The sequence below is a fragment of the Photinus pyralis genome, unplaced genomic scaffold (assembly GCF_008802855.1).
Source record: "Photinus pyralis isolate 1611_PpyrPB1 unplaced genomic scaffold, Ppyr1.3 Ppyr1.4_LG4, whole genome shotgun sequence".
In the NCBI taxonomy this organism is placed as follows: Eukaryota; Metazoa; Arthropoda; class Insecta; order Coleoptera; family Lampyridae; genus Photinus; species Photinus pyralis.
The window spans coordinates 22,410,715-22,482,803 of record NW_022170511.1 but is presented as its reverse complement, the minus strand read 5'-3'; the positions used below and the strand labels follow the sequence as shown (position 1 = coordinate 22,482,803).

Here is a 72,089-nt window from a genome sequence, read left to right as displayed (position 1 = left end):
GGAAAAGTAGCTAAATGATGCCTAAACAAGCTCGCCAAAACAGCATCCCGATATCTATATATGTATACTGTTATGTTATGTATGAGGGACCTACCCAAATTAAATAATAATGTTGAAATTATTTATTTTTCGGACTACATTTCTCCTGACTAGAAAATGAACGTTTGTCAATCCCCACCTTATCTCAAACACAGAAGCCTCAACCCTATTTAATTAATTTCTTTCTGTCCACTTTTAGTCACCCCCCAGCACGGCGACGCGAGCATGACCTGATACAAAAAAAAACTGACACTCAATAGCTCAAGTTTGGGTTCGAAGAGAAATAAAACAACTTCCTTCTCCAATTAAATAAAACTTCCTCTATTCTACACTAACCCTCAATGTTCCACCATCTATAATTGTTATCCAATAAAAACCTTCCTAACACAATTTTTAATTAGTTCAAAATTTTTTTCTTTCTCAATTTTTTTTAAATTCACACAGTAAAAATATGGGTAATTAAAAGTACTGACCTTTATTGTCTATTCCTCCGGGTTGCATGCCGAATCCCATCCTTATTTTCTTCAATGTCCAACACACATTTATTTAAAAAAAACAACAGTTTACCGTGCACGGCTATTATTTTATTTTTATCTTTCTTCTTTTTTTTTCCCGAAGCTCGTTCTTTTTTTCACCTATTAAAAATCACACACACTCTCTCCTTCTCCCCGACGTCCTATTGCTCTTCCTTCTCAACTCCAATTCTCAATATCCAGTCCCATCGCAACTCCGGCATGCCTCCTAATCACTCTATCCCGACCACCTTTGTCCCCTTTGTTACCAGTATCTTCACCTTGATTGCTGTCTGCCTGACTTTTATCCTTGTAGAATGTTACTTAAACTTTATGCACACATTTTCCAAATTAAATTACACATTTTTCTTGCTTACTTACTTAATTTTTATAACATTTATTTTATTTTATTTTTTATATAGCAACACAATACAACCAACCCAAACTCTCGATAGCACAAAAAAAATATGACCACAAAAAAATCATTCCCACCCGTACGTACTTACGAGGCGTTCCAAAAGCAAAAAAATTTGAAATTAAAATAACACGGCACCTTAGGGCCACAAATTATATAATAAAAATAATTCCGGAAAAATTAGCTTAAAAAAATAAAATTTTGAGGGTATAAAATTTTCTTTGGCCTAAATTTTAGGCCCTCAAGCGGCGATATGTGAAACTAACAAAACTTCAAATATTATAATATTTGTAGACGAAGAATAACTCTTTTCAATTAACCCGAGTTTGTTAAAATCAGCTCAGCCGTTTCGAAGATACAGGGTGTTCTTTACGGAAACCTTTGAATACCCCCCACCACTTCATTTTTAGCGTCTCATTTCTGTGAATTACGGCGATGAAGATAGTAAGGTGCTATTGCAAATCCAGTTCATTTTTCTAAAACCAGGAGTGTTATTCCGCGAGTTATTAATGAGTTTGTTTGTCTAATTTGGACAGTGAAAGTAATGATTTTTATTTCTTGTGTGCATGGCCTAAAGTTGCAAATATGTGTTAGTGAGATGTAAAGACTGGATGGGAATTAATATAAGGACACGAATGGCAGGTATATTAGCAACCTATTTGTTATGAACTCACGCTATTATAGTGTTGAACAAGAACACGATCAAGATGACTCAAGACTACCGTGTTAAATAAAACAATAATAATTTCTTAAGCACATTTTCCATTGTATACTAGGAGACGTAATAAACAAAAAGCTTCACTCAGTGAAAAGAATGTCTTTATGTAGGTATAGATGCTAGTAAACTTCCCGAATGTTATAGGAATCTCTATAGAACATCCATTCTGAATGTATTGCTGTGTGCACCGGTCCGTAGGCCAAAAAGACCGTACACAAAACACCTAAACAAACCTAGCTAGCTCAAACCTTTATCTTTCTCGGAACAAAACTTCTCCCCAGCACAGAGGAGGAATTCGACTCTTTTCTCAGTTAAACCATTAACTTCTACCAGATAGTGGGTTAGACCAAATACCTTAAATTCCAATTTAAGCTTAAGAATTTTGAATAAATAAAATGGACCTTGGGCAAGCATCCAAAGAAAACATTAAATTAAAGGAAATGAAATCGTTCGAAAGACATACCCAGAAATTAATGTGAGAATTACAAATTTCAGTTTTAATGGTTACACACAATAAAAAAAACAACAAAAAAAACAAACAATTATTACAAAGAAAAATAAAATTAAAACTTATCTACTTACATTAGGTACATGTCCAGAACTGCTAATCCAAATACGGAACACAAAAACAACAAATTTCAAATTACACAAAAAAACACCTAAGTCGGCGCAGACCACACCTTAGTAACGCACTTTATTAAAGGCCCAAACTTCCAAAACCTCCTCGAAATAAAATGCCGCAACACAAACTTGCCGCAAACTCGGTTTGCTACTCCGTAAAACAGAAACTCTACTAACTTCCAATGCTGGTTGGCTTCTACACAATCCAAACTACGGCGGTAACTCGCCGAAGCGAAATAAATTTCTTCACTAAACTCAAAACTTGCCCTGACTGGCAACAAAACTGACGATAAACTTCAAAACTCCAAAACTCCAAAACAAAACTTCAAACTTCAGCCAACGTGGATCTGCTCTCAAAGTCGCAAAACGCTGATTTCCCAAAACTTCCACAAACGTAGTTCCGCTCTGAAATTGGCAAAAAGCCCTTCCTCTTCTCAGTCCGTTCTATTTAAAGTGGAAACCCTTCTTCCAAAATTACAAATTAAAACAGCCAATGATAAGCAGTTGACAACAGAAAATTTCCCCCCTAACGTACGTTAAACTAGAGGTAGAATAGTATATTGAAAGACAAGTGTTACAATGCGACCTATTGTAATACGACTATCTTGTGGCACGAGTGGCGTAGCGAAGCGGAGCCACGAGTGTCCACAAGGTAGGAGTATTACAATAAAACATTGTAACACGTGTTTTTCATACTATTTTTTCTATTTTGGGGCTTTAATTTAATTAAAAAGTAATTATGAAAAACTACAGGAAACTTTAGAATTAATATGTCTTAAGTTGGCAACACCATTTACGTTGACAAATTTTAAGTTGGCAGCGTAGATAAACACAACACTGACATTTGGAAACTTTAAATTGCGTGAATGTGTAATTTTTTACTCGTAGATAAATTTATTTATGGTGGATGTCTAAACTGCTGATTTGGAATGTATTAAGTTCTTCGTGTACCAAAAATCAAGGAAAACACATTCATTTTACGTACGTAATTTGATTTCACATCTGATGATTTGACGTTGACGTCTTGGCGAACCGCCAACTTAGAGATGAAAAGTTACCAAAAACAATGTTACAATGGAACTCATTGAAACACTGTTTTTGCCGAAAACAGTTGCACAAAATTCTCATTGTAACACCGAAATAGAAAATAGTATATTGGAAGACAAGTGTTACAATGCGACCTATTGTAATACGACTATCTTGTGGCACGAGTGGCGTAGCGAAGCGGAGCCACGAGTGTCCACAAGATAGGAGTATTACAATAAAGCATTGTAACACGTGTTTTTCATACTATTTTTTTCTATTTCGGGGCTTTAATTTAATTAAAAAGTAATTATGAAAACTACAGGGAACTTTAGAATTAATATGTCTAAGTTGGCAACACCATTTACGTTGACAAATTGTAAGTTGCCAGCGTAGATAAACACAACACTGACATTTGGAAACTTTAAATTCCGTGAATGTGTAATTTTTTATTCGTAGATAAATTTATTTATGGTGGATGTGTAAACTGCTGATTTGGAATGTATTAAGTTCTTCGTGTACCAAAAATCAATGAAAACACATACATTTTACGTAATTTGATTTCACATGCATCTGATGATTTGACGTTGACGTCTTGGCGAACTGCCAACTTAGAGATGAAAAGTTACCAAAAACAATGTTACAATGGAACTCATTGAAACACTGTTTTTGCCGAAAACAGTTGCACAAAATTCTCATGCCAACTTAGAGATGAAAAGTTACCAAAAACAATGTTACGAACTCATTGAAACACTGTTTTTGCCGAAAACAACAAAATTATTGTTTTATAATCAATTTTTAACATTAAGAGATAACACATAAATTAAAATACTAGGAAATATAAAATTTTATTTCTTTTAAATACAATGAAAAGGCGATAAATATTAATATCCACCTGTCAATTTAAATTAAGCGTTTACAATTGATAACAGAATAAAAGCGATATAAAATTCTCGGAAATTTACGTTAAAGAAAATAAAAAATGAACTTAAAAATGTACACAAAAACAAACCTTGACCTCTTTCTCGTAACAATAATTTCTGTTTCAGTAACCAACGACACAAAACAAAAATTTAGACTATGAAAATTAATTACATGGAAACAGGAAACCGCCCTTGTCCATTCTACTTACGAATCCCAAAATTTCGTCCTGCCAGACAAAATATCACAGCAGTATATGTATAACATACATAGAATATCCTATTGAACATCTTTGCATGTTATTACAGGAATATTCATGGTATATCCACTTGTCATTATACCAATATACACAGCATGTCTAATGCATATACATAAGACATCCAAAACGTATATACTATGTATTATCTGAAGTCTGCCAAACTTATATCCCATGCACATACATAGGACATTTGCGACATACTTTTCCACATTCTATGGATATACAAAATCCTACGTGGAATGTGCATGTTATATGCAATGTATATAGGTCTGCTATGTTGGCGTACCTACCTACGATTTATGTACGAAGGATTAGAAAACAAAAATGAAATTATTGAATTTCGTCGGACGGTGTATACATTTAGAGATTTTTAAATGAGAAGAGCAAATTGTAATAATATTTTGAGTAAATTTATAATTTAACTACAGCTTCCATAAGTTAAGCTTCTTAAACGTTAACCGTTTATTATAGATTCCAGTAAATTCTATTATATGACCTAACTCCCGTTCAAGTCGAGTTTTAATACAAGCGTATGAGACAGTTGAGATGCTCATTCATTACCGTTCGGACTTGAAACTTTTCGGCTTAAGAAAAATGTAAATTGTAGGATCTACGCGGATTAAATCCAATTATTTACACAAGACGTTATATATGCTAATGTAGGTTGCCGTTAAGATCCAAATTGGGGTAGTTTGAGAGAAGCGTGACATATGCTTTTAAAATTTATTGTCGCAAAAAGACAACTCGCGTAGTTCGCTGTCGAAGTCCAATTCTTCATTTCTGCTAATGTATATCTATAAATATAAATGCGTATGCCTACAACAAAATAAAACAAGATAAATAGTATACTATTGACTTAAGATTCAAGAAAGACGACTACTTAAGGCATGAAATACAAGTTTGTTAAAGTATCTTATTAATGTGCTTGTTACAATTAACATTTGATCAGAGAATATGTTTTGGATTTTTTATAACAGCTTGTGTATAAAATGCAAACATAATAAGCGTAAATTTTACTTTGTAAAAATGTAGTTATATGAGAACGCTTAAAATATGCACGTACATACCTTCTTAAAGAAGTCATGTTACATTTTAGTCTGTTTTATTTATTGTACGGGTTGCGTTTGCATAAATCCGGGATTTATTATTATCATATCCGAAGTGAATCCGCTCCGCAGCGTCGCATATACGCCGGTGAGTTGAATGCGACGTTAAGATGCAAACCGCCGATCAATTTATTGCGGCCTAGATTATGAATATATTATTGCGTATTTCAGTATGCTCATCAGCCAAATGACCCGCGAATAGACAAGACAATAGTTTGTTTCTGTAGGCCAGACAATGGGCGAGTGCTGCGGCGCTCGTTTCAAACTTACCGCCTTACCTGTGCCGACCAGGTAGGACAGGTTGCTGCTGGGGCGCGGAAGGAGGACAGGTTGGAATGCGGGGAGGGCATTGGAAGTTGCCAGTCGTTCAGTCCATCTTAAGAAACTAGAGGGCTAGTTTATCCGTGATCTTCGCAGTGTGCATATTTTGTACCTCGCATATTAATTCTACCCTATATTAGGGTTACGGTGTTACAAACTTGCGACAGTTATCCGCATCGGTGTTGCGTGTCCGTGTTCGCGATTTCTGCGTGAAAGTGACGACCGTTTCGGTGGATTATTATTATTTTGTACACAAGTTCTGTTAATGCAGATACCGCGCGCTTAGTGATTTCCCGCAGGTATGTGTGTAGATTGTCGATGGCCTGCTACTAGTTGATGCTATTACATACACCGTGAACTTTGTAGGCCAATAACCAGCTGCTCTCTAATTCGATAAGCGCCAGTAAAAAAATAAATTGTAGTTGTTCAAATCCATTTCACGCCGCGACCACGGTATGACAGATATTTAAATGAAACCTGTCACATAGTTAGGATATTTCTACCGGCCCATGTGTTTCACGTTCGCTCAAAAGGCTTTTGTGCCTGAATTTGGAAGCTGCAGCTCTTAAAATTCTTGTTTTTTTGCGTACTGGTTTTGTTGAACTGGTCGCTGTCCGATGTTGACGGTTCGCGATTCTATTTCGTTAGACGATTTTTGTGTAAGTTTAACTCGCAGTTTAAATTCAATCTTCTCGAGGAAAATTAAAAACGGCACCTTCAAAAGATTCCGGTAAATTGGGGGAACATTACAGACATTTTTTGAGTGCATCCGCGGCGAAGGACGTTTTCAGGTGGACTAGTATTTACTTTTGTTCTCGTTATTAGCACGTTCATGTTAAGGGGATGCATTTAATCTACCTGAAAAATACCTGACTTTTACTGTTTACGGAGCCGCCCGAAAGTGTGTTATTTATACTTTGGTAGTTTTCAGGATGTGCCAGCCGCCACGATGATACGCCGCTTGGGCGATATGGAGGGTCGGTTGATAGTGTTGCTGCTGGTGGCAGCCACCCTCGCGGAGCACGTGCGAGACCTGGAGATATCCGAAGGTGCACCGGTCGGTACAAGGATCGGTTATATCGGTGACGGTGCTACGTCAGACAGTGGTCCGCCGTATTTGATAGTGCCCGTCGGGAATGCGGTCATGTCCGATCTATCACTTGACACAAACACGGGAGAAATTAGAACCAAAGTTCCTTTGGATCGCGAAAAACGTGCGAGTTACTCGTTGGTGGCGATACCTATCAGTGGCGATAATATAAAAGTTTTGGTGAAAGTGTTAGACGAAAACGACAACGCGCCGACTTTTCCAACTGCGGTTATGAACATCGAGTTTCCGGAAAATACGCCGAGGGACGTGAAACGGACACTGCATCCCGCCAGAGATGCGGATCTCGACATTTACAACACGCAAAGGTACAATATTGTGTCGGGGAATGTGAATAACGCATTTAGACTATCCTCGCATCGGGAACGTGATGGTGTTTTATATCTGGATCTGCAAATAAACGGATTCCTAGATCGAGAAACGACAGCGTCGTATAGCTTGGTGATTGAAGCTTTAGACGGAGGAACACCTCCGTTGCGGGGCGAGATGACCGTTAACATATCCATTCAGGATGTTAACGACAATCAGCCGATTTTCAATCAAAGCAGATACTTTGCAATGGTTCCGGAGAATGCGACGGTTGGTACAAGCATTTTGCGTGTGTTTGCGACCGATAATGATGACGGTGAGAATGGTCAGATAGAGTACTCGATCAATCGTCGGCAGAGTGATCGCGATAGCATGTTCCGTATTGACTCGACCAACGGGCAAATATCCGTAAACAAACCTTTGGATTTTGAGTCGAAGGAGCTGCACGAACTTGTGGTTGTGGCCAAGGACCATGGCCTTCAACCATTGGAAACGACGGCGTTTGTATCGATTAGAGTGACCGATGTGAATGACAACCAACCGACGATCAACGTGATCTTTTTGAGCGACGATGCTACTCCAAAGATTTCGGAATCGGCCCAACCTGGAGAGTTTGTGGCCCGGATTTCTGTGCACGACCCGGACTCGAAGGCGGAGTACTCCAATATAAATGTAACGCTAACCGGTGGCGACGGACGTTTTGGATTAACAACGAGAGATAACATAATTTATCTGGTAATTGTTTCGCTCCCTTTAGATCGGGAAATGCAGCCCAATTACACGCTGAACGTCGTCGCCACCGACACGGGAACACCACCATTGCATGCCTCGAGAACTATAAATTTAAAGGTAACGGATATTAATGATAATGCCCCTGAGTTCTCCGAGGATGTTTATTACGCTAACGTTATGGAAGTGTCCGATCCGGGTACATCTGTTATTCAGGTATTTGCAACCGATAAAGATGAAGGTAACAACAGTGCGATTACGTATTTTCTATCCGATACACCGGATACCCATTCCGCTTGGTTTCATATCGATTCGCGTAGTGGTTTAATAACAACAAAAGCTCATGTGGATTGTGAGACGGATCCCGTTCCGCGACTGACAGTGATAGCGACGGATAACGGATTTCCGCCCCTGTCATCATCTACTACTGTGTTTGTGACAATACACGACGTAAACGACAACGAGCCGATATTCGATCAAAGTTTCTACAACGTTACAGTCGCAGAAAACGAAGTCGAAGGACGCTGCATTTTAAAGGTAGGATGGTATGCATGTAATATCGCATATGTCAATGAACTCGAACCCCATAAACGTGAAAAAAAATGATTATATTTTGTTGTGGAACACATTAGAAATATTGTAAATTTATGGGATGTTTGCGTTGTTGTGGTTGAAGTACCCGTTGACTGAAACAGCGTGGGGCAGGTAGAGTGGCCACCTATTGTGAGGGTTTCGACCCGGGATATGCAACTGCGCGAACTAGGAAATCATCATCCGAACGCATCAACCGGTTTCCAATTTTTCTACAATTTTGCAAAAACTCCCGACTTCTAATAGCAGAATCGCGCTCAAATTATAACAAGCTTATAATCTCTGTAGGTAGCAAATTCCAGTTCGTTAATTGGTTCACATTTTCCCTCCGAATTACACCAAAAAATTTACAATATACCCAGCCCAGTTATTTAAATATCTCCGAATTTATACAAACATGTAGGACTTCCTCTGCGTTTTTATTATTAATTGCGCAACATTTGAAGAACATAAATTCCACGCTTGAATTCCCATAAATTATGAATTAATAATTTTTACATCTACAACTCTGTTCTACATAAACATTTTTGGATTTCCTCCATTTGGAAATTTCTAATTGTGCGACTACCGCGACAATATAAATATTTAACAATTCGGTCTTGTCCAAATAAATATTTATTTATTTTTTATAAAGTATTCCGTGAATGAAATTACCATATTAATTTAAATAAACTGTTAAAATTTGATTTAAACGTGTACAAATTAAAGATCACGATTGCAATTTGATTGCATAATCAACGAAAAAAAATTAGCAAAAATTCTCGACGTTCTTATTATAACTATCCGTTTCTTAAAGGTATGTAAATTGCGTATGCCCATCCGTATCTTCATGTTTGCGGGCTTATTAGTAATAAATGTGAATTGTCAACGAATTAATTTTCAATATAAATTGACGGGCGGAGAAAGTTGTTTACTCTCTGCCTGTATATCGGCCCATCTTGTATACCTACACAGGTTGATTTTCTTATGTAATGCTTCGTACAGGTCTCTTGCATAATTATTTCTGCGAGTTATAACTGTTCTAAATAATATTAAAGGTTTATTAGTCATATATGTGTAATTTATGAAGTTATTACCGGCGGTGTTATCTTCTTATGTAAGAATCTGCGTTCTATTCTCAACAGTCTCACTAGTGCTTCTCTCGTTGGGCCTTTTTCGTTATACCCCCACATAATGTGCTTATGCGTGAACACGGTTGTAATAATTCGTGGTCTAATTAATCGTAGTAGAGCGCTTGCGAAAATAATCAGTAGTTGCTAATGTATAATCACAGAATTATCGCAAATTTCAGTTGCCCCACCGGCGTTTAATTTATTTATTTTAATTTTTTTTAATTGGTCCAAAGACCGACTATTACTGGTGTCCTAAACACCAAAGTTACAATTACGAAATTATAAATTCTTATTTAAAATTGACCAAAAATAGTACATTTTTATGGGCATATTGTGACATCTATGGAAAAGATTCTATTCCCCAAAAATTATAGAAAAAAGGACTAATGGAAGACTGAGATTTGCAAATGCAGAGGTCTCGTTCCAAGCACAGAATAGTATATTTTTTCTATTTCGGTGGTTTAATTTAAACAATAAATGCAGGAAATATTATAATTAACATTTTGTAGGTTGGTAACACGTTTTACATTGGCAAATATTAGATATCAGATATCTATTAATCTTTCAAGACACTGCTTAATTTTACAATGGAATATAACTATCCATTATGTACTATTTCCTTACGCAAAATGGTTACTTAATAAACAGACATCTTTTTATAGTAGAATTCGAGGTAGAATTTTATATACACGGTGGCAATTTGAAAACTTACCACCCCCCTTGTCTAAGTAAATAAACGAGATATTTAAAAAAATCAAAATCCGTTTTGGTCTCGGTTTCGGTAATTCGGAAGGGGAATCACAATGACATAGTTGGCGACGCACCCCCTCCAATCCCCTGCGCCCCAGCCACCTCAACTTTTAAATTTTAAATAGTGATCCCCCATGTGTGATACGTCGTTAGCTTTCCAACCATACCAAATAGTATTACATTTAGGTTAGTAATTATCGTGCAAATCCAAAAATACTTACTTATTTATTTTTTTTATTTATTATCCCTCTTGTTCTTGGCCCTCAACACTCAACAGGCTTGCGTATGGAATGTTTTCTCTGTATCAAAAATCAATTAATGCATTTAAACCTCGATTTAAACATTTCCACAATTTAGTTTGACTGATTTCACGTTGAAGAATGTAGGTGCGTTTGCTATACTGCCAACTGTAGACACTAAAAGTTACTAAAAGCCTCGCCTAAAAACAATGCTACAATAATTTTTTTCTGAAACTACTTTAGAAACAACTTTCGTCTTTAAAAAGGGTGAAGAAAATGTGATTTTCCTCTCTAGTGAGGAAAGTAAAAAAACAATTGCTGCGATTGACACACAGCGTAGCGACGCTCATGTGTCAAACTTTGAACTTGAGATGAAAAACTCCACTTTCTTCTCTAGTTGTACAAATGACTATTTTGTCTCGTATTTTGTACTCCGTGGACCAAATCGAAATGTTTTGTGGAGTGTTTTGTCATTCATTTATGGGACTAAAGTGTCACTGTTTTCTCGGAGGGGGAAAAACGCGACGCGGGACAAAAAGTGATAGTACAAACTGAAATGTCAAACACAATGGACCTACTGATTAATGGTTACATGTTTGCGAATCTCGTACAGAAATGGCATCACAACAGGATGACCTACAAGAAACGTTCCATAACTACCTCGATAACTACTGTGAACTCACTACTTATTTGCGACATCGATTCAGATAGACCACAGTTTTGTGTGTCTCATACATTTATTCAGATTGCAACTGACAAAGATAGCTAAGTGTACACTTTAGGAGCTGTATCTGGATCTACAATGAGGCAGAACTAAAAGCAATTACCACTACCAGACGTGATTTTGTAGAGGTCTTCCTTTAAGGAGCAAACACGTTTTTTCTTACTAGATTATTTCGGTGGTAGATTATAGTGAAACAATTTTATTGTCTCAAATACATATACATTATCAGTGGTTCAGTATCATTGTATTATTTGTTTGAGGTTCACTGTGTTTGTCACTCGGTTTGTCAAATCAAATTGAATTCGTGCGTGGCGAATTATCATTGGTCCATTCATTTCGATCCGTTGAATGCGCATGAGATTATATTTTCACTCTTTTTCCTTGCGGTACTTGCTGGTCGGCACGTTTAAGAGCAGTTGCTTGCATCGCTAAAAACTTCATTGAAGGTGTAAAGGCGATTGACTGGATTTTTGGTGATTTTGAATTAGTTTTGGATCGAGATATACCTAATTTTCTCTAATGTGGAGGCTATAAATTGAACTCATAATGGATGCATACGTAAGTACGGCCATTTTCCCTTAACCATCTTGTTATCTCGCGTATTCTTTTTAGGATCTTGCTATTGAAGCTTGAGTCGATTCAAGTTTCAACCATTGGCGTATTAGTCTTTCTTTCCTAAATAACCCTCTTATTAATCAGAGATATGTATGTTACATTTTGTGTTTTGAACGGATTTAATATGTCATCTCTTGACAGGTTTTTAATTTCAGTTACTATTTTTTTTGTTCACTTGGTAGGTGGTAGGCGTTAGGAAAGAACCGTTTTCATCGGAAATTCAAGGAACAAATATATTCTCATTCACTAGATGGCACCACTTGCGCTACTCCATATTATACAGTGTGGAAAAGTTAAGTGGAATAAATTCGTTATTTCGGTGATTGTACATTTTTATCTATAGAAAATCCCGAAACATCTCCAATTACAAATTGACATTATTCTACCTGAAAATATGGTCCCTACCTTCAACCCCCTTCGAGAGACAGTGACAACTACCAATTTTTTAAATGGGAAGTATCGAGGGAAGTATGGACTTCTAATGAATGTGAAAAGAATAACATTTTTGGATATAGAATGTAGAGAGCTTTCAAACGATGTACCACAAATCCACAAGTCCTTACTTAGGAATCCGGGTAGGGATCACATTTTCACGATGGGAATGTCAATTCAAAATTTAAATTTGACGTGCTTCATGCTTTTCTATAAATATGTACAGTAACCGAAATAATTAATTTATTCCCGAGTTTTATTGCCTTTGGCTTTTCCACATTGTATATTAATATGTAATTCACCTGGAAGCCTAGTATGACCCACATAAAAGACCAAAAATGTGTAAACGTCACGCAGAATTTCAGGGCTACTACTTATCAAAATTAATTAGTTTATTTATTTATTGTCCCCCTCTTGTTCGGGGCCCTCAACAGGCTTGAGCCCAATTACAGAGTGACCTGCATAATGCTTTTTAGAGGTGCCCCTTATCAAAGCAAATGGGCTGTTAATCCTTATTCGTCATCGGATAAGACTTCAAAAGGCCAACACAATTAATTTTAACACAAAGTTCACTCGCTTTAACACATTTTAAAATTTACTACTTGTGCCCAAACTAACATGAAATTTAAAATTCAATGGGTTCGTAAATACACGTAACAAAAATTTTTTTCAAATGATTACGAAAACAAACTTAATGTTCACCAAATAACACAGAAGAAAATTGAAAAAGGTCACTTACTTCGCTATTTAAAGCATTTGTTCTTCTTTCGATTTTCGACGATCAAAACTAAATAACTTGAATGAGGTTAACTTCGTAAAACGCCCACATTTCCGAACTTAAACACTCATCAGTCATCATTAGCGCAAATAACATTCTATCAATATTGTTCTCTTATCGAACACCTGTCCAGCTTTATGCAAAAATTTTAACAACATTTAATAAAAGAATACACCTACAAATTTCATACAATTTTAATATTTATCAAATTAAATAAAACAATCCATCTTGCGCGTTCATCCGCAATATACAGGTAAAATGTGTAACAAAATAAACAAGTCATCACGTCATAGAAAGGGTACCTTTTTTTGAGACTTACAATTTCTACCTCTTAGGTGGAGTGCCAACTCGAGTGCCAATTTTAAGTGATACATTTCCATCGCTTTCCTCTTGTTAAAAATGAGGTTTTTGCTCAGAATCAAAATCTGCCACTAGCGTAATCAGCTCATGGACATTCTGAAGCGTTTCCAATAGCGAAAGAAATCAAAATTAATCTTATACCCATCATGCCACTTAAAGTGATGAAATTTGGTCGAGCATTTTTCTATAAATTTTTTTGGGAACTGGAGGCAAAGAAGTCCAGTAATGATTTAGCATTTTATGAAATAGTTGTCTACCTTTGTACCACCGGCACGTTAGTAAGGGAGGTATTGCATTGGGGTAAAAATGACCCCTCCGCCTTCTTTTACGGATATATACGTTTTAGAGCTCTGGGAACCCGAATCAAACAAAATCTCGTTGATATCAGTCGTTCTGTCCTCGCATTTCCGGCTGAACCGATTGGAGGCAAATTTGGTACACATATTCTTTGACATCAAAGGAAGAGATGAAAAGCTTTTTGGCATCAGTTATAAACATACTGGGTCAGAATTACATTGTCCATTAAAAAAAAAGCACCAGATGAAGGCATAACACGATAAAATTTGGGCATCCATTCGGGTAAATTTAAAAAGGGTTTGAATATAATTTGAATATTGCACGAATCAAATTTTTTGTGTTTCCTCCTCTATACAACACAATTTTCATTGTCAAATCTCTATCGTATATTATTACGCCATAGAAATACCTTCCAGCCTTTTATTTATAAACATTTCACATTACAACACCTTCTACATCTGACTTGAGAATCTGTAACCAGTCGCTTCCTGAAAATATTTCAAATAAAAAACTATTTTCGTGTTCTGCTAGATATTATTATTTATTAGGCAATTTAGAAAGTACCAGAAACGAAAGTAGTGTGTACCCAAGACATGTATAAAATGGTTAGAAGCAAATCACTTAATGATCTATCAATTTTCATGCAGAATATGTAGGTTGTAATTAACGTTAACGCTAAGTAAACTTTTGATTTTGTTTCTTTAATTAATTACATAACTCCAATCGAATCCAGCGGCTGTATGTAATTTTCTGTTAATATTAATTGCCGCATTCACTTATCCCGCCGGTTAAATTCCTCCTCGCTCGTTTAACTTTCTTTTTTATTTCACAAAAAAATCGCCATCCTCTTGCTCGTTTCTTTTCGGGTAATTATGCGCCATTATTGCTATGTCAAAAATCGGTAATTTGTGATGGTGGAAGATAAAGTTGACTAACAAACAAGAAAAACATGTTACTATTTAGGTTATCCCTAGCGAACACAATTTAAATACGAAGTTATGTCATTTTCATGTTAATAACCCACAAAGTTTTGGGACGTTATGGATATTTATCATAACTTTTCGAATAACCTAATGCCTTATAAAGCTATAAATTCTTGTTTATCTGTAGATTAACGACAACTTACACGTACAGTTAATTTGCAAGTTTTAATCTTCTTTCTATGTTAATACATAAATAAATACTGTTGTCATCACGTATTCAATCTTGGAAAAAATTTTTACGTTTCGAGCAAAAATGTTCGTTTTGATTTATATGCTCGTCGATTTCCGAAAGTTCTGTTGCAACTGGGCGTTAAATCAATCACGACTCCTTTCTCCAATTTGCTTTCGTTTCGTGTAATTCCTGAATTGTTTGTGCATGGAAGTTGTTCACGCATGATTTATGGAGTTTTAATGTTAGGCAAAAATTAGGACGTTGGTGTATTTTCTATGTAAGTAAATGACATCGGTTGTGTTGATAGCTTTAATGTTTCTCTATATATCGAAGACCCGGAGGGAACTTTCTTTAGATATAAATTATTTTATTATATCTTTAGAGTTTAGTACATGGAGAGGATGTAAAACTAGGCATGTAATTAATATCTATTAAAAATTACACAGAACTGCCCAACCTATGTAAGGATCTTTTGTATAATAAATAGTCGACACCTTATGTTATGGAGTAACTTTCTAGATGGGAACAATAAGTATCTGACTTTTATTAAACAAACATGACATAACCCCTCATTATTAAAGGGAAAATTCTTGGTATAGCTCATGGATGTAGCAAGACCCATTATGAATAAGTTTTTCTACCAATTTGTTGAACGTTGTCCTTTCAAACTGACTGTGCATAAAGCGCATCTTCTCTGAAGAACAGACAGACCGACCATGCCTAAAGGTTTGGAATAGGTGGGAGCAATGAATTTACAAGCATATGGCAATACCTTCGGCAATACCCAACAATAATCCATATGGCAGTAATTTAAATTTTAGAGTGAAGTAGGATACTGAGACTGGGAAGCGTTAGGGTGATTTGAAAAACTTCCACTGCTCTAAATTTTAAATTGGTGTCAATATGTGATTTGTGATACGGGTGCCATATTGGATTTTTACCTGATTAAAAAAGTTTTTTTTGGTTTTTTAAACATGTACGATATATGATTTGTGATATGACATATCGAAATGTTGAATTTGTATCGTTCCCGCCGCTTGTATGCATCCTACGAGGCATTCTAATAAAGGACAAAAACGCATGCTAGGTACGCCACTGGAAATGTTTTCGCGGGAAGTGCAGCAATTCAAAGTGAGTGCGAGTGCAACGAGGTAAATGATTCGAGGTTCTTCTGATACTAATTTGTATGGAAATGGTACAAAATTATTACTTACGGATTTTGAATGTATTGCCAAGAATATTATTTTGTTTATTTAAATCCTCGATTTAATCAAATTAGTTGTATACTTTTCTTGATGAATTTAGAACAATTTTGTAATATCAAAATCTATGCGCACGCTCATATCAACCATTCTCTGATAATCCCCCACCTTACCAAAATTCTCACCTTGAATATCTTATTGAACATTTTATTTTCTGGCGATAAAATTTAAATTAAGATGCTAAATTTATAAACCGTTACACGAGAAAATGAAGGTGGCACAACAATTAAGCAAAACTATTGTGTCTAATGGTTCGTATGCCGAAATCAACAAGTAAATTTATAATGACTCGGCAATCGAAAGACGTGCCAAGGTTATCTACCAGATCGATTTCAAATTTGAAAGATTGAAGTTGGCGCAGCGACCTCTCTAAGTTAAATTTAATAATATTGTTTAAAAGAATTTTTTGATTTTGAATTATTTTTGGCGCGATTCGCTATAACAATTCGCAGGAGGGTGAATTTAAAGTTCAGTTATGATGTTGTCGGCTTGTACCTACGATGTGTTAGGGGTTTTGTTTGTTTTATGCGGGGATGTAAAATGTTTGCTGAATTAGTTCTTTATTTCCATAATTTTTATTAACTAGTAATTGATGTTACCTCGGATGATACTATATTTGGTTGAAATGTAGCATGAGCCAAAATAAAAGGGACAAACTCTCTGGCCCTCTGATGTGCCTGCTATTGATCCGATTAAAAGAAACGGACAGGGTATCTGAATGCTCTTTCTTCCTTTCTTATAATCAATGAAGTCCCTAGAGCTATTCTCTTATGATTAAGAGAGGGCAACCTGATTTGAATTTGATTATTTTTCTTGTTGACGTTTTTAATTAAATTTCACTCTCCCTTACGTTTATGTTATATTTATGTTGGCCGATCCTGAGAGCGACACACACATCCTCGATGAACTCTTTTTATAACCCAACGTAGATGCTATTCAATATAGCACGTTCGCACCTCCAGGAGTAAGAGAGGCATTTAGTTCATAAGACACCATACTGCATCTGGAGGCCCGAATACAGTTTAGACAGGTTTGTTACTTGACTATCAAGTGTCGTGACTTCATGAGTTTCAGCTAGTTTTGATTTTTGGTTTTAAGTTGCACAGTTGTTTACTCGGCTGAACTTAGGTTATTACAGACTGAATAAAAAATATTTGCAAAATTAATTGTTTTTGCAATTTGAATCAAGTCGTCTGACCTAATTTGTTTTACCAATTTCATAATGAATTATTTTTTAGTCTATCATAGGGATATTTTCCTCCATTAAAGAATAACAACATCCAAAAATTGAACTTTTTTATTAATTGGCGAAATATTGACATTTCAAATGGTTAAAAAGTTGTTTTTTATTCTTTATTTAACGAGGAAATCGAGGTAACGATAAGCTATGATCGAATAATTACCTAATCATTAATTAAATGAATAAAATAAACTCAATTTTATTTTCTTTAATCTTGTAAAAATTCAATATTGCACCTGTTTGAAAACCATAAGGTTGATATTCATATCTCAGTAACCGCTTTCTTGACTATCATTTTCAATCTTTTTTTGAGTTTGCCCTATCGAAGTAAGAAACTGTCGTATTAATCTTTCTTCATAACTTTTTGGATATTTATTTTTTTTTTAATTAGAGATTCTCGGTTTTGTAAAAATTTGGGATTGAAATAAAAAATCCTCTCAGATCGCTATCTGCAAATGCAATAGATCTGTTTGGCTTGTATACTTTGTTGGGCGCTTTTAAGCGCACGTGATTTAGGGTATGGTGCTAAACCTGTTCCAATTTTTCATAGCGGCATTGTTTGAAGTTTTGAATGAATCCGCCAAAGGATAGAAGATTTAAATACCTTTGACATTTCCTTTATATATGCCAGTATCATCGATCCATGTTTAAGTCTTTGTTTGAAAGATGCTTCCTATGCATCCACACCAATAACATTCCAGGCTCTTTCATCTGGATTTTGCAGGTACCATCTCTTTTTGTGCTTCTGCAACAAGCGACTGAATGGTGGTATTCGACCGAAGTCTTTTAATTTCAGAGACGGCAATTTTTATAAGCAAACTTCAAGTGACATTTCTATGGCAATCATGGAATTACGAATAACCAGCCCACTTACTTAGAAATGTATTCGAGTATAACGTCAATATGATTTTATTTTATTTCTCTTATTTTTAAATTATTTTGCAGGTATAATAAAAGATCTATAAGAAACGCGTGTATAACATTTCATCTCAACGGCGCAATTTGTCCTTAATTATCGCATAAGAGAAACATTGTTTATGAAAAATCAATGGTTCCGTAAAGTTCTCATCCTAATTTTTTAATTAACTTATTTTAGTTTACGTTTTCGTATACGAGTACACAGTTGTGAGTTTCGTTCAAGACCAAAGACAACGGTGTCGAATCAGTGACGAGTGTACCGTGATTGGTAGGTTAAGGAAAAGTTACGGATACTGTCAATTTATAGTACTCATTTGTTTTGTTACTTCAAATCTAAAATTCTCGCACGTCTCCCTTGATAGCATTACAGCATGTTACGCCGCTTATTATCGAGATTTGAGATGTAGATTTTGTTTTTGTGAGGACACTTAGCGGTCTTTGCGGTGTGGTGTAAGTGTTCGATTCGGTCCAAACGAATCCCTGGTTCGAATCGGGGATCGGATATCAATTTGATGGAGCAACCTTGCTTTCCTCCACCTCCACTTAAAAATATCAAATTATTATTATTAGATATTTCATTTTTGCTGTATTTCTTATTTGACTAATTTTAATAAGTGCATTTAGTGGAGAAGAACCCATTACGAATGAAATGAGTGCAGCGCAAACGTATACTGAAATGTGCAGTAAAGTTGTGGTACGCACATTGATCCCTGTGGAACCCCTTTTTCTATGTGTTCCAAGCTTAAGAATTTTGTAGTCATAGAGTCAACAAAACAAACATTGAGTGGACTACGGTTTTCTGTCCCGTCGAAAGGGGAGGAGAAAACATTGAACCGATGACACAGAATCAAAACAAGCCCACTTTTCCGGTCAATGTATGGGCCTGTCGGGACCGTGCAACGGGCCCGAGAAAAGTTATCGTTCAGAAATGGCAATAACACAATCTTAAACATTCAGAAAATTAATTCGCACCGTCTTAATGGTTTTTTCGTTTACTAATTCTCCGTGAACAGGACGGATTATCTTAGTAAATTAGGCATAAATAAGCACTTAAGTTTCCAATACAACTGAATTCCATTCATTTTAGTGTTAGGGGAGCCATATTAAAATGCAAATTTATTTGCATTGCAATTTTACAATCAATGCAATGCAAAAAGACGTCCTCACATTGCGATAAGTGAGCACTCTGCCGTAGCGTTAAATTGCTATTTATTGGTGATGTGAAGGTGGATATTTTTGATAGTCAAAATGTAGATGTTTGTATTGTTATGGTATTGGTTAAATAAAGTATCAATATTCAATATTGATTTTACAGCATTAACGCGATAGGATAATGTAAATTTTAAGTAAAAACGAGATGGAGAAACGAGGTTATACAAAAACGTGAAGCGACTCAGACTGGTTTTTGATGTTGAGTCCACGTTTTATAACGAAATGGTGTTAAAATAAAAATTGTCATTTTATTGATACCTATTTTACTACCTTGACATTAGTCGCTAAATCAGATAAGCTAGAAATATCTCGTATATTTGAAGAATGAAACTGACTGTTTCAACACAACGAAATATCTTAATTTGACAGTGTGATGCAAAGCGCTGTATTCCTACATTCACTATAAAATATGTAAAAATGTAATTGTGGAATATCTGTAGGCAGTTAAAAAGAAGAAACGTTATGCGTAGATAAAATAAAGAAACCAGACCGTTAAATTTATCTATAGTTTGAGATGTACAAATGCAAATCATTAATTTTATAAGTATTCGAGAGGATCCGCGTTTAATTAATTTAAAATTCCACGGCTTCCAAACTATTTAACCTAATTAAGTGCATAATTGCTTAATTAATTTCGTTGTTATTTACAACTTAATTTAAAATTTTTACTCGTAGTAAGTATACTGCCCAAATTGATTCGACTTTCTTCGGCCCTTTAAATTTAAATATTGCTACATCAGCTTCTCGATCTGGACCGGTGACTTTCTACACATTAAAAATAAAGCACAGGCAGATTAAAGACAGGTTATCATCACAATATCATCCTTACAGTAGTAGGTTTCTTTAAAAGTGAATGCAGTTGCGTCCAGTTTTTTCGGCTAAAGTGAAACAACGACCGATTTTAGGAGGTTAAACTTTCTCGATCGCGTATCTTCTTAATTTATATCAACTGCAGCTTCCCTATTATATTAATTTCTGTTTTCATTTAAATATATTTTCATATGAACACGCACTGGGCATAAAGCACGGTTGTTTATTGACACCACCTAGGCGTTACGCCATTTTCGTCGACATGTTAATCTTATTGGGAAATATAAATGTTAATTTTTTCTGATTGCTCTTTTAAGCATCTGTGTGTACTTTGTACATTTTTAATTAGGGCAATAAAATGGTCGGAATTTGTATCAACACCTCTAAATGTATCCCAGGAAATCTGACCTTAATATTTCGTAAGCCCGTCGAGATCGTTATCCTTTTGTGCTGGAATCAAACGACAACGTTTTTTCTTTTCGAATTTGAATTTTTCAATGAACTGTCTTATCGATTAGGCACAGTTATCGTCCAACTTGAAGGTTTCGTCCTTTCTGCTCACTGTCTTTAGGTTTCATAGTCGTGATAGGGGATTAAAAAGTAATTTAGTTTGATATTTTGTGTTTGCCATAAGCTAACATTTGTAAATGTCTGAAATGGACTGCCCTTGATTGAGTGTTGTTGCGTTTTTAATTGTAGGTTATGGTGTTCTACTCTTACTATTTGACACGAACCGACTGGCATAATATCATGTCATCAATTATATACGGTAGCGGTAGCAGGGAATTATGGTACATTGCTGGGTCATGGCATTGAGATACACATTTCTTACAAATGGAATACTAGCAGTATGAGACAACATCTATGGTTAAACAGCTTACATATCCTGACTTTATCTCCAAGGAGCTGTCCATATCGATTTTTCAATGGGATTTTTAGTATAACCAGCAGGGGTTGATTATGTTTCAAAATCGTTCGATGTGTAGTGTAGCGATTATTCTAGAAACCCCGAGAGACATCGAGGCGCCATAAAGGATTTGGCGATAAGAAAGGAAAGCGGATGTAACGCATTCTTTTCGGGAAATATGATGTGTCTGTTCGAGAACATTCTAGAATATTGGAGTAAAGGAGCTGTCCCTACCGATTTGTTCGTGAAATTGCCTATTGTAGGTATAATAAGTAGGTACACGGTGTCCCATATTCGACACTTTTATAGGGTATCTCCAATTGTTAGTGCCATCAAAAAGGTTTAAGATAGAATGTTAAGTGCTCTTGGAGTTTAACTTAAAATGGTAAAATCAAAATTTGAAAATTTTCATTTGCGTAGGACATACGAGGGGAAATTAAAAAAATGTCAATTTCAGAATGACCCTACATTTTCTTAGTTAAAAGATATATAGAAAAATGTTTTAAAAGTTTCTTCATAATGATTGCTGCCCGTTCAAAATATGTATATGGGGGAGGTAAAAAGTTACTCCACCTAACCTCATTTTTTTAGTGGAACACCCTGTATATTTTATTCTACAAAGATAACAAATCAAATGTTGTCCGAAAATATAACACTACAGAGATTTGGAAAAATTCAATATTAGTTCAAAAAGATTCAAGATTTTTCAAATTTTTTTGAACAACTAGTACATTTTTAGTATCATCCCTAGTGTGTTATATTTTTAAAAAGCGAATTTAATATACTATCTTTTTATATTAAAATACATATTTAGGGTGTTCTATTTAAAAAATGATATTAGGTGCGGTAACTTTTTAACTGACATATATCGTATACTTATTTTGAAAACGGCAGATTATTCAGCAAGTACTTTTGTAAAAACCATTTTTTCGTGTCTAAGGAATTTTTTGATTTTCCCTCGTATCTCTTAAGCGAGTGAATCTTTTCAAATTTTGATCGTGCTATTTGACCCAAAAAGATCACAGGATATTACAAACTTTTTTTGATAGCAGTAATAATTACGGAGATGCCTTAGAAAAGTGTCGGAATTTAATTGGATTTAACTCGGGATTTAAGCTCGGATTTAAGTGTATTTTGTGGGATTAACTCGAGGATTAACTTATTTATTGAATTTAAAAGTATTTATTAAATATATTTATACACGGGTACACCTGTTTAAGGAGTGTCCCACCCCTCGGAATACCAAGATCATTTGACCCCTCAATTAATCGATCCATATTATTTTATAAAATTTACACGACCTCAATCACATTAGTAACCATTTATTATATAGGTACTTAATTTATTTATTATATATTATTTTCATTTAAAAAATTGGTCTTTGACATGAATTCATGAGGACCTTGTATACATTTCTTGAACAGTTATTCTTATTATGTAGTGTGTAAGGCATAAGTCCGCACATAAGTTTATTTACTTTAACGCATTGTTTAGTATTAAATAGTGGTTTATCTTTAATAGTTATTTATTATACTTACAAGGCAGCAAAGGTATGTTTTAATGTTTTTTGTTTATCGTCTTGTATAATATAACACTTTATTTTATAACTGAAGCAAATTCTGTAGGTTTAGACAACCAAAATAGCAAGCTTAGGTTTCCATGGAAACAATACTGTATTCTGTTCTGAAGTTCATTTCATATCGTGCTCCGCGTCCTATTTATAATAAGAATGGCAGATGTCATTGGAATGCACAATCCAGTCAGTTGGATGTAGCGGTTTAAGACTCCGACTCTAACCTTACAGGTTGTAAGTTCGAATCCCACAACTTGCACAACTATTTGAAATGCGATGCCCTAGTTATTTTTTAGCGCTTTTTTTAAGAATTAAAAAAAATGTGCTATTGTTTGCGTTTTTTTTAAAATTAATTTTACCTCTCATTGTATTCTAATTAAAGGTCTCAACGAAAGGAACCGTTTTGTACCAACTACTGCCCTTCTTTCTGTCCTCTTATCAAAGTACGGGGAGGGGGAAGTGGAACTAGTTTTATCCTTCATGGTACTCTAATGAAAGGTCTCAACGAAAGGAATTAATTTCTACCTACCGTAGCCCTCCTCCTCGACCTCTTATCGTGATCGGGTATATTCCCTTATACCTCAAGAAGGGATTGTCGGAAGAGGGTTCTCACAAAGGACGATTGAGACGTCTGAAAGTAATATATCCATGCAAAAGCTATTTCGGTTAAAAAAAAATGCTCTTTATCTGCACAAGAGTTGTGCACAATTTATACTTGTTTTATTTTATCTATGATACGTTGCATAAACCAGTGTCTTTCAAGTGTGACACTTTTTATCAAAATGTTTAGCAAATCGACGTCTTGCAAAATAATTTGTTATTGCATTAAATGGTTGAAAATAAAGCACGATAAATAAAAACCACATACACAAAATATGATATAAAATAGGCAAATTACAAAACAAAGAACTGGTTGGGGTACAAGCGGGTAACAAAACAAAGTGACTCATCTTTGGTGCAATAAAAACCTTTTGTTAAAAGCCACATTACATCGACCGCCTTTGAAGGCAAATTCAACGTTAACAACAAAATATGTGCAAATTAGAGAATCTCAACTCACATTGCACGTAGATTCTAAACTGAAGAGTTTTGGTTAGCAGGGTCCCACTCCTGGGAGGGGTAACTTTGGTCCTCGTTCGGAATTCTAAACCTACAGTTGATATTCCAGATCAATTACATCCGTCGACGTCGTAATAAGTGTGTAGTATTCCCATCCCCGTTACTCCTGCGTGGCGAAACATCAAGCAATTGGATAATTTTCAAAAATTTAAACCAATGACCAAATATAAAAATTCAACTTGGGCCGAAGACCATGCAACCAAACATGAAAACGATTGCAAACAATAAAGGTTAACGGCATTTTTCATACACATGCCAAAGATTGAAAATTATAAAAAAAACATAAAATAAGGTACACATAAATGATCAAGATTAGAGATTACTACCAGAATTAAATAACACAAAAAAACAACAAACTTAAAATACACGATGCTCTCTTGACGACCGCTGAAACCAAGATAGCTGTAACGTAACAACTAACAAGCGTTGGTGCTCTTGAGACGGCCCAGACAGCTTTTCCCTTCTAATAATCAGCGTAGGTTATACATACAGGGTGGTTCTAAATGTCTTATGCAACGCCGTATTGGGTACGGGTGGGCCGAGCAGCTACTCGGGGCTCCAAATTTAGGGGTCGCCAAACTTAGATGGCGCGCTCCGGTAAGAGTTTTCAAGTGAGCCGTGTAAAAGCTAGCTCTACGCTTCGAGAATTGAACGAACAATCCGTGCCAGGGGTCAGGTGAGATGTTTTTGAGATTACACTCTCGTAGTTGTCGTCCGAACTGGCGTAGTAGTTTTCCCATGTTCTTCTTAGTTTTGTTTATGATCTGCAACCAATAATGTCGCATTAGTAGCTAATAAAATCCCACAGAAATAGACGCCGCGGTAAATTGTTAAATGTAAGTACCTATACCTAAATCCGAGCCTAAATCGGAAATGCGGATTCTTTGAAATAGAAAAGAGAAAACTTTAATAGGGAGTAAACATCACACGTTATAAAGCATTATAGTTTGCAATTTGTATCGAGATAAGCACTGGGCCAGTCAGTGATACGGAGTAATGAAATTTTTTTATCAACAACCGTAAGCCATGGAAGGCTTTCCCGAGATTTCAGATACGCCTCGTCGAATTTAATTACGTTATTTATTTTATTTACATTTAATTAACAATAAATTATAACAGTTAAAATATTATTTATCACTCATATACACGGCGGCGTTGCAATTGGAACCGTCCTGAAACGATTTGCTTATATAGTAAACTCGGGGTATTCTCGAACATTCTAGAACAAAACACATCATGTTTCCCGGAAAGGTTGCGTCACATCCACCTTGGTTCCTTATCGCCGATGACTAATCTCTTATGGCGCCTCGATGTTTATTGGGATTTTAGGAATGCTCGCTACATTATGGATCTTTTATAATTCATTGAGTATTCAAGTGCAATTTTAAGCTGTGAACAAGCTTTTTTCCAATTAGCAATCGGGAATTTTCATCATTTAATAGATTCACAAATTTCGTGCAGATCAGAATTTATTGGCTTAGAGCAACGCTCGGAGTCTTAAATAAAATCGAGCTCAGCATCGCATTTATACTAACAGGAGGTGCGATAATCTCCAGGGCCGACAAAACCCTGCTGAAGGGTGGAGCTTTGTACGGGGTTCAGAATAAATCAGCACAAATTTGTAGACTGAACATGTTCGCAAATGGTTAATTCCTCCGTGAACTTCTGTAAAATTTGTCTCTGAAAAGCGAAAGCTAAACGATCATCTTGAAGCCTTACGTGTGCTCGCGTGACTTTTACGCTTATTACCATCTCAAACAAAAAGAATTGAAAGTGCTATAAATCATTCGTCCTCTCATTCTTCGTGCGTTAGTCTTGCTTGATGTTTGCAATATTTTGCGACAAACCGCGCAATAAAAGATTTAATTATTTCATAAACGGCCGATATCGTGCCATGTGAAGAAAAGCAATCAAATTTTAAAGTTCAATATTTAAGAAAATATGCGCGTTTGTCAAAACGGCCGGCCGGCATAATTATTTTATAGGTCGAATAAAAGTGCTATAAAAGCGTTAATGACCTGGCTAAAAATTATGATATTAAAAATTCGAAGGTAACAATAATATTATGCCGAACGGGTAAATGAACGTTTGGTTTATAAATAGATATTCAATTGCGTAAGCGTGTTGTAAGACGTTTGTTAAATATTGGCTATTTTGAATTAGAAAGTGGCATTTTTCTAGCATTCTTTTTCGAAATTCCGATACGTTCCCGCAGAAGTGCTACATTTCGGAACATATGCCGAGATAAATCATAAAATGCGCTAATTGTAAATTTAGCCGCGGTTACATCATCGTCCATGCCAAATGATTCTGTAGCAATCAGATTAATAGTATTACGTATTTAAAGTTAAAGCTACTTATGCAAACAGGTGTATAAATTATTGCCTAAATTTAAAGCTTTCATCATGTCAGTTATACAAATAGGAATTATTTTGAAATGGTAGGTGCGTGGGTGCGTTTTTATATAGCTAAGTAGACCGGCTTATATGCAGATATGTTACAATAGAAAAAATGGGGGCAATTCAACTTTCGGCTGAAAGATGCAGCAAACGAGTTTTATATTAAAGTAAAACGGTATCGGCCAAATAGTTAATAAATTTGATAAATCTTGTCAAACGAGTTTACATAAATAATATTCATGTCTCAATGCTCTGCTATATATGAATGAGTTAGGCATATTGTAACCTTGATGTTTCCTACATCACCCACATAACTTGTGCGTTTACATGAAAAAAAGGCGGAAAAAGTACAAGGACGGAATTTTCAAAACTGCAAAAAAACGCTCCCGCTGCGAGTGGGGGGGATAAAAATCGCTAATTAAAATTAACTGTTAGCTCCCGCTCAATAGGTAGGTTATGCAAAACACCTACGCACGCATGCCAAAGCTTTATGCTTCTTTTTAACGTCTATTAACTGAAAAAGAATGCCGTACTTAAAAAAATTACGACCAACTTTTTTGCAGTTCACGATAAGTAAATAACATTATTGTGTTTTGTCCACCCACAATAACGGAAAGGTTGTTTAAACTATGATTTATCATGTAAACGAAACGCTTCTTGTGTAATTGCATATACGTTAACTTTCCTACTTAAAAGATTAATTGCAAACTTTCCTTTCGGCATAATCAATTTTAATTTTCATATTTTTAACATAAATTTCGTGTAAGCGCTCAGCGCGAGCTTTCTTCGCTATACCAAATCGGTTGTGGAGCACATTTTTTTGTGCGGGCCCGAAAGTAATTAAAAAATGAAACATTTTTTTTTCAGAAGAGAAATCGCCGATTAAAGGTCGATCTCGTAATAAAATATACTGCAAATCGAATTTTATCTCATTAAAGAATCGGACTTGAACTATTTAACGATTACAACTCGCAAATTTTATTATTTTATTGTATCATTACGTTTGAACAAATTCTGGTATATACGAAATTTTGATAGAAGAAAAGAAAGGCATTTCCAATTAGAGAAATTGTGTTGTGCAACGTATATTAAATTCCTTTTATTTCGCCTTTTATTATTCAGACATCAGACTCGTATTTTTCAAAAATATCCTTTTTTATAAGTATTAGTGCAAAGATTTGAAGAACTAAAACTAACCCAGAACCCCTATAAATCTTCAATACAAGAATAAAAAATGCGCTATTCTTCAGAGGATGATCTAGTATGACAAAATGTGTATTACAATAACAGAACAGTTGCTACTCTATTTAAGCAAAAATCTAGATACATATCTCAATCAATTTTTATCATCAAGGACATATTTTGGACCACAAAAGTATCATTATTATCATCGTCAATAGAATACACAATCATCATCGCATTTTATATCGTGCTCCGCGTGCCAGTTGAAATATTAAATGGGACGCGGAGCCCGATGTAAAATGATGTTCAGAACATATGACAACGCCCTTTATCGTATTATATAATAAATAACTAGTAGAATCATTATTTTCATGTGTAACATTCCCAAATTTCGTAGAGATTGGAGTTTTTTGCGCAGCCTTGCTGTGGGGTTGGCCATAATTTTGAGAAAATCTGCACGAGCCTATCCAAAAATGAACTCGGCTAAATCGTTTTAGGCTACCAATGAGGTGAAGTTTGATTGGATGGCACTCAACATCAAAACCTGTAATGGTGAAATCAAAAGACTAATTTGATCCTAAGATTCTAATCAAATTACGTTAATTTTAAAAGCAAATCCGAGAAAAAATGCCCCATTTTTGGTGGAACAAATTTCTCTGTTAACACTGAGTGAACATGTTACGTGTAGGTCAAATACAACATCAGAACAACCCCTGTCTAAAGTGATTCGAAATCACTATGCCGTTTGCAAAATCCAATGAAGTTGGTGCATGAACTTATAATATCAAAATTTCGTGTCCATTGTTGTAGTTTTAATAACCCTTAATTGTGAATTACTCCTTGCAGACGGATGCATCGCTCGATCGCACCTCGTGCTGTAACTATACAGTAAACGGGTTTTCGTGTGCGACTGACAACCGATACAGCAAGTATATCGAAATTAGTGAATAAATAACGATATCTAGGCTAAAGAAGTCGATATTCCATATCCCAATCAAAAGACTTAGGTACTACACTCGTATTGATATGTACACTATACAGGCTGGGCCCTTAGTGCGTCGGTTGAAGATTGGGGGTTTATTAATCATTGCAGGATCACGTTAAAGAACCTGTATATTATTGGATATTTAGATTCTTTGATTTCAATGAAAGACAACTGGATTCTTTAAAAGGAACTAGCAAGCTTTTTTCGTTGCGTCAGATGGAATCAAAATATTCAATAATATACAAGGAGTTCCATTTAAAAAATGCAACTTTGATATAAATCACTGTGTATAGCAATTGTAATTTTGTTTTGCATTTTTTTTAAATTGTAGCCTTAAGAGTCCTTTAGCATGCTCCGACAATGAATTTTAAATATGTGCATTAATAATCCCACAATCTTCCATCTACATACTAATGGTCCACCCCGTATAACAATTAAGCCAGTAAAAGATGTTTGGTTTTGGCCTTTGTCTCAATCACTCTGACAACCGAAGGTGCAACCAAACCCGTGTAAACAGAATTTTTTTTTAAATTAAGCCCTTTTCTAGACAGGGTTAAAATGGACGGTCCGATCAGACTGAATTGACACTCTCATGCGAACTAAAGCTGAGAACTGAAAAGATTCGAGTGCCCTGTTCCGGCACTCATTATGGAGATACGTACTTGCATTTGAGGTTTTCACTCCACCAACTGATGCGCGTAGTCCAGACCAATAATTTTCCCTTTGTGAGTACCGACAATTTGTTTTTATCCAAGATAAGGATTTTTCCGATAGGTTTTCTCGCACGATCAGGGCGTTGTGCACGAGTGCACCATCCTGTTGAAACTAACATTTTCGAACTTTTGTTTTTTTTTGTGTGTGTGTTATAAAAAATGCTACTCAATACCATATGTACTTATTTTAAAGGCCATATAAAAAAATAAAGTTGATGATGATTTCTCCGAAACAAAAGCTCAAATAGTGGCAATGAGAATGTGTTTTTTTTATTTTTTTCTGTTCAAATAACATCAGAAAAAAAACAAAATCGACAAATTTCGGTTTTTTTGGAATATTTTCGCAAGTATTCGGAATGTTGTGATTTTCTTTACAGCATGATAGTAACTTTTCTGTAATTTGACCATTTTCGTATTTTCTTTGGTTCTCGAGATACCCATGATAGACATCCATATCTTGGACACAGCGTATATGAACAATTATGACCCATCCCGCTTACCGAGGGATTGCAGGCGATAGCAATTTAACGAAAAACCACTCTTTCGTGAGTTGGAAAATGGGCAAAAAAACACAGGTTATGCGCACAACATTTAATGATCGCAGCTCGGATCGCAGTAAGCTCCAGATCCTCTGAATTAATTTTTACAGGGTGGAAAATATCTATGTATATATAAAGTTAATTGGGTGGTAGAAATGAACAATTTTTTTTCAATTAAACCAGGAATCTTAAATGTTTCAGTTAAGAACTAAATTAAAAAAATCAAAATTTTGAATCTTCTATAATATACAGGGTGAAATGGAGAAAATGGAAATATTTAAACACATGTCCGGGAAGCTAATATAAGGCAAATAAGCTTATATGTTTAAATCCGATTTTCGTTTGTTTCAGAGATAATTCGTTTTTTGGTTTTAAAAAGTTAAGTCAAGTTAATTTGACAACGTTGTCAGTGGCAGTTAGTTGTCATAATTAAAGTTGTTATAATTGTAGTTATTGTACGAGATTATAAAAATGCTACTGGTTTTTTTGTAAGTTCAATAATATATTTTTCTTGAATTTTCTGAATTACTATTGTTCAAAATATCTCTGAAATAAATAAAAAACGGACATTTGAGCTAATTTTGCTTATTTTTGGTTTCTGGACATGTCTGTAAATATTTCTATTTCCCCCTGAATCACCCTGTATAATTCTATAAATTATATACCGGGTGTTAACAAAAATTGTGGGCTGACTATATGCAGCCGTTTCTATACGATTAAAAATAAGAAAAAAATTAAATAAACATATCTGCTAATATTATAATTTCTGTTTAATAGTTCCGTTTATTGTCATCGTTTTGAACACAAAAATTAAAATCTATAGCTCCATAACGAGCCACTTTATATGTTTATTAAAACTACAGTTTTGGTAACACCCTGTATAACAAAAACTAGAAAAAATGCATTCTACTGCGAGTCAATCAAATTAGGCTCACCCCTTGACTTTGGCAGGTTGGCAGTATGAATACACATTATGAGTAAAAGCTAATTGAATGCTCGAAAGAGTATTTTGCTATGACTTCTGCAGGGATCCTAAATTTCGAAATTTCTCGGATTTTACAAACAATTTTACCCCGTATGTATTGTTTTAGGTAATTTTTACGAGGTTGGGCGAAAAATTAATTAAACTTTTTAATCTAGACGATTATAAATGGACCAAAATCGTTCTTAGTGTACTCTGCACTCGTACAAAAAAATGTTTTGACAATTTATTCAATAATTTTAAACAATTTTGAAATTATCAAAATTAATTTTATACATCAGTTAAGTTTCAAATAGGATCACAATAGATCACAGGAGCATTTCAAAGCGCTCTGTATATATTATCCAAATGACTACAGTAATTTACTAATCTATGGTTAAATAAAAAAGTGAAATATTTTTCGTTCATTGTTTGCAATGTTAACATATCGCTAATTATTAATACATAATTTGTTTTATCAACCTGTTCCACGTATTTATACGGTTATGGTTCCACTAAAGTAGGTATACCATTAGTCGCAAAACAGAATATTTGATAAATTGTAATAATAATAATTATTGGTAGTTATGGCGCTAAAGACCCTAGAAGTAGATGCGCCAAATCAATTTAAAAAAAAAACAACAGAATAATAGACATACCATAGATTACAGTAGCGTATTAGTAACTACCACAGAATACCAGAAAACCAAGGTACCTAGCATAGGAAACAAAATAAAGCAGAGAGCGGTTTATGTTTTCGTAACTTCGGCATTCGTTTTATGCTCAATACAGTCTGTTTGATTTTAACTGTCACATCATTATCACTGTTAGAGATATGACAAAATGTCACATAAGATAAGTTATTCTACATTCAATTTTACATTATCGGTTGTAGCAAAAAAAACAATTGAAAATCAAGCGCATTAGGTAGCGATATATCACATGTCATTTCAAAAATAAATCGATAATTAAACTACAAATGCACTCTTACGTAGCTTTGTCAGAGAAAGTGGGCGAGGAAACAAATGAAATCAGCTATGTTCTCTAATACTATCTTGGTATCATAGACAATCTTGTAATATAAATACAATGTAACATGAACAAATGATGTACATAATCAGCATATCCATTTTTTAACATTAGCATAATTATCTCCCATTTCGTGATAGTTAAGATGCAAATAACAATACGTATACGTTTACACGATGAATTTTTCACAATACAGCTATGGCAATAATTGTTTTCATCGCCTACCTTTTCAAAATGAAGTATTCAATTCACTTAAGCGTGCATTTCTTACTCAATTATATATGTAATAAAATTTGAAAGATTCATTTAAAACTTTCAATTACTACACCTAATACATTTGATTTTCAAGTATTTTTTTTGTTAATAAAATTCATACAAAATTAATTGTAGAACCACTTTTCCCTTATAGCATTTTGTCATATCTAACATTAACCGAGATATTCGTTGTGACAGCTAAAACCAAACAGCCTTGATGTAATATACAAGTAAGGTTATTTAAATAATTGAGACCAAAACGATCAATTGTCTTTAATAATCAACATCACAAACCCAAATCAAATTTTGTAAAATTAAAAAAAACTATAAGGAGATGTAAATCAAACACCTGACCTGGCCACATCGTTATTCAAACTAATTTAAAAGAATTCTCTACCAGGAGTAGACGTGTATGTGTAATTTTTTTTTTTTTTTTTTGAGTTGGATCCATCGTTCCTCGAAATGGGGGTTGAAATTATATTATGTTATCAAAAATCTCTAAACCTTCCCCATATAGTTTTATTCGTTGAAGTTTTTAAAAATAACAGCGACTATAGTTTCGGCGTACTGCCATCATCAGGCGATGTGAAAGTTAACAGGAAAACGGTAAATTACAAACGTTGAAGACGAAAAGACGAACATGTTGTTTTTTTAATTATTAACTGGCCGAAGCCAAGTGAAAAAACCTGAAGGGTGGTTAAAACGGAAAGGTTGTCCTAAGTTTCAAGACGAATTATTATCAAGCCTTGTTAAGACAACCAACCGGAGGGTTGAATTTTTACATTAAAGGTTGAAAGTTGGATTAACACATTTCAAAAGAACGGGGGGAAAAAATAAACTTATAAAAGTATTGAAACTATTAAGATGACTACATATTTAAATTATTTAAGTTTTTTTAAGTAATTATTTAAGTAAAGTTTAAATTCGAGATCATGCAGACGGCATGTCTCGAAATGATTGATGTGTATGTGTAATGTGTGTAATATTCTTTGTCAATCTTTAGTTGTCTCTGTATCCTTTGGCATCCTCTCAATCCTTTGATATTCTTAGATCATTTTCTTACGAAGTTAAATGCGCTATTGGATCAGCTTTGTCGTTCCATCCGTCCGTCCGTCTACAGTTTTCAGTATATGTATTTAGTTCGTTTTTTGTGTATTCGGTAGCTTATAGCCCTGAGACCTGAGCCAAGAAAAATTTTGACGATTGGTATGCGCCTGCGCAAACTGTGCAATATCAACTTTCATATTTATAGAGATATTTTTTGAAATTTTAGCCACGCTTTAACCATAAAAATGCTTGTGTCCCTATATCCCTCTGGACGTATCTATCCAAATGCGCTAAAGTTACTCGCGCCTTAGGGCGAAAATCTTTGTTTTTGTTATGTAGTGTCCACACACTGACAATACATAATATACCACAGATACACTAAGAATACTGAAGAACTCATGGAGAACAGCCTAGCATTGCGTGAACCATGTAGTAGATTTAAATTTTTTCATGGCAATGGCAATTTTCTCCTCTGTAACATCTGTTTAGGACGTGGGTTTAAGATTATTTCTCCAAATTCTTTACTTAAAGTGGAAATTGTGAAAACTGATTTGAGAGTAGAGGAACCGTTTTACGCATCATGCTTATTTCGTTCCTTTGATCTGCAACTGCGAGATTTTTGGATGTTCCGAAATAATTGAGTTTAGTTTGACGTTAATTAAGTCTTCCGAAGAAGGAAAAAGGAGGCACAGCAGCAGCACTATAACTTATAATCAAAAGCGATTATTACGTTTGAGTATTGATCAGTCACCAATGCCCAAACGCGCCAAATTAGACACGTGCAATTTCGCACAAAACAATCTACAAAACCAGCAACAACTGTTAAGTCTAAGAATTTAAATTACCACACGGTAGTTGTTTAGGCGATGCATAAATTAGCGACTTAATGCGAAATTATGTTCTAAAGAGGCTGCTGATGGAAGAAAGACGGAACTATAAAAAGCAGGTTTGTGATAACAATGAGGGACAAACAATTTTTTTTCGTTGTGCGAACGAAAATTGTTATAGCCAAACTTCGCCATCAATGCAAATAACTGTTGTGAATGTAATTAATAAGCACACGTAACTGTTTTTTTCGTATTATATCTTCTACATTAAACATCCAGAAAATATAAATTAATGGATACCGCGAAATTATCACAATAGCTAATAGTTTGTGCGTTAGACTAATGGGTATTCAGGCATCTATCGTAAAATTCATTTCTAATTTCCACTTATTCTTTGTCTTCTAGATTTTACTGTGCCCTACCGTTTTTTGTGTAAAACGTTGAAATTTCAAAATTTTACTTTACTCAAATCCTAATGACTTGTTTTAAGGTAATTTCAAAAATGTTCGAAACTTCCAGAAAATGGAAATCCTCGTTTTTTAGAATTGTGAAGCATTGCTTGCAAACCTCTCAGTACATAATTTAAATTTGCAGCTAATTAAACCTGAGTATTTATTGCCCATTTTGATAGCTTTACAACTCGAATTCGTTCTTGCTCTGTATGTCATCAGATCAATTAAATGTTTCACGTTTCAAAAGCGCAAGTTGTTCTCTACTTCAGCGCAACGAAACGTTCCAAAAGTTTAAATTGAAAAATATAATTTCTATATTGAAAAACATTTTCTAGGGAGCTTCAGATAGCTTCAAAAGTCAAATGCGATTCGAGAATATTTTTTGAATTAACATATTTCACAATTTTAGAAACAGAAAATTGAGATTAATTCTCAAAATTGTAATTATTTAAAAGTGGAGGGTTCCTCAAAATTAAATAAATTCAAAAAATCCAAACCCTATACTCCTAAACCGAAAGTAGAAATTCTAAAACCCAAGCCACCGAATTCCCAAAACTGAGCAATTTTTTTAATTTTACCTATTAAGTGTAGATAAATATCATTATAATTTTTTTAAAAATTATATACAACTTTTATTTAACTAGATTATAACAATTAAATGCAAGATTAACAAAATAAATTCATTATAATCGAAATTTCCAATACGACAGTGGCTATGACAGTGTCACGCTAAAGCCATTAATGGCGATAGGTGTATGTTTATTACAAAAGCTAATACATTATCCTGTATCACGTATCCACCAATCGTAAATGACTTTTTGAGAACCCTACCTTTTGCAAAACTTATTTGATCTTTATTCTGAGCGTTTAGAAAATGTCATTTGATTGAAAAGGAACTCCTACACATTAAAAAAAAGTAAGTCAGTGCAGTAACAACATTTAATGAAAACACTACTTTTTTGTTTATTTTTTTTAGAAGGGCCCATTCACATTTCTTTCCACAGGTAACCAAATTTACGCAACAAAAAACCTACGTAGCTTCGATGTAAGGGCAGACCAATAGATAAAAAAAAATATGCTATACGAATGTTGATGTTGTACATTTTGTTGGATATTGTAGAAGGATATTTTAACTTTATTACTGATGCGATTTAATATCAATAAAACTCATGTACAAAGAAGAGAGATTTAAATACCAAAAGGTTTGTAAAAATAAGAAAATCTGAAAAGGGGGGGATTACTGAAATTTTAAAGAATTTAATAAATTCGCAAAATTGAGCAAAATAGAGAAAATTTATAACAATTTATAAATTCCGACAAAATTCCGAAAATTATGAATTATTAAAAAAATCATGAAGGAAATTGAAAATACTGCACAATGTAGACAACTTCGAAAAATTTTCTTAACCTCTTACAACTTTGAAAATTATTAAATTCAAAAAATTTTCGTAAAAGAGAAATTCAAACAAAGCGTGAAAATGAATTTTATTTATTCGAAAAATTCAGCAAAATTTTAAAAAACGGAATTATACGTTTGAAAATGAGTCATATAAATTTTCGAAAAACACCAGCAACTATGTATAAACATTCAAAGTTGTTTTACGGAATAGGAAACAACGATAAAGTTATGTGTACCGGGTGGTTCACATTCGTGGCTCAGCATTGGGATCTCCGTAACGGTAAGAGATACAGTGCAGGTTAAATGGGAGCATGTCCCTTTTTGAGATTAAAAAACGCATTGAACGCCTTAAAACTGCGTAACTGTGATACATTTTGTTTGTTTGTATATGTATAATTGACATGCCCTATACCTACCTTGGTGCATGGAATAAATGTAATATTATTATTTGAAATTTTAAAAAATCTGTGAACATAACTCAGGTATTGCTTAAACGGTCGAAAATGACCGATAAAAATTAAAATAACAACCTGTCATACATTTACATAAATTTACAGGAAAATTTCAAAATCAAATGTTTTACATTAATTTCCCAAACAAATATCCACGGGTAACTAGATCTTGCTGAATCAACATGGCTATGACGGCGATGCATTCAAATGGAATTCTGTTCTTGTCCTCTTATCTCATTCCGTAAAAATTCAATGTATAAGAAAGTCGTAGCTTGTAGCTTCTACATTTAGCTAAAGTGTTATGGTAATTCTGATAATAGATTCTTTCGAAGAAAAGTATCTACAGGAGGTGCTAATGGGAACCGTCCATTTCCGACCGTTTAAGTTAGAGAAAATGAAAACGAAATTTGCCATTATCATTTGGTGATTATGTCAGTTCTTTTCAAAAATTTCAAATGCGTTTCTTTAGTTACAAAAAGGGTCAACACCCACGGATCATGCAACGTTTAGTTTTCCGGGTGTAAAACGATGACCATTTTTGTAAATTGAGAACGCAATTTTGTACTAAATAATTTGCTCTAAAAAAGCGAAAAACGTGAAATTTTTATGAATATTTGATATATTCAGAACTTTTTTAATTTTTAAGATCTATATGTATCTTTAATTCCTTTCTTTAAATCTATCGCTTTTTGCTTTTTGATTAGAATTCTTTTAAATTTGACTAAATTCCTGGAACTTTGCGGTATTTTTAATGAATTTTCAAATATTTTTCTTCTTTAAATGTTTGCGTTAGTTTTATTTTTGCTGAAATTTTTTGTACACTCGTTTCGGACGAATAATACAGTTAAAATATCCCTATACATACGTATCATATCCAATCGGTGTTATCTACTATATACACTGTGTCCAAGGTAAGGATGTCTACCACGGGTCTCTTACAAGCCATAGAAGGAAGATACGACGGTTTCGTTTTAATTTTTTCTGACGTTATTTGAACAAATACAAAAAATTAAAAAAAAACACTTTCTTATTGCCACTTTTTAAGCTCTAGAAGACAAGGTTGAGAAATTTTCAATACAACGTTTCGTTTCGTGAAACCATCATCAACATTATTTATTTATATGGCCCGTTAAAAAATTACAGACTGTATTGAGTAGCATTTTTATTACGAATACAACGATATATGACATACAAAAAAAACAAATTTGGAAACTGTTAGTTTCACCAGGATGGTGCCCCTACGCACAACGCCCTAATCGTACGAGAATACCTATCGGACAAATTTCCTGGAAAATGGTAAATATGTCTGATGTGTATTATCGCACGATTAGGGCTTTGTGCGCGGGTGCACCATCCTGTTGAATCAGTTTCCAACTTTTGTTTTTATTTTGTTTGTTTTAAATGTATTGTTAATTAATTGTAAATAAATCTCACGTAATTAAATTTACGTTACATTACTAAGATTTTGTGCAAAGAGAGCTTTCAATTTGGATATAATATAAAGATATCTTATATTTTATGATTCTATGCTACATTGTAAGCTACTTTACGGAACCAAAGAAATTTTATTTTTTCGATGTTTAATAAGTATTTCCGTATCAGTCGTTTCTGTTATTGGTTTGTCGCAATAACATATTGCCTTTTTAAATTTAAAAACTTCTTTTTTTGCTGCAATATAATTAGATTCAACAGTAAAACCGAAAGCTTTCCTTGCGCTAAAAAAATTTAATCATGCAACCTAGCGGGAGAAAAAGTATCAAGTGTCATTTGTTTTCAAAAATCTTTTGAAATTAAACAAGAGAAAATTAAAAAATTCACAAATTTCAATTTTTCGAATATCTTCAGAAGCATTTGTTTACTTTCTGGGCAGCATGGGGGACTTTGTCTTCATTTATCAACTTCGCAAAAGTAACTGGTACTTCAATATTTCCTCGCCAGTAATATGTCATTTTCCTGACTTTTATGTAAATAACTACTAATGACTTTCTATTTATTGTTCAAATATTATTGATAAATTTTGTTATCACAGGGTGTTTTCAAATTCATGGCACAAACGTTTTGCGTTCCATAGTGCACATTCAGTATAAACGTTAATTCAAAGTAAGTATGGATGACGTAGAGGACATCGATACATACACAGCTTGATCGTTAATCAGATTTTGGGATAATTAGTGATTGTAGAATGTAGGTGTATATCTGGGGATGTTTTCTGAAAAGGTCATGTCCGTTAGGTGGACAGATAGACATTGTAATGTTTAAATGATAATGTACTGAGCTTTTACAATAATCGTGAAGAACGAGAAACACAAAAGGGGTATTAAACAATCGTAAAATCAATCGTCATTATAATCGATGTGTTGATTTGTTTCTAAGCGATTTGCTTAAAGGTCTCTTTAATGGTGATCGCTGTTTGCGCAGTTTGCGGTAAAGCATAAAAGTTCGAAAACACTTACGGACTCTTCCTCTGTTAAAGTGAGGTTTTTACAATCAATGCGTATAAATGATGGTCTGTGGCTTTATAAATACGTTTAATGGAGAATTACCAATGGCCGATAATAAAACGCGGAATATTATAACCGTTTTGGATATGTGTATGTATATTAGGGACGTAAATCAAGCGCGAGTCCGGTTCGACTTCATTTCGTTTAACTAATATTACAGATATTGCTAAAGTAGGCAGCAACTTACCCCGAGTCGAGCTGCATCAATAACCTCGAAGCTGTAAGAAAGAAACAACGGTAGCGATTGGTATAGTCGCATTTTCTAATGCCGGTCATGTAACTAACTACTACAAGGTTCCCCCATTGTCTTGTACTACCAGAGAACTTTTGCTAGATCGGCTACGTTAATCACGATAAACTTAATGGTTTCATTATTATACGGCTTATGACTATAGAACTGATCTTACCCCGTAGTTTTATTACTAAACGGAATTAACACTACAGAAAATAAAACGCAATCGCGCATTCTTCTTCTTCAATTTTATTATCTTCATTTGTGAACTCAATAAACATGTTTATTTGTCTCAGATCATAGCTCGTTAAATTTATTGGTCGGTTTGTTTATTACTTACCTCAATTCCACTTCGTTCCATACCAAAGCAGTCACGCTGTCTGTATTTGATATAAATTATTTAAAATATATCTCACACGTATAAATAACAGCTTCATAACCATACCAGCAAGGTTAACATCATAGTAAAATGAGCATTTCGATATTAATTAGTACCTACCACAACTGCCTACCGAACTCTTTGTTTAGTCATTATTCAACAATTTTAAATGGCAAACTTTCAAAAGTCTAATTGTATAAAAAAGACAGGCACGATTTATAAAAAAAATAAGGACAAGCAACAAGTAACATTTGTTCAAGTATCATTAGTAGTTAATAGTTCTTGTTCTATATGCTTTATTCAAATTAAGAATTATTTGTTGATTACGCAATCAGAAAAGTGGAAAGTTTCCTCTCCCCGATTAACATCTACATAGAGATTAGTATTACTTGCAAATATAATTACAATATTCCTTTGTTAACCTAGAAAGGTCGCGATCATTATAATGACTTTTAACACGCATTGATCGGTAGTTGCTTTTTAATCAATAAACACGACAATACCTTCATTGATGAACCGTTGCCCAAACTTCCTGGTCGATTATTAGTCTCACTCACGTTCAAAGTAGGTTATTAGAGATTTTACACTTATCATCTTTCTCCGGATTGGAAACCGCTTAAAAAAGGATCACCTTATTTGTATTATATAGGCTAAAAGGCAAGCCTAATAATGTACCTACGATTAATCAGGATATTATAAGCACGAAAATGTCAAGGGCACGAGGTTCTGTCGACTAAATAACCTAGATTTTTGATCCTTTTTAAATGTGTCGCTTTTTTACGTTGATAAGTGTAAAGATGGCAATGAGGCAATTTAAATTAGTCACGAAAGGATGTATGAAAAAAGAGAACGTGAGTTACTGTAGCTTGTTACATCATTGGGAATGTATTTATCCTGAACAACGCGACCAGTGGAAATTTGTCTAATCGCTTATCAAAAGAATGGGTGATCGAAACCAAAAACAAAGGTTGAAATTCCTACATTTTGAAAAAGATTCACTTCCAAGGAGGTGCCTACTTGTCACTCACAAGTCACAGATCCTTTCGCAAAGGCTGCAAGGCTTGGGAATGGCTCTGCAAAAATATTCTTCTTCAAATACATATGGGAGCACCTCATTTGAGCTTAGTATTTCAATTGGTGGAGTTTACAGTTTCACCCATAAGTATTTTTGAAGCTGGCGAAGGCGAGGTGGAAAGAAATTTCCGAAGTGGAAGTGGAAGTCAATGATCAAGAATCTGTGCGATTCCTGTTTGTAATTATCCAGAACAAGGAACCGAGTTGCGATTACTGGCAAAAACTGGACCACAGGTTAACCGCATTTAAGAGAAAAAATGGAGAATCAAAATAATACGGTTTTGAAACATAATTAGAGTCATACAAAAGAAAATTAAATACGAGAACTAATGACAACAACCGTCAAATCAAGTGTTTTCAATTTTACCAACCGTCAAATTAAAAATTATCAAATTAAAAAATGATTGGTATAGGCACAGGTATTCGCGATTTTGATTAACTGTAAACACGTAGCGTGTAATAATGAGCAATAAACGCTTGCCTCTTACAAATACAGAATACTTCAAAAGATTTAAACTGTACACATTGCAATTTTACAACAAATCTTCAACATATTCTCAAATAAGGACACGAGTTCAAAGAATTTAAAATGTGCACAGTGTGATTATACAAACTCGGCGCGAGTCATAGACCACTGTACGCTTTTCATGTGCCGGTACCAGAAAGTTTAGTGTTAACTCACAATTCTTTCAAATATTTAAAATGTGCACAGTGTGATTTTACAACACATCAACACCATGCCCTGAAACCGCATCTCTTAACTCACAAAACCTCATAGGATTTAAAATGTGCACAGTGTAATGGCATTATATCAAAATGTGAGCAAAGTCAATGTACCGAGCTTTGCCGAGATAGGCGATACAACGTTCATGGAGTCTGCTATTATCTATATAAACAAACATGAATGTGTCTATCTGTCTTTATGCCTGTCTAAACCGTTCATACGATTTCGATTAAACTTGGATGTTGGACGTATGCTCGCGAAAGTTTCTGAGTGAGTAGAACACTTTCCGAAAATCCCACGGGAACGGGAACAGGAAATAAAACGAAGAGACTTGCTCCTGGTCAAGCTCGGCGGTAGCAACGGTTTGGTGAATCAGTCTCGGAAGCCTCGGCCACACTCAACCGGAGTAAACGGCAGCTTCGGCCTCTAAAGGGTACGCGCTGGCCGGGTACTGGTGATTGCTAAAACAAAATTAAAGCGCAGAGCAGTTTCCCTAAGCGCGAATAGTAAATAATCGGATTCGGTAGCGGTGTCTAGGGGAAAGCAAATTTAATGCAGGAAAGTGTAACAATATCTGCCCCTCTTTTTTCTTGTGGAATGACGTTTACTCCAATACATTTATTTAACTACTGTTAATTTCACTTAGGTACTTAATTGACCGGATTGAAATTACTAAAATCGGTAGTCCAATTGACACCTATTGTTAATTGAAATTCCTCACGTCGGGACTTATCCACCTGATAACGGTTTTGATGCTCGTTTTAATTTACCATAGGAAACTGAAAGTCTAAAACATTAAATTGCACTCTTCTTCTAAATGACAAGAGCTTTCGAACGCAACAAAGACAATTAAAATATCTTCACGGGAACGGTTGCAAACACCGAATTAAGTGCAGCGTTATATACGGTAGCGGTGACTGAAATGCAACTGTAGAAATTAGATCAATAACCTTTAGAATCAACACAAATACTTTCGGCAGGACACTTTTCGTAACGAAACGCCTAACTTAACGCTTCTAGATACAGGGTGTTCTGCAAAGCCGGTCGAATCCACAAATATACGCTGTGGTCATAACTTCGGGTATGAAATTGTAAAGCGGAAAATAGGTGTTTCGTTACATTTCAAATGACAAGAGATTTCAGATGCTGCAAAACTGATCAATTCTATACGGTATCTTGTTTTTACTGTTAGTGATTAATGCTGCACTTCATTGCCAAGTTCTGTAAGATAAATAAATCTTTCCAGAACTTACGGTTTCTAGTAATGAAGCGCCCGGTTGAGTGCTTTTATATACAGTGTATTCATTAAGTTTGGTAGATTTTGTGACGCAAAACGGGTGCTTGGTTACATAGCAAAAAGAATGATCTGATTTTAAACTCCATATTTATGGCTAATGAAAATATAGTACCAAATTGGATCTCAATATATTTCTTTTTTCCTCTTTTCGATAACATAATAATATGTTGGTACCCTTATGCAAAAAATTTAAAAAAAAAAATTTAAAAGCTATATTAAGTTATTAAATCAATATAACTTTAATGTAGAAAAAAAAATTAATTTCTTCTACGAGTACAATGAAAAACGAGCCTAATGGAAGGGTACATTGGTATTTAAAAAAATCACTTGTTTTTCGTTACTCATGTGTTTCCTGAAATAAAATCATCCTATCATGGTAAATAGAATATTAAACAACTTTTATATAGAAAAAGGTTGTATACAGTCGTTATCTCGGTCGGTATTTACCGAGATATATACTATATTTCAGACATACTGGTCACCCTGTATATGGTACCTGGAAGCTTTCGTGCTGCATGAAAATATCAAATCCACCATTAGCTCTGGGTATTTTTTTTAATATACCGCAGGAGTTAATTAAATATGAGTGTCGAGATCAGAATTTTTTCGTACCATTTTGGGATAGGGATTTTGGAATTGGGAAGAGCGTACGGGGAAAAATCAAAGCAGTTCTATCCTCTTATGTGTTATAGTGGTAAAGATGAGAAACGCGAAATTTGCGACTTGTGCATCCTTATATTAATTACTAAAAATGTTTGTTTTGGTTCTTATGCCAACTTTTTTAATATACTTAATTAGTTGGGAATAATGTAAACGATATCCTAAACTTACAGGCCGTTTCTACACAGCTTGTTTCCTAGTTTTGCGAGATCGTTTTGAATTTTTTCTCATTCTTTTGATTTTTTTAAATTTTCCAAATATTTTTTAATTCTTTTAAGTTTTCATACATTGAATTTTTTTGTATGCCTAATTTTATAGTTTTTGCCGTTCGGATTTTCATACAACATACCTACATACTCGTACAATAACAATTGTAATTAGGATCAATTAATTTGGCAAAATACTATTTTTAAAAGCGAAAGTTGAGTTCTTATCTTTGAATTTTTGGAATTTTTAAAATTTTGTTTAATTTTCCGGATTTTAAAAATTTCAAACTGTACTGCAGGCCCTTCTATTTTTCTGAATTTTAATTTATGACGTTAAATTTTCAAAAAAATGTTACCAAAATGTGTAATATAAATATCTTAAAAATTCACTTTTGTAGAGATTAGAATTTTTTTCACATAATTGAAAATGCCATACGGAAAAATCTAAGTAAAGCCATTCCATCCGTCTGTCATCGTTGCTGAGATGATGTAAAGTTTGGTACTTGCACACCTCCCAAAGGAAATATGTTGGGCCCTTATCTAATTTCCAAAGAAATGTTTGTTTTTTGTTTTCTTTACCACTCTTCTTTTTTCTCCATTTTCGGATTTTTGAAAATTTGTTTCATTCTTTGCTGCATTGTCATGTTTTTTTTTTGTGAATATATGTGATAGTCGTCTATTGGGGGTTTGGCGATGGTGGATATTTATGGTTAATAATTGTTTATAAATTTTTATTTTACTTGCTTAAATTATTAAGGAGTTCCAATGCATATAATTGTGACATAAGTTAAGTCACAGGGCCGCATGTTAAAATTAACATGCTGAAATGTGTAAAATAATGTAATTTACCAATTGTGATACACGTCTCACGCCACTTATACACAATTCTCGTGATTAAGACAGAAATACATTTATGCACCTAAAAAATAAAAAAATCAAATTTATTACGTGCACAAACGTGACTAAAGCATTCCGTAAAGATTTTTATTTTATTACGTCCCACAGATCTTCCATTGTTACACTTCCGCAACACAATTCATCCGTTGCACCGAGTTGCATACAGTTACATTTGTCACTATTTTCTTCTAAACTGGTTCTATATGGTATAGATTTTAAGTTCGCATGTAGTAATGCATATTTAGAAATAAACTGCTTATAAATCACGTGTCATACCCGCTTGCTACAAATCACCTCAATGAATGAAAAAAACGTGGCTGGAATGAAAAAAAAAGCAAGACGTATCTCTTGTAATCAAAAAAGGCTTATGTGACAAGGCTAATCCTATATTAATATATTCACTGGCATTTTTGTACGATTTACTTTATATTATTAACCAATAACTGTCCACATTGAAATATTTATGCCTAGTAGGTATAGCGCAATCGTATTCGTTTTTGCACAATTTCTGCATTCGAAAGGCCTGCATTTGAAAACAATCAAATAAACAAGACGGTTTTACATTTTGGGATTATTTTAATCTTCTGGCAAGGACAAACGGGGTGATGTAAATAATGCCAACCTTGATCAGCATTTTTATCCTAGGCACTGCAATCGGCCTAGCCCGTCCTCTTAAATTCAAATGTAAATCTGATAATCTTCCAGGCCTCGCTTACTTAGTAAACGATGCTTTATCCTAAGAGAAATTCTTATCAGTCGGTACTTGCTATTTCATTACGTTGCGAGCACTAATGAAGAAACGAGATTAAAGTGTTGTAGATAGGGAGCAAATTAATGGAAATAGTGTTATTGCATACAACTATCGGTTTCTATTAATATGCATCTTGCTTAATTTTCATTGTTTCTACTTCTCGCAGTCCGATCGTATCTACAATAATTATTATAATGCGACTGCTTAAACAAATAACGTGACTAATTGCCTCTTGGTTCCAAATTTTGACGATGAAGTTAACTCGTTTTTATATCATAGAACAACATTTATAATTATGCATGGCTAATTAGGAACACAAAATAGTGTAACCATGACCTCCTTCTCGTGAGAATTTGATTTAATTCGTTTTACGTCACCGAACAATTTGGGTTAAATCGCCACAATCGACTGACGACATTTTAACTTAATTGTATTAATCTATTTCTATTCACTTTTACACAGTTGGAATTTTGAACATTAGGTTCCTGCTGTGAGTAGCACCGGTGCATACAGAGAAAACCATCGCAGAATGGCCTAATAGCATTCAAAAAACAATGCGATACACAAAATTGAGGTTGTCTTCTTTTGGAAGAAGCTACCATAATAACGGTTGTGTGTATTATAATTGCTTCTCAAAATAAGATTTACATTTACGAGGGGGACATCGAAATCAAATTTAGCATACGTTTCAAGTTTGAAAAACACGCCGGCTTAATAAATATTCCACATGTATATTATTGTTGTAATAAGCCTCGGGTGAGGAATTTACTGAAACTGAAGAAGCGGCGTATACTTTTAATTTAAAAACTCTGTCTAAGAAGCTATTTTAATTATAACCTTTTATGCCAGATTATCCCCCCCGATTAGAGTTTGAAGTCGTTTCTTTTCTTCTACTGAGCATATTAATCGAGGTTTTCTACATGCCCATTAGGTATATCAACTTGTTATTCATGGTTTTGTCTGGCTACGCTGTGGCATCTGGGAATAAGGCCTAACCGCTGAAAATCGACGTCTCGTGTACGTTATATTAACTATTAAAATGTTTTTGTTGCCGACAGTTGGATATATGTATACATTGCGCTGTTCGTTTTTACAGATTGCAATTCAAATGTAAGAAAACAAAACCAAGTCAGCGAGCACCTTTCCACAAAAAAATGACAAAACTTGCTGCCACTACTTTTTGTAATTTGTCAAGAATACTTTTTTGCCTTATTGCATCGGAAGGTCTTTAAAGGGCTCACCGGATACATATTCATTACGGGATTGCTTATTTTATACCACTTGTATAGTAAAATAGTGTTTTGTTAACACAAACCTGCAGCTCCCACGCGGCTTGGAGGTTACATGTTGAGTCTCCTACACGCATTAGTACTGTTCAAGTCTGTGGTTTATATTTAACTATGAAAATAAAAAAGTAAATTTTAAGTTTACGGCTGATATTACAAAGTCGCTTTTATTTACGGCTAACCCACAATTGCACAATTCCTTAGTATAGGTTTGGGAGACACTAACATAACGGCCATTTTTCAGTGTCGTTCATATACGTGGATGACATGATAGTCCCCTTGCATATGACCGCAATTAAACAAAAACCTAACTTTTTTCAAGTATTTTTCAGTTACAGGGCATACCATTTTTGATTGATATTTGGAGATTATTAAACGTTGTAAAGGACTGATGTAAATTCAAAGGTAAAATATGTAGTACTTTAAGGTTCATTTAACCTAAAATTTTAACAAATAAAAATGTTTTACTAATATCATTCATGAATAAGGTTCAATTTTCTCCACTGAGAAGTGGTTTCCAGTTGATTTCAGAATTGCGGTTAAAAACAGAAGTCTCTTTTTTTACGATTAATTCGCATTCTTATTAATAAAATAACCCACCGATTTACTAGACCGATGCCTTTTACGATGTTCTGCCTTTTGCTTATATTTTGGATGTCCCATCTTTTCGGTTTTTCTATCAAGAGCAATATTAACCCATACGAAGCATCAAATTCCAGAAAAATAATAAACTTTACTAATTTAGTGTCTCCACGGGCCATTTGTATAATCCCAGGTTAAACCTGCGCTTAAAATTAATCGACCCGGTTGAACGTTTTTTTTTTAAGTTTGGGATTAAATTTAAACGTTTAATATAAAAAGCTCAACGTTTAAGATATACAGGTAAAGGTTAAAGATAAAAAGTTAATCGTTTAAGATGAAAAGTCACCCTTTTAATTTACTAAAATAGGTAAATCTTAGGTCGATGGACAAACCATTTGTTTCGGGTCGATCTGGAAACAAACATTTTGGTAAATTACCCCGCACGCAGGCGCTCGACCAATAAAATAATAAATCTTAAATTACTTACAGTTTTTTTTAAATAATCCAAATAATCTGGTCGTACAATATTTGCGATATTCAAACGCACTAAATCGCACAAAAACACTCGCTGACAGCTTCAGGAAATTTGACTTATTCTCGATAACACTGAACTTGCTAACAAACAAAACTAGCTTGACAAAGTTTCGGTAACTACGGTTCTCTGCTCGCTTTTTCAACTGAAGAAACTTTTACCGTAATCGGACAGTACACGTTAAACTGCATCTCCTTATCAGCGCACGTGCGTTAACTGAATTTCGCCTTAACGGAAACGACCAGATGGAACCTTTTATCAAGTACGCAAACTTAACTGATGTGTCTACATCGAAGTCTACATCGAGGTCTACATCTTATCTAAATTGAACAATTTACAAAAGCGATCAAATTAAAACGATACATTTCTAAGAGGAAAAACAAACACTGAGATACAAATTCAAGTAAAATAAACAACTTTATGTTTATTCGTAAATATCCCACAGGATTTGTACTTAAAAATTGAAATATTCTCATATACAGGATGTCCTGTCATTATTTTTGGTGTTTAGACCGAAATAACGTCTACATAACATGGCGGACGCTTTAAACGTCTATTGAACGAGTTTGCGCAATTTACTTCAATTTTCTGAGTGCCGTAGTCATGGTAACGATACTATAATATTGTAAGATACGGGATCAACTAAACGCAACTGAAGTGGAAATCTCAATCGACAAGTTGCAGAGCGATCCTTAATAATCCATAATTGAATAATATCATTGACATTTACTATTTACTGTCACTCAAAAATTGATGCTATTGTTAATAGAACTGAAACGCATAATAAAAATCCTGAAAAACAAACACTTAACAAAGTATTCGGTAATTTAACCATTAAGCAAACAAAATTATGACGACGCTTTTTTATAAGCAAATTTTCAAAATCACCCACTCCCTAATTTTATTTATTTCTTATGGTGAGGTGAAAATAATTTGAATTTAAATTTAACATACCTACTCCACTTCTAACTGGGCGAATTTTCAAATCCAAAGGTCGCCTAGAAATACTCAAGACGTCATCTATTGAAACTTCTCGCAAGAGTCCTCTCTTGGGAAAAAATCCTAATAGAAATGTGAAATTTTGTACACGAACACAGGGTGGTTCAAATTCGTGGATTATCATTGGGATCTCCCTAACGGTGAGAGATACAGTGTAGGTTAAATGGGGACAAAGTTGTCAATTTTTGTAACTAAAAAAATGCATTTGAAATTTTTGAAAAATGTTTGAAAATTACCGAAAAACTGACCGTGTAGTCTAGGAAAAATGGAAGCGAAATTTAACAGTTTTAGTTTTTCGGTGATATCTCAGTTATTTTTAAAGATTTTTCCAAAATATCAGATGCGTTTTTTTAGTCATTTACCCTCATTTAACACACTGTGTCACTCACCGTTAAGGATATCCCAATGATGAGCCGTGCGTTTTAAACACCCTGTGCAAGATGGGATATACAAATTTTACATATGACATATTTGGGGGTTGTAAAAGGGCGTATATAGATTTCTCGGATGGATCTGATCATCCCCACCATCGTAGACATAAGAGCCTTACTCTAACCCCCCAGGCTCGATGTCTTCGGACCAAATTTTAGGGATGAATTTGCGTGGGAGAGATTTTCTGGCGACGAGTATTTCGGAAGGACGCTAAAAGAATCCACTTTTCTCTTCGTTATGGAAATATGTGTTACACATATTTGAAGTTCTCTCGCTTTTAAGTTGATTGCAAGTTATATCCAATTGGCTCTGGAAAACTGTCAAAACATCAAAATCAAAGTTCTTAATTCATAAGCTTTGTTGACAACGTACAGGCGAAATACAAAGTCGCTCTTGTCTACGGCTTACCCGATACTATACATACATATATTTACGAAAAAAAATTATTTATTTTTATATTTATTCCTAGATAAGTTACGTTATGTCATTACGTGAAATGTAATTACATTACAAGTACCTACATTAACAAATGGTCTTTTAAACTATAAAGCGGTTTCCACTCCTTATGTTGTGTTGGTGAATATCATCACTTCTTTCAAAATAAAGGCGACATTTAGTTTTTCGGAGGCTGCTAGAAACCATACAATACGATAGAGAATAAAACTAGATGATGTTCTGGATCTGTAAAATCATAGCGAAGGGGTACAATAAGAAATTGATCATTTAGCCTTATTCCCATGGTAATGGGAACAAATATTTTTTTCTGCGGCGATGTGTGTTTTTATTTAATGTAAATGAGTTCGCAATAATTAGCGTATTAGTTTAATTTCTACTCAAGCGGAATAGTGCCACATTTCACTCGATATATGTCCCTGAATTATGCATACCTAAAATGATTCCTATGAATTATGGAAGAACTTAATTAAGACATATTTTACTTTGTTGACTTAATTTGAATGTCGATTTGCACATTTATCGGCGATTTGATTATCTGATTTATTTTTTTATTTGATGTCTGGCGGTAAATATTTTCAAGAGAAATTAATCTATCCATTAGGTCTCATTTTTGGAATTTGAAGGTTAACCTCATTATTCTTATTTATTGAATCATGTTTTGGGACTTGAGGAAATGGTAAGTTGAAAGTGAATGAATGAAATTTAAGTTTCGGTTCTTATGGTGTATGCAAAGCAATATTCATACATATATTACAATCTAATAATAAATTTTTATACAATACTCCTATCGATCTTGACATTTTTATTTAATTAAAATATGTAAATATCGGCGTTTTGATTTATTTTAACACATTTATAATAAAATTATGACATGGTAAAATGATATTTTGTTTTATGTAAGAAAAATTGGATAACACCGCATTTAATTATAGATAGCTCTAATGTTTTAATGTGTAGATACATCTTCTTGAGACGATTTATTATGTTTTCTAATAGGAAACATTACCAAACATTGTATAATAATCGTTTGGGTTGAATTTTTCGTTTGGGAAATTAACTTTTGAGGTAATCTGAGAAAGTCCAGGTTAATGTGATAATTACATTAATTGGGTAAGGCAAGTGATGGATTTCATTCGATCACAGTTTGTGAAAGTCGGGGCTCGAGTTGTCAGGCATAATAACAAAATTTAATCCGCTACTTTGCTACTGAGCAATAAAGTATATAGGCGGGATGCGAAGCAGTATAATCCTAATATTCGTAGCCCGAGGTAACTTGAGCCCGACCTTATGTTTTTCTCCACACTTAATTAATTCCGTAGGAATGCGGCACATGATTACGAAGCTTCTCTCTAAACCCAACGCTATAATCAACTATAAGAACTGGATTTTGTATTATTTATTAATTAAGTAAAAGTAAATACAATTTTTCCCTTTCGTACACTTTACTGAGCCGAGACTGTTTTATGGCGGTTAATGATAACCTCAGAAACTGTTACTAAAATAACATTGAATTGAATGGTAGGTAACCTGTATTCCCCCACCCGAAATTGAAGCTAATTTGCATTTTAAAGAAACGAGGGCTCAAAGCGGGACTTTTATTAATTAATCATAATTTTTAACTGTAGATTTTTAATTCTTATTTTCAAACATTTTTATAATGGCGAGCAGACTGGGATCATAAACACAAATATGCGTTAATAATACCCGTAAATTAACCGCGGCCAAACTATGTCATCTCGATACCTAACTTGACACACTTTGGGTCGGTTATTTTTATATGTAATTAATTGGCATTTCTTAACCTTTGACATAGAAAGTTTTTAATTACTGTTTTTACTCCGCGCTATCCATGCAACAAATTAGAATTTATAATATGCAATATTCTTAATTGTAGGTGATCACCGTTTAAAAGCACACCTACAACATAGTTAGCCGACTCAAGGTAATTTGAGTTTTCAAGGCAGACAACGACAAACACCTCGTTTAATAATAACTATAGGGGAGGATGAAACTATAATTTAGACGTAGCGTATAGTTGGTTTGATTTGTTTCAGTTATTTACAGCTTTACTGCATAATCAGACGGAGATTTTTGAGCCATTTCCATCTACCATTACTCGCCGGTAGTTGATTGAGTTTTTTTGTAATTACCTAAGCGCATCAGGCGCGATGTGATCTCCCGATAAGTGCACCTTCAACTTATAATCACTTTCAAATTAAAGGTCGAAATTAATTACAGATTATAATTAGCGCTACCACTTACTTGCGCATGATCGGCATTCTAATTCCAAACTCAAGATCGCCACGTTTTTTTGAAAATTGTCTCTGGACGCCATCGCGGAAAACCAAATCGTGGAAAAGCAATTTGCATAAATCCCATCTCAATAATTAACCCATACAGTAGTAGCAAGGATGTTTGCTACTAACTTCATTTATATACTAAGAGCTTTTTAGAAACTACTCCCAAAAACATGTCATTTAAAAGTGCTAAAAGCAAAAATCTTTCATAATAATTATTCCTTATTGGCATCGTTATTTTGCACCTTAAAAGATTTAGAGTAAACACATTTGCGTTCTCGATCGATTCGAAGTGCAGGTTGTCGTCATTTAAAAAGCATAAAATTCACCTTTTTGGAGGTCAATGTAATGCATTTCCACGTTCTCCCAACAAAATCACTCGTTAAATCACGATTTTGACACCGTTTGATGTGTATGCACGTGGTCCACAAAAATTCACCAAATTATGAATCAAACTGATGGGTTTCTGACAGAAGCGGCGGATACAAGGATCTACTATAGTTTTGTATTTCGTAGTGCTACTTTAAAAAAAAGCCTGAAGTGAATGTCTTGAAAATTATAGAAGTGCTCTCTATTTTCTTATTCAACCTCGTCCTCCAGTCCTTGAGCGCTGAAAGTTTAATAATATGAGGAATAGTCTAACACCGAGGGATCAGGGAAGTATGGAAACATTAATCGTAATCTCGACGTAAGGTAAATTTTATCTGGTCAGATACTTTGTAAAATGGCGTTATCGGACAAATTATTTGGCCTTGTGTACTAACAACGCCACGTGCAAAATACCGCATGCATGTGTTTGGAGTTTGGGGGATGACGGTGGAAATAGCGAGTGACGCCGGGGAACAATGAAATGGAACTTATGAATGGACGTTGTTTCACCTTTAAGTACGAAAAATGGGAAACAAAATGCAGTTTTCGAGTCGATTGGAAAAGCGTATGTCATTGTTGCGCTAAATTATTACGAGCAAGTTTTCGCCAGATAAAGAAGTTTGAGGTCTTGCACCTGTATGCAATATTCCGTGAATCTCCATCACGAATTGATATTCGAATTCTGCGAGTTCTTCTTTGCTGGAATGCATACATGTGCGAATCAGGGGGGTATTGACCTAGATCCCCCAGTCAGAAGTGCTCTTAAACAGTGTGACTAGTCAGTAGTGCATCTATATTGCAGAAGCTGTCGAAGCACTACCCATGTCGCCGGTCCGGTCATTAGTACTTTCAAAAGGTTTGCATAGTCAACAAGAGCACTGTACCAGCGATACTTATACTTTGGCATTGGTTTTCTGCCATAATACAATGTATTAAGCACTAAGAGGCACTAATTAGCCACTAACATGACGACTAACGAACGAATTTGAATATTGAAAAGATCCCAACACTTTTTCACCGAAAGCTTTATTTTTGACTTTATGGTTCAGATGCTGGGTTCTGACGATGAAAAATGTGTTTTTTATATACCGACCATTTACAGCACTCCTGAGCGTGCGAATACAGGCGATTAGGTAAAGCACGCCGAGCTTTAATAGTTGATAAGTAATGCTACTTCAAATTTGACGTATGAAATTATCATTTGGAACTGAAATTTAAAAAAAATCCTCTCAGGTTGCTTTCTACAAATGCAAAAGATGTGTTTGGCTCGTATTCTTTGTTAGAACTTGGAAGTTTTCACAAATGCACGTGACATAGGGTATGCTGGCAAATCTGTTCCACTGTTTAATTAAACATTTTTAAAAATGTATTAAAGTTTAGAATGAATTCATCAAAGGGTAAAAAATTCAACTACTCTGTTAATTTTTCCCTCATATATGCCAGCATTATCGATGCCTTTAGGATTTTGTTCGAAAGACGCTTCCTATTAATCTACGCCAATAACGTTTTATATTCTTTATAATAGACGTTTGAATTTGGATTTTGCAGGCACCAACTTTTCTTCTGCTTCTGCAACAAGTCACTGAACTTTTTCAGCCAAAGTCATTCTGCTTTTTTGATAGGAAAAACAAGCAATTCATCGATGCTTACTACATGAATATTATGCGTTTTTGCGGACCCTATTTAAGTAAAGAGTGCTTATGTCTTCGACTTTCCTTCGTGTGTCTGCCTGTCTGTGTATGATGAAGGGTTGCTCCTGAGCAACGCATTGGCTCCAGATTTTCCCTATATCTTAGCTAATGCTATCTACTTCTGCAAAGTACAAAAAGTCTTAACTGTACCCTTGGTACCGTATATTTTACCGGTCAAATTTTTGCAAGACCATCCGGCCTATTACCTATGCGGCACGAACGCAAATTTTCCCCGACACCAACGACGCACCTAACCCCAAGACTTGAAATTGTAACAGCCAGCATTTGTTATTAAGAAGTCAGCTGAAAAACTTTTGTGACTATTTATCTGTCCGCTTAGGACTGTTACAACAATAATTCGATAAAGATAAAGATTCTTGAAGTGAGTACTTCTACGTGCTCGGTATACACTAAATGTTTGTTTTGGACGGGAGTAAAATCATATCTACATAACAGCACAGAATATAGAGGACACTTCTATATCTGTGGTCTGCTACAGGGAAAAATAAAATTAGAATGGGCAGTGTTTGTTGTGGTAAGTACGCCACAATACAGGGTGTCTTAAATTGAGTAGGATAGCATGGCTATCTTTGTTATTTTTATACTTACAGATTCGGTTAAATTGGCAAAGTTGTGTAGTTTTTGATGCTGATGGATATTCCGATGCGATATTTTGAAACAAATAATTCGTTTCGTAGATAATTGGAAAAAAAGTGAAAATCGCAATTTTTAAAAAGTATATATAATATTTTACTAACAAAAATGAGCTATCGAAAAAAGTTTCAAATAAAAGTTGCAAGATTCGATGGGATAAATTCAATTAACGTAGATTTTTTTTTTAAATGGCGGTTTCTGAGATTCCCAAATTAAATATTAAGTGTTTAGTATCACTGGTTTTGTAATTTTTTCCTCTATCGAGTGACGTAAAAATCCAATGTGGCGTCCATTTAAAATAAGGAAGATGATGTCAATATCTCGGAAACCGCCATTTAAAAAAATTATTTTCTACGTTCATTGAATTTATCCCATCCAATCTTGCAACTTTTATTTGAACCTCTTTTCGATAGCTCTCTTTGTTACTTAAAATATTTGAACTTTTTAAAAATGGCGATTTTCACTTTTTAGCGCATTTTTGAAGAATAAAAAAAATGTGCTATTGTTTGCGTTTTGTCCGTCCGTCCGGACCCACTATACCTTGAAGGTGTGCCAGATGGCCATTAAATTTCGCTGTCTAAAAGGCCCCACCCCCACGAATTATTTCCTGAGATGTTGTTTTTGAAAGTAAAACGTGCATAACTTTTACATACGACAACCAATTGGTCTCAGATTCTAATGAAAGGTCTCATCGAAATAAATTGGTTTGTATAAAGTATAATAATTTTTCCGTGCGTCTCTTTTTCGAGATCAGTGGGCGACGGGGCCTGAGGGGGGGGGGCTTTAATCATTAATTTGATCTCTCATTGTATTCTAATTAAAGGTCTCAACGAAAGGAACCGTTTTCTACCAACTACTGTCCTTCTTTCTGTCCTCTTATCAAAGTACGGGGTGTAGGGTGGGGGTGGGGGGAGTGGAACTAGTTTTATCCTTCATGGTGCTCTAATGAAAGGTCTCAACGAAAGGAATTAATTTCTACCAACCATAGCCCTCCTCCTCGACCTCTTATCGTGATCGGGTATTGAGGGCGATTAAGACGTCTGCAAGAAATATATCCATTGGTGATGTAAAAACAAAAGCTATTTCGGTAAAAATGCGCTTTATCTGCACAGGAGTTAACCGAATCTGTAAGTATAATAATAACAACAAAGATAGCCATGTTATATTACTCAATTTAAGACACCCTGTTTAGACATAAAATACGAAATTAAAGGTAATTTAACGTCAAACTTGACAAATATGATTTATTGCCGTTGTAAAGATATGAGACAAAAATTGGAAACCTTCAGGTAAAATTGATTGCAACGGAGTACAAAACTCATCATCGCAATTGGGATGAAAATATAGGCTTAAGACGACCCTCATGATAACACACAAGCGATTCTTCAAAGAAGCTTGACTTCCAAAAAATTATGAGCCTTACTGTTTCAAAACAATAGAGTCTCTACGATTCTGTTCGAGCCTACTCGTACCAGTGTTCTCGTTCAGATGAAATGACACGCTTCTTCTTTAAACCCTGGGATGCTTACTTTTTTCTGCAATGATTAGTTATTTCGCGCGCTTGAAAGCGATGCAAGGACGAGATCAATCAAACGTTGTCTAATTTGATTAATTTCTTTGAAGCGGCTTGTGTGAATTACTCCCTCACATTTACACAGTCATACATAACAACACCACCCACATTAAATTAGAATTGACTTCCAAAAACCATTAACCATTTCTTCAAATTTTGCTAAAACCTATTCCTCCTCCTCAAAGAAGTTTGCCATATTAATCGGTATTCGTGATCTGTTTCATATGGAAGGCTTTGAATCCCGTGCAAATATGAACATATTCGTTTGTTATAGTCTTGGCTACGCTTCGAAAATGGTGTCGTCGCAAACTGCGGTGGGCGAGTAGGCTTATTTGATGACAATCCTCCCATTAGTCTGCAATGATTTAAAACGCCCGTCGGCTAAATTTTAAATGGAATGTCCCAAATTTAGACTAAATAAACCACGCTTCCTAAAGCGCAAAATTTCGGAATCCGACGAGCCTCTGCGTTACGTAATCATCGTAGCGTTTTTAGCTGGCTAATGCCAATCACTCTCATGGCAAGATTGATATTTCCTGCTTCCAGTAACATTTAACTGTCACCAGTCATTGTTTTTTCGGTGCACCTATAAATAATTAATGTAATTTAAGGTCAATCTTAGGCAATTACCATTAACTTAAATGAATAAGGTTGATTTTTAATTAAATATGACATTTCATTTACCTACATCGTTTAAGATCGGAAAGATGATTACACGCAAGTGGTAAAGGCTCGAAGTTGGCAATGAATGTCATTTGCAGGGAGGAGGCGCAATTAGAATTAATCACTGCCGTTAAATGCCTCTTTATCAAAAACTGTAACCGTTAGTTTAATTTTGTAAAAAGCACGAAGAAATTAATTTTAAAAATTTCTATACGACTGAGTCATGTGGTAAGCCGAAGGCTAGTAATTTTAATTTGAGATTTTCTAGCGGTTTAACTTTGGAAATTTGTTTGGTTAGTGAAGATAGATGATTCTGAATATCTACCTACTGGTCGTTTTGCAATCTTCTGGTATCTGTATACATTATGTATATGCAGAGAAGAAACTAGGCGCAACCCTGACTCTAAAGGAGGGTCGTTCGTCTCCGCCAGACAGTCTCGCGCTCATCAATTATCCAGCTCACTAATGAGTTTTATGGCTTTTCGCTTATATTATAATCACATCCACCCAAGCCTCGGCTATGAGTATATTAGTCTCCCCCCGCCCTTTTCTGTCATAGACGTGTAACAAGCGATACTGAATGCAATAATTTTATACCTCATATGCGCGCCATCGAACGTTAAAGATATTTATTATTGGTTTTCCAATTTATTAATTTAAACTATATCTCTTCCATTTGGTATGGGATAAAGCGTGTTTATCATCTGCGATATCCCACGAGGAATGTTAATTAACTTGTGTATATAATTATCTTGCGTTTTTACTAATTGCTTTTGTAATAGAAAAAATAGCGCCAATGAACAAAAACCGATTTGGGCTTACAAAATTAAGCTTTTTTTTATTGACGGACTACATCCTGTCATCGAAAACCATTATTCAAAGTTTGCTACCACGATGCTCACGATTTTAATGGAAAATTGAGCAGCTTTGGAAATTTATTTGAAAAATGTCACCGGTGACAGTTTTATATCCGCGGCGGCCCGTCAAAATGTCTCCGCTTTAATTATAATATTAGCAGGACAAAGCTAAGGACTTGGAATTGATCCATCGTCGTCGTCCTAGAATGGCCTTTTAGGTATCCCTACCTCGCTTGTATGTTGACAAGACATAATTTGCATTTTTTGTCACCGGTTGACTTATGCGCAGCTTTGTATGTAGATATCTTATATGTTTTACTTTTATTACATCGGTTACTTGCGTCAATTCTGTATTGATTTGTACGTGTTCTGCTCCGATAATTAAATACATTAATAAAACGAGAGAAAAAAATCGCTTTATTCGCTACTGTGGGTGGTAAAACGAGCTCTTTACGTTGGCCTTTATATTCAACAAAAGCAGAAACACGAAATGGTTATTTGTTGTTATGCAAAATTTAACAAGAGTAAAGATACTTATCTTTATTATTGTTAAATTTTACAGGAAAACGTGGTCCCATCTGGTTTATGTGAGGCAACAACTCGCACTAAAACTTCTAATCCGTAAAGGTTCCGCATACCACACCTGAATTTTTGCCAACTTTAATTTCCAGAAATTTGGGTCTTCTTTTTTATAATGCGTCTTTATTAATATAGAAACGAACATAGCCGAAGGGTATTTGGCTAAATGAATTCATTTATAGTACATACCTCCTACCGGAAATGTGTAAAAATTGTATGTTAACAAAAAAATAATCGTTCAAATATTCATTTTCGTGATAATTTTTTTCGTTATTCAAGCACGGAGTAGGTAATCTGGGATTGAGCAGATTTAGTATTAATTAGAATACCAAGTGTTGCATAGATTAAATTAAATAACAATGGGTTAGTAGAGGAATGCACTGTATAGTACTTTTACACATTAATGAAAAAAGTAGTATTAGGTTACAATGACATAATAACGCTTATTATATGCGAAAGTAAGCCCAAGACTGATTGGTACTAAATTAGTATTTAGTGAATGCTGTGCACTCATTGGGGTGTAAGGTTTCCAGTTTTCAATTGGCAGAAGTAACGGTCTGCCGCCTTACATTCTACCCTAAATCTTCTTAATTTCATATCGAGATTGGACATCTGCAATGAACCGATCACTTGATAAATAAATATTCAGCTTCCATGATGCATTATTATAAAGTATTCATAACACCGGGTTAAAAAAATCACTTTTCTCAATCATTTCAACTTATTATACGTGATGACTCCCTATTAATCAATTATTATTATCGATGACTTGACTTAATTGATAGAAAATGCTTTGGCACTTTTTTGGAAATGGCCGAAATTAGAATTTTGTTAGGTGGTAAAGAGCATACCGAAAAACCTACGCGAAGGTGTGACGGGGTTTCATCCAAAACTAAAGAAACACGATTTTTGGAACCTTTTGGGAGCGTAGCTCTCAAACCAAACAACTTGGTTCATATATTTTATTTAGTCTCCTTCATCTTCAAATGTGTTCAGATACTACAGGCTATATTCACTCACTTTGAAAAACTTAATTCTCGCAATATCTGTGATAGAGTGACCGAAATGTGTATATTGTTTACATCCCAAAAAATTTAAATGCTGCTTTTACCTTGCACAATTGTTCCCTTATTTTTAAGTATTTCTCAACCTTCTCTTACATTACTTACTTGCGACAAATCCAGCATTGACGATTCTAACTTAATTTTGTTCTCTTTCTGCCTTGTGTTTTAATCTACTATTCTTTCTTATTTTCCACTTAGAATTGTCCGCTCGTCCTCGGTTCTTCTATCTCGACCTTTACGTCTTTTTGGCTAGACTTTCTTTTTGAATCGCCTCTCACTTCTCTTTTTCTTACCCTTGTAGCCTCCCACTCGCTTCACTTTCTTAAAATTTTTCGCGTATTTTCACGTTCTCTTATTTTTATTTATTTCATTTGCTCTATATCTTTCTCTCTAAATACATTTATTGATGTCTACCTTCTTGGTAATCTTGGTAGATGATTAATGGGGAGGCTGTCTGGCGCACATTCAAAATCTACGTTATATGATGCAAGAAGAATCAAGCCTTTAGAGGAATTCTCCGCAAGATTGCATCTTCCCTTTGTTCTCCATTTTCGAGATATCCTTTTCGACCTCACCAATAGAGATGTCTAATCCAAACGATTCATTTGGCTTTTGTGAGTAGTGAGTACTCTCCTCCGACACGCCGTTTTTGAGATGTATTTGTGTTGTATTTCCAGGAACAGCGAGGTTGCAACTGAGCTACGATCGCCTTCATGAGATTCGCTTCTACTGATATAACAAATGCAATAACTCGCTTACATTGTGAAAGTCGCCATATTGACGTTAATATTATTAATTCGAGAAGTTCACTAGTCTTATCCTCCTCCAAAAGTCGAAAGAGTTAATTTTAATTGATGTAATTTTGAGTACGAAATAGAAAAATTAACGCTCTTATTTTCTGGGACGTAATTTGGTCACGTTTAAACACAAAAACAACCATTTACAGATGCAACAAATTTATTCGACATCAATCAAATGAATGAGCTGAAAGAAATATAGGCACTTAGTACCAGAAAAACAAATACCACGCACCACGTGACCAATAGAAGAAATTAAATTTAAATAAAGTTTTATTTACCTTAAGGTAATCCTTCCTTAATTTATTAATGCGTCGTCAAAATGATCATCTTCTGAAACTGGCAAATTCGTGCTTATCTTGAAACTAATTAGCTTACGCAGTGATAAGAAAGCTTCTTATCTACGAGACTACGACAGAAGAAAAGCATGAGATAAACATTTAGAAATATTACGCACATAATTCCTAACTGAATAAATCTAGTCTTTTAACACGTATTTTAAATTTATCGTAGCTGTAGATACGGCAGCAAAAGAATCGACGAACTTCACAGTCTATGATGGAATCTCTATACATCCAAGTGATTTCAAAAAACACCTGAAAAAAAGAATGTATAAGAAATGGAACTCTGCTTGGCAAGATGCAAATACTTACCTGTATAAATTTCAAAATAGCACACAAGCAATCAAAATAAATTACCATTTATCTAAAAGGCAAGAAATTGTTTTCACGAGGTTACGTATTGGTCATACTCGTATGACACATCAACATCTGCTGGGAAAAACTACACGAGAGGTATGCGATGTATGTCGAGATAGAGTCACTGTGGACCATATCTAAGTAGAGTGTCCAAAATACGCAGATCAGAGAAATTTAACAGGTATAAGTAAAAACATTACTGAAATCTTAAATGTAAGTGAGGAGAATCTGAAGAAAGTAATGGATTTCCTAAAAAATATCAATTTATTTAAAACGCTATAAATAAGAAGTAACGATTAACACGAATAAATTAGGCGTAAGACCTTTGTTGTCGTTGCCTTTTCCTGAAAAAAAAATTATAAAACAAAATAAACAAAACCAGTATTTCACAACTTCAAACAGGAATAATTCTGATACAGCATCAACATTGTCCTAGAATTCAACTAATGTAATTTTGTTTTGCGTTTAATCTAAAAATTAACGACCACGTTTACCCTAAAAAAATAATTTAAATTAAACATACAGGGCGTGCCAACACTAATGTTGGCGCCGAAGCCCAAAAAAACCCTCCAAACTTTATACACCGTTGATGCAACCCGAGTATCAAAATTCACTCTTCAAATATGTGTACATTGATTCCAATTCGCTTTCAAGAGGACGTTTTAAGCTTTAGGGGTATCTTGAGCTCCAAAATTCTCTGCCACAAACTTCTCGGTCTAATCAAATGCCCAAAGAGTAAAGAAGTCAATTTTCTCTGCCTACAACTGACCATACGTTAAACATTTGAGGTTTCCAGCGGAAAAACCCTGCTCAAATTCTGCAGTTACACACTGTAACTTGTACTCGCTGTCAAGTGCATGTTCTAAGTTTCAAGGAAAAGGTCTGGAGGTGAAAACCTTCTGCAAAGGGTTCTAGCGAGGGTTCTAGGTAATAAAATATGGACCAAAGGTTTCTTGATTTGTGTACCGAAGAACATCTTTATGTCAATTTTGAGGGTGTAAAACTTGAAACCGTAGGCTACAAATCTGATTTTTATTAGGTTTAGCTATAAACGAAAATACTTCTTATATTCAAAACTTTAACCTTTGCTGCATATTCAAGATGTAGGTACGTTTCAAGAATTCTTCAGTTGTGCGACTCAACTGAGGGGTGTGAAAGCTCCCCAACTTTTAAAGAGTTTGCAATTCCAATATGCCCCAAGTTTTTTTACACGTGGAGCTTTGGATTTCGTCAGTAAACCGCTTATACATTTTTCATGATGTTGAGGTTTTGAATATCACTATAAATGGCTTTACTTGATTTACAAAAAAAATCAGTTTGCCTTTCAATTTCCTTTTCTTTTCAAAATGACTTGAAGCTTTAGGCTTGGAAAAAGAGATTTTTGATTGTATTTCTTATTATCGATTAGAAGAATCCTTTTCTAAAGGCTGTAGGGCTTTGTAATGAAGCTGCAAGCAATAAACGGGAAGTTTTCCGTTTGTAACACGAAGTTACTTTGTGAGGTGTCTAAAAATTGTGCAAAACATCTCATGGTTCATGGGTGTACAAATTGTGTAAAATTGGTGATTGGTCGTGTATTGTAAAATGTAAAACAAACTGTATCCTGTCGGGAAACTTTAGCGTACAGTTACGGATGAGAGGCCAAATTAATTTAAAAAATAAATTACGTCTGGTCATTTTATAAATCTAAATTAAACTTCTGTTTGACAAGGTATGTAATTTGTTTATATTTATATTTGAGAGAATCAGTTCGTAAACGATTTAATTCATGCGGTGTAAAAAAAAACGAGTAAAATAATAACCCTGCCCAGCGGGCATGAAATGTATGTCAGTTTACTTTATGCAGAACTTATTGCGCTTTTTTTTTCTCGAGGAGAGTTACACATTAAAAATTTATTTATTTTTACGTCGCGTAAATTAATTTGGCGTGGGACGCCGTTGAAATAAGAACGTTTGATATTGTCGAATAATATTAAAAGATTTTTTTATTGCCACATTAAAGCAGTGAAAGTTTCTACAAAACAAACTTTTTAAGTATCAAATACTGTGAGGTCTCATAAAGTTTTATGTATTATTTTGTGTTTCGGCCAAACATAAAGATTGTAATATGTAATTATTTAAAATTCACGTAGTTTTTTTATTTAATTATGCTACAACCCTTAAATAGATCGTAAATTTTATTTTATAGCTCGCTTCGGTGGGTGTGTGCAGAGCGAGGAAAATATCACTAGATCTCGATTCCTATAATCCATGACGACCTTTTCGATTTTTTTTATCGAGTTAGAACAGTTACGCGAATATCATACTCCTGTAATTCAATAAAATTAAGTTCTTTAGGGCAAAGTTAAGGATAAGGTGTTATAGAAATATTACAGTTTATTATAGGTTTGCGGTTTAACCTAACGTTGCAATCACTTTGAATAACTGTAAATAAAACAATACATTAAAATTATTTCGTTACGTGAATGTTATATTTATGACAAGTTTGAACTGCTCGCGTTACGTAAGCCTGCCAATTTAACAGTTTCGCGTAATTTAATTTTAATTTCGTCGAAGAATGTCGAATTTTTTACAATTAATTCGAAACAATGCCTATAAAAAAAATATTAGGTGTTATTACAATAAAAACCGCTATCGCTATCAAACACGTGCATTACATGTCTTCGTTCGGTCCGGCATTCCTATTAGGTAAAGGTTTGTGTTGAAGCCAACAACTTCTTGGCTCCGGATTCCGGATTCAAGAGTCAAGCTCAAGCTGTAGTAGCATAGTAAATGTGGCAACGCAGCAGCAGACGACATGAAATATGGCGATGGCCGCGAGGAAGCCCATTCCTCCTGCACACCTCGTTCGAGATTTTCAATCTACACCGATTTCATCTTTCTCTGTTGAATTACCTCTTTCATACTTGAGCATCGTTGCATTCACGTCTTTCCACATCTCGCCGTCTTTCTCCCGCTCACGTTTGGTTTAGATTCAGATAATAATATGCAAATACTACAGAATCTTGCCACCGTCATCATTTATAGTAAGTTATTAGAGTGCGAGACTTGTTGACAATATGGAGTTCGATGGACCGCATAGTTTTTGATCTAGATACGTTAAGTTTGGATGTTAGATTAAAGTACTTTGAATTGTCTAGAAACCAGATTAAGAACGCATCCATTTTTTCGGGCTTCAGGTATTTTATCTTATCGGAAAGAATTTTAAAATCTTTCTAAATATAAACTGTTATTAATTAAATCCAATGTTAAAATTTTGATAATTTATAGAACTTAACATATTTTTAAATTAATTATTATCCTTCGGGCGTTCTTTTTTAGTTCGTTCACTTAATAAGCCGCCTGAGTAAGGTTTGTTTTAATTTTTGAACGAGTAATTAATTTAGTAGCGTAAAATTTGTGTGATTACACTTTATCGGCAAATCCTTCAGGAGGAATGTTAAAATTATCCTTTACAAGGATTAACATTTTTGTAATTTAACTCCTCAAATTACATTTTCGCCTGCTTTTACACGTCTTTCCTGTTATTAATTTGTTTTAGACTAAGGCCTAGCCCTCGGCCTAGCCCTAAGCCCATACGCTGTTTTGTTACTTAAATCTTGGCACATTTGTTTTAAAACTAAATACCAAATGTCAATAGACCTTTGCGGTTAAAATTTGACCTTTGAAAAAGTAAGCCAAATTCTGTTCTGCACAGAACGATTCTTTTCTTACAGTCCTGTAAAAGAACCGCATTTCCAAAACTTTGTACCCTTGTTTCCTTCGTTTCGAATTTCATTCGTAATCTTCGTTTTTTTAAAATTTACGTAATCGATATTGCATCCGTTAAATTTATTCGATCATTGAAGTAATGAAGCAAATTTTTTAATTAGATATTTCACATTTCACAAGTTTGGAATCTTTGCAGATGCATTGAAAATTTTGGGGAAGAGTGCGTTAGATTCCAACATTTTATTAACTAATTACCTACTTATACGTTCACTAATTAAGTAATTTAACGTCCGACAAAAATCTTCTGTGCGTTTCGTGCGTGTGAAAAATCCAGTTAGTTGAAATTATTTTTAATTAATTTTCTGCATTATTGAAGTATATTTTGTAGATTTTTAATCACCTTAAAATTTTTTTGACAAATACCCTCGAGATCTTAATATCATTGTTGTTCTCTATGGGATGACCCGCAAATTGCATTGGGGGCGGGGGGGGCTTTGTAATTGCAAATGGGAACCCACATTTTTTATTCCTTATCTCGATTCTACGTATGAAGCTTTTATGCGAAACATTTTTGTCGTGGTAACAGGTGGCGCTGTCATCACAGAAACTAATTGCAGTAAACGACATTAGCAAAATTAAAATTATTTTTTGCGATTACATCGCCACCTATTACTACGCCAAAAAATGTTTCGAATAAAATCTTCATACTTTTTTACTTTCCGACTGCATACATAAGTATGTATAAAGGAAAGTATTATAGTCGTGATAAATTTTCGATATGCCAATATTGCGTTTTCTGGACGTTTTGAAGCACACAGGCACAGATCCTAAAAAAGTGATTTTTAGCTTGACGTCTGTGTGTATGTGGTTCGTTTTTTGTGAACACGATACCTAAAAAACCCCTAAACCGATTTGGACGAAATTTGGGGTGCATATAGGTGGTATGGGGAATCAAGAACGTCCTATTTTGGTTTTGATCCGTAACCATCTTCATGGTTGTTGAGGGTTTTGAATTGAAAAGTTAAACTATTTCTTTTATTTGTCTAAATTTGCATTTTTCTGTAAAAGTAAGCATCAGAGTGAAAAATGTTAATTACAAAAAAGATGTGTTTTGATATCTACAAAAAAGGTTTCTACACTTTTTTCGTCGGTTTCAAAATAAAGACGCTAGAGGGCATTTTCTAAATGTTATACTATGACCAAAGATATTGCAATCACTATTAAAAGTAGTCGGAAGGTCAAGTCAGGAGTTTACCTGACAACTAGTTTTTAGTAGAATCGAGATATGGAATAAAAAATGTTGGTTCCAATTTGAAATTACAAAGTTGCCCCCCCCCCCAAGTCCCAAAAAGTGGTGACTGGAGGGTTCCAATTTTTGGGTCATTCGATAGAGAACAACAATATTAGTAGGATCGGAAATGGATTAATGGAACGATACATGAAACGAAGGTTAGTGACAACACGAAGGGAATTTAAGAACTTGAGAGAAGAACTTGAATAAGCTGTAATAGTTGTTTATTGTTAAAATTAACCACCGTTAATAAGTCATTTGATATTGAGGCTGTAAAAAATCGTAAAACATCAACACTTTAGTTTTCATGAGGGCATATTTCTACGTAAAAATCAAACCTTTGTCAGTCACCCCGTCCCCATAAGAAACATTTCAAAAGTCGACCTTTTAGGTTGGAATTGACGATTATTTTATTTTTTTCTGGCATTGCGTATCCTTGTAAGGTAAAAATGTTACAGGGTGGGATACAGCATTTGAACGTTTTTGTGGGGAAGGGGGGACAAGGGGTTAGTTTTTTCTTTATGCATTTTGTGAGATATTTAGCTTAAATTTAGAAAATAAGTTAAGTTAAAGGGGGCATTGGTCATGTCAGTTTTGTAAAAAATTTTTTGTGCGCCACTGGTAAATTGTAAAATAAGAAATTACTTTTTTGATTTTTTTAAAAACTTTTTGGTCTCTTGTAATTTTTTTGTATCTGAGATCGTTGTGGTGAAAAACACTAAAATCAATTTTCTGTAGTTAGCTGCATGTTTAGGAACACCCTGGTATACAGAAACAGTTTATCAAACTTACAACAGGCAATAAAAGATGATACGTTTTCAGTGCAAATACCTGCAGAACGGAGTGTCGGCGGAGGGTACTCTCAAAGGGTGGAGATATGTTCTAGACCAGACACATCTGCGATATGGAAACTTAATTTTGATATCTCGATATGCAATATTTCGGAGAAGCGTAGATTTAGAATGTATGCTAGGGGGCTTTTAAATGTCTATGTGTATAGATCCCCCTCCCCATTAATCATATACCAATAAGGTAAGCATGTCAAGCTATTTCGGTTTTAAAAAAATGCGCTTTATTTGCACAAGAGTTCTGCACAATTTATACTTGTTACAAATAACCTAATCAGATAAAATTTTATCAGATAAAAATCAGCAAGAAAATGTACTTTTGAATTTGGCAAATTGTTGTATTGAAATTGTGGAATAAAATTTACGTTATATACAATTCTTCTGTACATTAGTTCTTAAAGGTATTCAATAATTATCTACTTGATGAAGCACTTTTCACGGTGTTTTTTTCTCATGATGAGCTTAGAAAAGTAACTTTATGTACCTATACCGTAAACTGAGCCCTAACTCAGACTTCGAGGCGCTATCGGTAGTCAAACAACAACAGCCCCTTGAAGGTGACTGGGTAGCAATGACACATATTTCATTGACTGCAATCGTCCAGATAAATTCACGAGCAATATTTGTCTGGGAAGACATTTCGGAATTTAGACATTTTTTACAAGGAGAAAAATTCTTCTATACATATTTCTGCGGGAAAAATTTAAAAATTTAAATGCCCTCGTTACAACTTCCAAAAATTCTGTTAAAATAATGAAAGTAGGGTCGAATTTAATACTTGCTTCGAATTCGTTTTAAGTTTGCATATTTAACCTAATCGTCATCTTAAATAATAATCCCACTGCAGTAATGAAGTAGTAAAAGCTGTCAAGTCAGAAGGCAATTGTTATCTAATCAATTGGTAAAGTAACAAATTTCATTTTCCTTTGTAATGATTGGATTATGGATACTGACGACAGTTTTGAAAATAAGTTGATCGCCTCGAACTGAAAGACGTTAAATTTTTGTCTTATAAAAACCTGAAAATTTGCTGTGCATAAACTTAATGGATTAAAAGACAGAAATTCTTTCTGCTGATATTATATGAATTTGTACCAAGAAAAACACTAAAAATAGGGTCTAAAACGTCGGAAATGACACCAGTTTTTCACCTTCTACATTAAATGACACATCATTTCTTAAAGACTTTGTAGCCACACATCTGACATTGTCATCTGAATTTGAAAAAATCTTGCCTCATTTTGTATACGATTCTTTCACATTAGTCGGTTATTTTATTTAATATTTCCTCTTTCATTTCTAACTTAATTTAGCTCTTCTTGTGTGGCATTATCTAACTGCCATTGACTGTTTATCATATTTTCTTGAAAAATTGTATAACTACATACCTTAAAGAATCCAGTTTTTTAATTGTTTCTAATGTCCAGCCGACGGCCATTATTTGTTTACTTAATGTTCGTACAACAAGATCCTTATCGAATAAAATTTAATAAGAAGCTTAATTGTAATGGCTGATAGATGAGGAATTTATTAAATTTAGATGCAATTGTGGTTGGGACTTTAAATTATTTTCGGAATTAACGGGGTGGGTGCCAAAGCTTCTTGAATTAGGCAATGAATAATTTTGTTGCGATCGACTCGTTCTTTTCTCGATTGTAGTATTTAAAAAAATTCAGAAATAACACCAGCGACTACAATGAATTTTACTTGAAAATTGAAACCATTTACCCTCAATCAAAAATATTATGAACCGAATTTAAAAAACCCTTACATGCATTTAGGAGTAATTTAAACCAAAATGTGTACGTGCTTTTTACACTATAACCCAAAAGCATATCTTTAGCACGTACCATATTCTCTATTAAATTTACACAGTTTTGATTAATCTTCTCATGATCGTAGCCACATGGCGCAATGTAAAGTTGCTCCCTAAACTCCCTGTATTCTGCCTGGCGCAGTGATAATCTGGAGGCATAAAGAAACATTGTAATTTAATTGGTACGAATGAAAATGAGTACAAAAGACCACAAACAAGTTAGCCTGAAAGTTTTCTTTTCGGCGGATATTCAAGACGCATATTGTGGGGTGACGAACGTCTTTTGGTGTTTGAGCACCAGACACGTGTATAAAAAACATATTTCTCTTAAACATGTGGAAACTTAAGTGTTGTTTGCTGTAGAGATGCAACAGACCACTGCTTCCGCTCTATTTATTTTTTCACTTCCGCTTCCTCCAATGGATATCCGAATTTTTCAAATACGGCAAGGTGCGCTCTGATTAACCGAATGGGACTGCGGTCGTCGCAGCAATTTGTGTGTTTTATCGTATAGTTTAATAAGCTAAAAGTTTATCATTAATTATTCTAGTTTATAATTTATACTTCCGCTTCCGCAAAAAATATTTTGTCTTCTGCTTTAACTTTTGCTTCCATTATACACTTCCGTGGCATTATTGTTGACTTCAAAGACACGGATGCAATTCAAAGTCGCACTTATTTACGGCTTACTCACACAACTAACTAACCTAATGACTAATGCTCCCCGGAGTATTAGAAAATCATACTGGCTACCTTATTCAATTGATTAAAGACGCAATGCACGCTCCTTCAAGAATTATGTCAATGATCCTATGGCTCAAATGAAATGTCAGTGAAATCAGTTGAACGAAAATGGTTCAACATTATTTCAGTTGAGTAACATAATTAAAAATTTGATTGGATAATTTTTGAATTTTAACCAATTAAATTTTTCCAGTCTGTCAGCCGAGGTCGGACTATCGTGGTACAACCGGTCCTTAGTGATGATGTAGTGTAATCATAAAGTAGGTTTTTAATTTCTTTTTTTTCCATGATATGATATGTAAACGAATTAGAAAGTTTAGATATTTAAAGATCTCAAATTTCTCGTTTCAAAATGACGTCTCGTTATCGATGGTAAAAATCTGAAGGAATTCAACGATATCAAATTGTCTGGTGACAAAATTTTGCACTTGTTCCAAAGACATTCAAAAAGTTTTTAGGGCAAGCACGCGAAGAGATTTGCCAATTCCTTGCGGACTATGCATGATTTCAAAATTCTAAAACATGGTCATTTTTTTAGAAACGATCCATACTCAAGCAATTAAAAAAATAAAAATAAAATTCAACAAACAAGTAAGTGCATTTAACGTAACGTTCCAAACGCTACAAATAATAGTTGAAAATATGAGCCTTACCTACTCAAAATGAAAATTTAAAATTGAAATTCAAAAGTACTTTGCAAAAAGGGATCAACTCGTAGTCAGAAAATCTTTATCGAAATATATTTTCGCAAGAATAGCGAAGTTAAAATTGTTTAACTGACTAACACAATATATTAATTGTAATTCGGCTGTATCGAAAGCCTTTGTGAGCAAATGTTAATCTCACGGAGTACGACGAAATTAAAATTATAACCTTTGAACTCTGGCCACGGTCGTCTGAATTCAGAAGGGCGCTCTCTGCCAATAATCTGCATTCAGATAAACTACTGAACTATGATTATACTGGAAGAGCGCTCCGTCCTCCAGCAAGATCCGAGAGAGAGGGCCACAAGGGGATTTCTGTCCTACTCTTGAGTTTGCATAGAACCTATTTGATATGTTTTGAATATATTAATGATCAGTTTCCCAATGATGTTTTTTTAATAATATAAGATGGATATGCAAATAATCTATTTATATACATTTAGTAATGTCAGTTATATACAGTTACAAAAATCCGATACAACTGAATACAGAACGATCCTCGAGTTCGTCTTTGGGCGGCTGTAACTTTTTGGTCCGTGGCCTTTGTTATATCCTTAAGAACATATGTACAATTTTCAAAACGATGGGACGTTGTTAAACAAAGATTTCATTCGCACGGACAGGCAGACAGACGGACAGACACACAGAGAGCAATACAAAATTATAAACGATCTCGAGGATCGTTAATAACCCACAACCAATTTTTACATTGTACAATCCAATCAGTCAAAATCAAAACATTTAGTGACAAAAGACAAAAGATTAATAATAATATTGTGCAAGTTGCTTCATAGGGGGCTCTGCAGTCGACCATTTTTGAAATTCTGGTCGCTTTGTATAAGAATGCACATTTCCTGAAGTTTTGGATAAAACTTTTGAGACTAACTAACACTTTTTTCAGAAAAATGCTTTTGCCATGTTTTTGATATTGTGTTAGATCTCAATAATTGTTAGAGTACAAGGAGGTTAGTTTTCAAACGTTCTATTCAAAACTGTAAGACATGTGTATACTGGGTGTTAATGTAGGGACTTACAATGCCCCATGTGAAATAATTTTTGCGCGTTGGTAACGAATTATACAAACCACTTTTTTTAATTATTTGGTAGGAATACATTGTTTTTCGATAATTTTCAAAGAAATAAATTTAAATAAATTAGTTTAATGTTTTTTTAACCTTAAAAGCGTTAAATAACATAATGTTTTTTATTTAAATAAACACATGTTTGATTTGACAGTGATGATGATGATGTGCTATTGAGTCTAATGACGTTCCACTTAGTTTAACAAATTTCAATTAAAGTATGTGAGAGGATCTATTGGCAAACAATGTACAGATTATGCAAACAAGCCTCGTGATGACACTTATATTCAAGCAATGATGGTGTTTTGCAAACTACCTTAGAAAATCTGCAATTAGTGAAATTTTAAATATGCGGAAAACCTCTTTTCTAAAGAAACGTTATAAGTTATGAGGGGGGTAACACAAGAAGGCTTAAGAAATTAGATTCATTGATAAAGTACATCCGTATACGAAATAACCAAAATCTTAATTTCCAATCTTCCAAAGAGAAATTGAAAAATGACACCCATCGATTTTTTAATAAACATTGCATTATACCGCATAAATAAATACTATATACCAACCGCCATATTTCATTACAGTTTTTACTACCATACCACTACTAAGTCTTCGAAAATAATTTACCAAGTTGTCGGTTGGAGTATTCAGATAATTATTAATTATTCGCGATCCTTTTAGGCGATATGGTTTTATAAATATACTTAAATTTAGAGACAATTTGTTTAAATCGCGCAACGGACGAGTGCACTTTAATTGCGTAATAGATTGCCGTCGTACCTATAAAAATATTACGAGATTATTAAACGAAACGGTTTGGGGATGGACACGATGAAGATAAGGACGATTGCAGTGTCTATTGGAATTGATCTCGACAGAATTTATCGTACTGGTTTCGTTATAAGGGCGGCACAGGTTCATAAATATCAAACATTAATAAATAGTCTGAGGAAATTAAACATTTGACAGAGTATATAGATGGTTATCGACCTGCCTACCGAACTGCTATAATGGTTTATTCTCCTCTATGCTACCGTATTATATTTTTCATAGTCTTTCATTTGAGGGATACCGTAATGTGTACATGAAGTTACAATAAAAAGATACTTTTATAGAAGATGGTGTGTCAAATGCCTGCATATATTAAGAGAGTGATTAATGAAGGTCTATCCCGGTAACTTACAGTTAGGTATATCAAATTTAACGTGCATAAGACAATTATTTAATGGGA

At 34.3% G+C, this 72,089-nt stretch overlaps 1 protein-coding gene and 1 long non-coding RNA gene across 2 annotated transcripts; one reads left to right on the top strand and one right to left on the bottom strand.

Moving 5' to 3' along the window:
• Positions 1 to 5,974: 5,974 nt before the first annotated feature.
• LOC116169010 (protein dachsous-like) lies at positions 5,975 to 8,687 on the top strand. Its single transcript, XM_031485041.1, has 2 exons — positions 5,975 to 6,234; positions 6,867 to 8,687. Exon 2 carries the CDS (start codon positions 6,885 to 6,887, stop codon positions 8,685 to 8,687), a length of 1,803 nt encoding a protein of 600 aa, XP_031340901.1. The 5' UTR covers positions 5,975 to 6,234; positions 6,867 to 6,884.
• Positions 8,688 to 24,463: 15,776 nt separating this feature from the next.
• Positions 24,464 to 39,256, bottom strand: LOC116168910. The gene is made up of 2 exons (XR_004144871.1): positions 39,104 to 39,256; positions 24,464 to 24,939 (listed from the first exon to the last, which is right to left on the bottom strand). It is a non-coding gene; the product is annotated as an uncharacterized LOC116168910 (long non-coding RNA).
• Between the last annotated feature and the right edge of the window lie 32,833 nt (positions 39,257 to 72,089).

Coding starts and splice junctions, on each gene's coding strand:
- LOC116169010 (XM_031485041.1), top strand. CDS start 6,885: ATGATACGCCGCTTGGGCGATATGGAGGGTCGGTTGATAGTGTTGCTG.